Below are 59641 nucleotides of genomic sequence, written 5' to 3' on the forward strand. Positions count from 1 at the left end.
TTCTTGGGCTTCATATTTTAAATTTTTGCGCCATTATTATAAATCACGTGACTACACGCTCCCCTTAAAAAAAAATAAAGGAATATTTCTCTTTTTCTCCATATAAAACAATTTCATTTACTCATGTAATTAAATTAAATGTATTACAATGCATTATCCGTCAAATTAAACCAGTTTTGCATTTTCACAACATACTATGCAATAATTCGAATCTACAATGAATCATTTTTTTTCTCGAGATCATATGACGCATATGTGACGTATCACAAAAATATGAGTATTTTGCTTTAATTTAGATAAATTTTTTTTTTAAAAAAAAAAAAAGAAAATTTCTCTTTTTCTCCGTGCGTATCAAAAAATTATCCATAATTAAAATTAAGTGTATTACAAACTAAACTATTTTGCGATCACAATAATTGTATTTTAAAAAAAAACATTTTTTCTTTGGAACGTATGATGCATATAACAAAAATATGAGTATTGTTGTATTTTCTCCGCATAATTTAATTTAAATCAATTTTTTTTTTTTAAAAAAAAAAAAGGAAATTTTCTTTTTTCTCCTTATCAAAAAATTATCCATTTATTCATGTAATTAAACTAAATGCATTATTTTTGCATTTTTACAACAATGTAATTTAAAAAACCATTTTTTTTCTCGAGATCATATAACGCATATGTGACATATCACAAAAATATGAGCATTGTTATACTTTCTCCGTGTAATTTAATTTAGATAAATTATTATTTTTTTTTTTAAAAAAAAAAGAAATTTTCTCTTTTTCTCCTTATCAAAAAATTATCCATTTATTCATGTAATTAAACTAAATATATTATTTTTGCATTTTTACAACAATGTAATTTAAAAGCCATTTTTTTTCTCGAGATCATATGACGCATATGTGACATATCACAAAATATTAGTATTGTTATACTTTTTTTTTAAAAAAAAAAATGGAAATTCCTCTTTTTCTCCGTGCGTATCAAAAAATTATCCATAATTAAATTAAATGTATTAAAAACATTAAAAACTAAACCATATTTGCAATCACAATAATTGAATTTTAAAAAAAAACATTTTTTCTTGGAATATATGAGACATAATAACAAAAATATAAGTATTGTTGTATTTTCTCTGCATAATTTAATTTATATCAATTTTTTTTAAAAAAAGGAAAATTTCTTTTTTTCTCCGTATCAAAAAATTATCCATATATTCATGTAATTAAACTAAATGTATTACATCAACCATTTTTGCATTTTCACAATAATGTATTTTAAAAAACCATTTTTTTTTCGAGATCATATGACGTATATACGCATATGTGACACATCACAAAAATATCATACTTTTTTTTTTGAAAAAAAAAATGGAAATTCCTCTTTTTCTCCGTGCGTATCAAAAAATTATCCATAATTAAATTAAGTGTATTACAAACTAAACCATTTTTGCAATTACAATAATTGAATTTTAAAAAAAACATTTTTTCTTTGGAACGTATGATGCATATAACAAAATATGAGTATTGTTGTATTTTCTCCGCATAATTTAATTTAAATCAATTTTTTTTTTTTAAAAAAAAAAAAGGAAATTTTCTTTTTTCTCCTTATCAAAAAATTATCCATTTATTCATGTAATTAAACTAAATGCATTATTTTTGCATTTTTACAACAATGTAATTTAAAAAACCATTTTTTTTCTCGAGATCATATAACGCATATGTGACATATCACAAAAATATGAGCATTGTTATACTTTCTCCGTGTAATTTAATTTAGATAAATTATTATTTTTTTTTTAAAAAAAAAAGAAATTTTCTTTTTTTCTCCTTATCAAAAAATTATCCATTTATTCATGTAATTAAATTAAATGTATTACATCAACCATTTTTTCATTTTCAACAACAATGTATTTTAAAAAACCATTTTTTTTTTCGAGATCATATGACGCATATACGCATATGTGACACATCACAAAAATATCATACTTTTTTTTTTGAAAAAAAAAAATGGAAATTCCTCTTTTTCTCCGTGCGTATCAAAAAATTATCCATAATTAAATTAAGTGTATTACACACTAAACCATTTTTGCAATTACAATAATTGAATTTTAAAAAAAAACATTTTTTCTTGAGAACGTATAACAAAAATATTAGAATTGTTGTATTTTCTCCGCATAATTCCCTATAAAAAATTTTATCCGTTATTTCTATAAAAACACTGTAAAAACTCCGTAAAAATGAGCCTTTCACAGAACCATTCACGGAAAATGTAAATGATTTGATAAATTCCGTGATATAAATTATTAATTCCAGAATTATGAGCCTTTTTACGGAAAAAGGACGGAATATAAAAAACATTTCTTTTTTTTCTCCGTATCAAAAAATTATCCATTTATTAATGTAATTAAACTAAATATATTATCAAACTAAACCAATTTGTTATCACAACATTTATAACAATTCGAATTTACAATATTCTGCCTTTAAGGAGAACATGATATCCGGTAGGCTTTTGTGGTTGAATCTTAAAAACGCCTTATTTTAATAAAGAAAATTTTGAAAAGGTATTATCCAAATTATAACATTAAAACAATGAAAATAAATATACATTCATGTTTAAAAAAGATTCTAGACAGATATACAACTTGTAATTTTTTATTGCATATAAATAAACGTAATGTTGCTTTTCAACGGAATAATGGAATAACCGATATAACATCAATTATCCTGTTATTAATATAAATTTTTAATGGAGTTAATAGGAGAAAAACAACAATCAACGTTTTTTATATTCTTCAAACATTCATTATAAACACTAATTAAGAAGATTTCTAAAAAAAAAAGATATATCACGCGTAAGTGCAACAAGTATTACAATGAAATTTTTTTTTCGTTCGTGTTATTTGGAACCGTAGAAATCATGAGAAAACTATAAAGCTTTTTTTAGATAAATTAAAAATCAAGCAATTTAATAGTAATAATCGTCTAAACATATATGCGCAATCCAGTGTTACAAGAAAGGTCGTAAAATTAAATTGTTCTATTTTTTCCTATAAAGAATTATCACTTATAATAATTTAATAATAATTTATCCATAATTCGGTTTCATTCGTATATTGATAGTATATATTACTGACAAATTGTTTTAACAGAAAAGTACTTTTGAATAAATTATATAAACGAGGAAATAGCGCAAGCCGAATTTAACCTTAAAGATTATTGTTTGGTATGACAAGTGAAATGCTTGGCGTTTTTTTAATGATGACTCACCTCGCATTTTTTTTTTTTTGATGTCAAAAAATAGCGATTCAAATTAGTGGAGTGGGAATTTAAAGTTTTTTTTTTAGAAAAAAAAAAAACAAAAATTAAAGAAAAAATTATAAAAAAAAAAACCCAATAAAAGAATTTCGGAAAATGTAATTGGCTAATTAACTAATAATTGATTTTCATATAAATAAATAATAAAATAAATAAATAAATAAATAAATAAATATTTATTTATTTTGACGGATCACGATTTTTGCAAAAAATAAAAATTAATAAAGTTAGTGCATTTTTTTTCTTTGTTGTCTTTTTTTTAGAAATACTTTATATATAAATAGTATATATAATATATAATGAGGGCATGGCGTAAAAAAAAAAAAGAACCTTAATGAACTTTGCATGTCATTTTAATAGTTATAAAGTATGTACTGTACTACTAAAACGCACAATCGTGTGTTACGACTGTTACGTGAAAACCCGCTATGATTATTTTGAGCGAGTTAAGAAAGTAGATGGGATATGTGGCAAAAAAAAAAAATTATTTTTCATTTTTCCGTGTCAAAAATTATTCATTCATTCATCAAATCGAAATGAATATATTATCAACCTAAACCATTTTCACATTCACAACAATGATACATGTGACAAAAATTAAAATAATTTACAAATTGTCTTCAAGGGAAAAAGTATTGCGGTAAACCTCAAAAGTAATCAAAACGCCTCATTTTTCCAAATCTAACATTAATTACAAAAAAACAATGGAAAAAATGTTCATTCGTTTTCTAAGATACCGATATATCGATATATCATTAAAAAAAGCACAAGGCTTTTTTAAAATCAATAAATTAATAGGAATGATCGACAACCTTTCTAAACAAGATTGATGTACGGATTTCCTCCGATAAATATTCGCTACAGAACAGTGCACCGAATCTAATGATATGCTTTCTATCCTATAATAAGTTTTACCGTATCGAATGTCTATATACTCTATAGACCCTAATACTATATAGAATATACATTTTAATCATATGCCCGACTTAGCCAATATCAACAATCAAGTACAAAAGGACAATCAAAAATATTTATCAAACAATATTTACCAGGAATAATCAATGAGCTGCGCCACTGCGCCACACAGTTGTCATATGTTGATTCTGCAAATCGACCGAAATGTACAAGACCAATTTGAAAAATTCATATGAAAATGGTATTTTGTTGCAAAGAAAAAGTATTAATTAATTAATTTAATTTATTAATTTAATTTATGTACTAATAACAAAACTTTATTAATTAAAATTGACAGGCAGTATCTGGTATACAAAAACAGCATAATAATAAGGCAATATTTAATTAATAGTTTATAACAATGCTTTTTACACGCATTCTGTATATGCAATTTATTACTTATACATCAATTTTTTTTTACATCACTAATTTTTATTAGGCACTAATGAAGTCAGATTAATAAGATTCATTATCAACGTTCACTAATTTATTATGAATGATTTTTGTTTCGTATTAATATTCATTAATAATTTCTTATGCAAAGTATTGAAAATGTAATTCATTGTAAAAAAAAAAGATAATAATTTCTAGCTATCTTATTATTCAATAAGATATTCGTAATAATGTCGTAATGTGGCGTAAAAGAATGATAGTTAAAGTTGTAAATAAAATAAAAAAAATAAAACCGAAATATATTTTTATGACTTGTCCAATTATCTAACTATTCCATAAATAGTAAAGATGCGGAGTTGGTTTCATATTTTGAAAGCAAACGAACAAATTTTGGGGGCGCTGCCTTGTATCGATCAATTTTTTAGAATGTAGTACAAACTTTTTTTATTTAAATTAAAATTATTATTATTTTTATTTTCTTTTTCTCTTCGCAATATTTACTTTAATATTTTTCTCTTTCTACTATTTCTTTACTAACATAAAAAAAAAAAAATAACTAATAAATAAATAACGAACTTAATTTAATAACTTGTCCAAGTTCAGATTTCTTATAGTTTTTAAAAAAAGGATATTTTTTTACCTTTGTTTGTTAATAATAATTCTTTAGAAATATTACAAAAAAACAAACACGCAAAACAAACAAACAATACGCACAGCTACAGCGCCACAGTCACAGAAGAAAAAAAAAAATTTTTTATTTTTAATTTACCATAGAATTATTCCAACCTATTGTTTAATACGGATCATAAACCCCGCACTTGTCAAACCATACTTGTTAAAGAAAGTTTATTATATAAAAAAGAAAAAAAAATTTTTTTAATATAATAATTTGTTGTAATAATTTTTTTGTAATAATTTTTTTTTTTAATGTAATTTAATGTAATAATTTTTTTTAATGTAATAAAAAATTTTTTTTTTCTTATGTTAATAATTTTTTTTAAATAAAATTATACTTTAATAAATAATTTTTTAAATTAAACACAAATAAAATAAATAAATATGTTATTATATTTTAACAAATTCAAAATGAAATTAAAAAAGGTACTAATAATAATGTCAGATTTTCAAAAATAGATAAATACCCGTCGTTTCTTTCTTCTGAACAAACCATGCAATGACTCCAAAACGACAGTTTAATTAGTTTTAAAAAATCGAAGAAAAAAGAAAATCGTTATATAAACCCTTTTTTTGACAATCAAAGAAAAATTATAATTTTTTTCTTTCTTTTTTTTTAGTAGAAGTCTTTATATTTTACTTATTCAAATCGTTTCTTCTACTATTTTGATAATGAATTACCGTTGCGAAGTTAATGATGATAATACAAAAATTACAATCAGTAATTTTGAAAAGCCCACTTCTTTAGATAATGCTACTTCTGCTCAATCTTGCATGTCACATTATTCTCGAGTTATTCGCGAACGTAGAAATAGAAGAGAACTAAGAAGAAAAACAAATGCTATATATCCGTTTGTAAGGTTATCTGTGCAAGTTACGAATAATCCACTCGTGAATGATTTTTTTAACGGTTCAACTTTTTACTAACTAATAAAATATTCGTTCGATACTTGATATTCCCATCCGATATGTTTTATTTTATATATCGGATTTATATCATGGGACCTTATTATATTAATTTATTTACAACAAAAATGAAATCGTGATAACAAATATTATTTTGACAAATGTCATATACCTAAAATTATTTTCAGTTCTTAGAATAGAAGCTTCTAACATATATTTTAACCTATATTCACAAATTCTCTCTTACTATAACCAATCTCTTCAATCTTCATAAAATATTATAACATTAACAATAACAATATTAGCACGTATTCTACAGCTTCGAACCCCATAATATTAATCATAGTTCTCTTCCAACTACTCAACACCTCATCATCTCGATGCTAACTACACTTACTGTATAATCCTACCTTCAAACTCACTATTTATACAGACTCTCTCAATATCAACATATAACAAGTAAACTAAAAGTTATAAATTTCTCACCTGTGCTAAGATTTTATCACATCATTTCAACCTTGAAACCTTCAGTCACACTCTGGTGACATCAACAACGATCAGGATGACGCTTCCAGGAACAGAAGATAATAGATGGAACGAAACTTCCACGTTTCACCCACAATAATAGATGATTCACGTTTATCTAACATTTGTTATTGGAATAAACAAATTCCCATTGAATAAAACATTAAAAAATTTCTACGTATATCATTGCAGCCAAATATTAACGAATTACTAGAAAATCACTTTAATGCTATTAGGGCAGGCTATTACAAATAACAACTAATAAATATTGGACTATGACGTCATTATGGATTAATCGTCAATTTCACTAAATCTCTCAGATGGACATTATTTCCCGCAACCGTTCAGTCTTTATATCAACCCGCAAAAATGCTTCTTCTTCTGTCAATCAGAAAAAGGAAACACCGCATTTATTTCGCTAAACTTACGGATCGTAAACCTTCGGAGAATTTCGACCGTAATATTTTCGTTAAACACAACAATAATCTCAGAACTTCAACACTTTCGATTTTCAATTGGAGACCTTCAATAGCAGCAACTCCGCTACCTATTAATATACATATATTTATTACTTCACGGTCTTATTGCTGAAGAACTTTTGACCTACGTTACGAGATTTATTCGTAAATCCAATATTCGACAACACCTCATCCTTTCTACTTACAATCTCTTCGCAAAAGATATCACGCAAAATATATTGTTCCTTCATTACGTTCCAACATGGCATCACCAAAAGATTAAAAAACAAAAACGTAAACGTTATCCAACCATCACAACATACAACTAATACACCTTATGTCAACGCTTATAGCAATGACCGTATGTTCGAAAAACCTCATCAAGACTCCACTTGATAAATTATTTAATCCTGACTGGTGGATAAAGGGTACATCATCTTATAGAAATATATATCACTTTACTTTCTTATCCGATCCGGTACCATGGTTGAACATTTGGGGAGCTTGAAAAGTTATAAAGTGTCCCAACTGGATTTTCTTTCTATTAGTCAAAGACTTCTTTACGAACATGATAAGCAATAAGGCAATTAAAAGCATAATAAGGAAAACTTTTATATAAGATTACAAAATAAGCACAACGGAAGTATATATCACTTTACTTTCTTATTCGATCCGGTTCTATTAGTCAAGATTTCTCTTTACGAATATGATAAGCAATAAGGCAATTAAAAGCATAATAAGGAAAACTTTATATAAATATAAGCTTAAATTAGGACATAATGAATTATCACATTGAAGTTAATTTGTTCGAATGGAATATGAACAGATTATATAAAATAGAAATTTGACAAAGTAAATAAAAATCAATGACAACAACTTAAATTTTAATTATTTATTTATCATTAAAATAAAAGACAAATTTCAAATTTCATATGTACAGTATAAATCTATGCTCATAGTAACAAATATGTAAAAAATCATGTCAATCTGTCATAATTATTGTTTATATATCTATTGTTATGTTAGGTTCCTAATTGGTACTCATTAATAAAAAATATATATCTATTATTGTTATTAGCATCAATAAAATCAGTGGCTTATATTAGTTTGTGCCTGTTATAGGTTGTTAAAAGCAAAAATTAATTACAGTATAAGTTTATAAGCAATATTTGACATAAAAAGTATAATGATTAAACTGTAATAGTCTATATGATTGCAAATATACAATTTTTAGCTGACAAAAAATATCAGTCCGTCAAAATAATATTTTAAAAAGTTATTTTAACTTCTTTAACGGTTCATATATTCTTGTTATGAGTTTTTAAAATTTGGAATTGACCGACAAATCACTTGGCTAAATAATTCGAAAGCGTGCGATAATCAAATCGTAATGATTTAATGATTTATTTCATAGTAGCCATGTTCATTTCAATTTTGATTGGGCTGATCAGTTTGTACAACGCAACCATTTTCTGAACTTTATAGCCCAATTTTTCGGGGGTTTTTTGGTCGAACACCAAAAATAACCAACCAAAATTAGATAATTTCTGTTTACGTGACATTTAAGAAAAAAATATATATCAATAGAAGGAGTTCGAACTAAATTTCCATCTAAAGCAGTTCAATTTGCGATCGAAAATAAAAAAATTTTATTGGATAATTTTTGTAAAACAAAATCCGACCGAATAATGCAACCGACCGGAAATGAACAGAGTACTACTCGATGATGTCATGTCTGTCACACTTTGATTTGACCAATCAGATTTCAAGTTCAGGTGTAACAAATATCATGTGAATTTGGCTGGATATATTTTTTCCAACTAAAAAAATCATACGAACAAATAAAAAAAAATGATTATATTACAGCAATGGCCTTTGATCCGACCGATCCGACCGATCCGACCTAAATGAAAAATAAATAGGAATATTAAAAAAGTACTCGGACATCCCAATATTGATGATCATTTGTCGATCATTTGCCGATCATTTATTCAATTATAGTCTTATAGATCAATTTACATAATATATGTTCAAATTTCACAAATAACTTAAATTTATTGCATATTAAATTTCATTAGATTTGGATTGTTACTGAGCGAGTAACTTTTATTAGTAGCAACTTTTTAGCTTTTATTATTATTCTGTATGTTTATTAATAAATATCAGATATTTATTTTTATCAAACATAATTGACTGTCTTTACATAAAATTGATTATTTATACTTTGTGGTTTATTTGGCATACATTTATTCTGTGGCATTGGTTTATTTGCCATATATATGTTACTAATGAAAAACCTACATTATGAATCGGATCACTGCATTATTTTTACCATATATTATATATGATATAAAGAAAATTTGTGCAAAGTTTCAAGTTTCGCCTATGCATATTCATTTTCGCCCATCAATTTTTGTCCTGATGATTGGCAAAAATGAATGAATTATCACATGCAAATAATGCATTATGACAATATCAGATATTAAAAATTAAGCTAGTAATCACATAATTAAAATTATATGATAATGTAGTGTTTTAACTTGGATTTCCATTATTTTTTTGCCACATTATTTTGTGGCTGTTCAATAAGTTTTGGTTGGTAAAATGATTGGCAAGGTGATATAAGCATGTCCGCTATGCACTGCTGGCTTTATTATATCGAAAAAGCGTAATGTAAATCTAAAATATTATTTTATTCAAATTTAGCATCATTGTGAAAAGAATTATCTTTTTTACACAAAATATTAACATGCATTATATTACTCATATATTATCATATATTACGAGAACAAAAAAAAATCAATAAAATCAGATAAAATCACTTATGTTTCACAGTTGTGGCTTAAGTGGGCTTGAACTTTTTTTAATGACGCGATTAATAAATTTCATTTTTTTTTTACAATATATTCTTCTAAAGTTCGTTAATTGTTCATTTATTTGTTGTATAATTAATTTAAATTTACTTGGTTTTCTTTTTTACACAAAATATTAACATGCATTATATTACTCATATATTACGAGAACAAAAATAAATCAATAAAATCAGATAAAATCACTTATGTTTCACAGTTGTGGCTTAAGTGGGCTTGAACTTTTTTTAATGACGCGATTAATAAATTTCACTTTTTTTACAATATATTCTTCTAAAGCTCGTTAATTGTTCATTTATTTGTTGTATAATTAATTTAGATTTACTTGGAAAACTATTTTTCCACTTACTCCAAATAAACTTTATTCAATTCCTTCACAATTGTTTTTTTTTATATTAATTATATTGATTTAGATATTTTTTCATTTCAAATTTATTTTATTCTATTTTTTTTTTATTCCATAATATTTTCCCTGAATAGCAGATTGACCTATTTTAATGAAACTATACCTCTGCTATTCTGTCTCATCGAAAAAATAAAAACTTTCCTCTAATTAAAAAAAATCGTTCAAAAAAAAATTCCAATGGAACAAATTAAATACGATCCGACTGAAGTCGATTCTGAAAAAACATCGGTATTTATTTGTCTTTTTTTTTAAAAAAAAAAAATAAATAAGATAATTAAATCGATAATCCTTTCTTTTTTTCTTTTTTTAGAAAAAATTAGATATTGATGATCCATTAGAAAGATCAGCAAGACGAACAGAATTAATACAGAGTACTGAACAAGGATCAATATCCGCGGAGAAACCTGCTTGCGTAGAATGGCATGGAATAAGTTATTCTATATATGAAGAAAATAATGTATCCCGGTGGGATAAAATTAGAAATTCTGATTCTAAATTAGAATCTGGTAATCACGTACGAAAAATAATAGAAAATATTCATGGTTGTGCTAATCCAGGTAACTAATTTATGAATTTTGTACATGTATATTTTTTTAAAAAATAATAATCTTATTTCATTTAAAAATAATTTAAAAGGTGAGGTTCTCGCGATCATTGGACCTTCTGGTTGTGGTAAAACCACTTTGTTAAATCTTCTTGGCGATCACGTTGGAAGTAAAGGAGTTCAAGGAACTATAACTCTAAATGGTCATAAAATAACAAAAAATTCAAAGAGATTTGTTGCTTATTGTACTCAAGATGCAATCTTTTTCTCTCATTTAACCGTAAAGGAAACTCTCAGTTACACTGTAAGTAACGTCGACAGAACGTCCAAAACTGAAATACTGTGCCATCGTTCTTTACTTTTATGTCGATACTTTTTTTTTATATATTAGGATTAAATTTTTTTTATTTACAAATTTAATAGGCTCGATTACGTCTTCCACGTGAAGTGCTACGACGTGATAAATTAAAACAAGTTGAAAATATTATGGAATTATTAAATTTGACGAAATGTGCCAATACGATAATAGGAGACCATAAGACTCATGGTGTATCGGGAGGAGAAAGAAAACGAGTCAATATTGCATCTGAGCTGTTAACAGATCCAAGTGTCATTTTATTAGACGAACCAACATCCGGTTTGGGTGAGTAATCAAAAGATAATTTTGAAATATTCGAAATATTCGCTTCATTTTTTTTTATTAATTTCTTACTCAAATTTCATTATCAGATTCTTCGTTGGCTCTTGAGATTACAAAAATTCTTAAAGAATTCGCTGTTAAGCAAAAGAAAACCATTATTATGGTTGTCCACCAACCTTCATCTCAGGTATTTGAAATTTTCGATAAATTAATGGTAATGGCTGATGGACATATGGTCTATTTTGGTGAAAGAGCTGGTGCAGTGGATTACCTTGCTGATCAAGGATATAAATGTCCCCCTAATTTTAATCCTGCTAATTATGCATGTATGTATTATTTTTTATTATAAATATTTATATTATAAAATTTAAATAAATATATGCAACATTATAACGTTTTTCTTTTCATTATAGTGGAACTTTTAAACGATAATACAATCAAGCAGAAATTAATAAATGCATATACACATAAAACTCGTGATGATCCAACGGGAAAACAAGTAGTCGAAAAGTATTCTCGTAGAACGCATGTTGATGATCAATCCAAATTAAATGCACCGGTTACAAGTGAACGTCGTTGGGAAGCTACATTTTTGCAACAACTCTCGATTCTTACCGAAAGAAACTTTAAACAAAGTAAAAAAACTATGTTATCAAGAATTAGTATATCTATAGCTATTACTTTGACTATATCTTGTATCATAATTTGGTTTCAAATTCCTTTCGCTGAACCTAATATAGATGATCGTATTTCAAATGTGAGTATCGATGATATAAATTCTTTTTTTTTTTTTTAACTTCATTTATTCTATTTATTCTAAATTTCTATTTATTTTTATTATAGATTTTCTTCGGTAATATGGATTGGATATTCCATGCATTTGGTAGATCAGTATTATCTATCCCGTTGGAATTAGACATGTTAATGAAAGAACGTCAATCACGATCTTATCGTTTACTATCATATTACTTATCCAAACAAATCGCCGAATTACCTTTAGTCTTACTTAATCCTACATTATATACTATTCCAGTATATTGGGCAACAAATTTATTACCAGATTTTGGTAGATTTGTAGCTTATTTAGTAGTAGTTTTACTTAGTGCAATAACTTCCCAGAGTTTCGGTTATTTATTTGGTGCCACTATATTGAACGTACAAAAAAGTATATGTAAGTATTATTTTAAATATTTTGATCTTATAATTTATTTTTAACTAATTGAATTTTTTTTCCTATCGAATATAGCTGTTGGTTTGGTATTTATGGTTATAGTTACGTTATTAGGTGGATTTTATGTAAAACAATTACCAACTGGCTTAACTTGGTTAAAATATCTTGTAAGTAGTTACGATAAATCTGAATTTTGTTTTCAAACCAATAATATTAACAATTTTCTATCTCTATTAATAGTCATTTCTAAAATACTCGTATTCTTTGCTTATGCAAATTCAATTTGATTCACCGAAAGCTCAATTTAGATGTGCTAGGCCAGGAGAATTACCTGCCGGAAAATTAAGTATGTGTAACGCAGGAGATAATACTCCAATGTCAAGTATTCCCGGTATTTCTATAATAGAGAATCTAGGATTAAATGAATTACCTTGGTATGCTAACCTAATAGTATTATTAGGTTTCTGTATTGTAGTGCGTGTTCTTGCTTATTATCCATTACGTAAAAACAGTAGTAGAGACTAAGAAGAAGAATAATAGCTATTATAATAGAATACTCTACTTGTATAATTTTGAATCATATCTGATAATGCTCAAGTGATAATTGACATCATTCACCTGTATCGCTACAATCAAGTCTTCCTTTTTTTCATTCTTTTAATCTAGAAGTAAATTTATATAACCACAATAAATTATATATATTATAAAATTTTTATAATTATTTGACATATACGAAATCATTTACTTGATGCATAAAGCAAATTTTTTTGGTGTGATTTTTTTTCTCGATTTGCAATCATGCTATTACGAAATTGTTCAAAAATCACAGTTATGATATCATCCCAATTGAAGCGAAAATAAATTTCTATTCTATTCCAAATTACAGTATTGTTGTTATAAGGATAAATGGTCGTATAAGGATGAAATCGGATAAAAAGATTACCGAATTCCGATTATAAGTTGTGCTTACCATAACACCGCAGCATAATCCGATCAATGATCTACAGTAGATTCAAAACAAAAATATTTTATAATGATAATAGTAAAATATATAAATAAAGACAAAAAAAATTCTGGAAAAAACTCCGATAAATGATCATTTTTCTAGTTTTTATTCCGAAGAAACTCGGACACGTGATCATTTTCTGAAAAAATTTTTATAGGGAATATAATATAGATTATAAATATTTGAAGTTTTAAAAAGAAAAAAAAATCAAAAAAAAAATCAAACTGAAAAAAGAAAAGTTCCAAAAAAATATTTCGGTTTTAGAAAAGACCAAACGAAATAGGAAGTTGAAAAAAAAAATTTTTCAGGTCTGAAAAGGAAAGTATTTTTTAAATAGAGAATTTAGTTGATTTAAATTATATAAATAATAGAAATATTGATAAATTATAACTTATACCCTATAGTATTATTAATCATATTAATCATTAATTAGTTGGATATATATATAATACAAAAGTATATATTGCAAATTAAATATATCACTTACAATCTAATATTTAAATAAAGAATATATAATTAGTTGAGTTATACCAAAATATTAAATAAAAAAATATAATATTATTAAATATTGTAACTTACCATCTGTAATATAATAAATTATTGAGTAGTTACTTAAACAAAAATTTAGTTATTTGAATATTGTTTTAAGAATTTAAATAAATGATAGCCTACTAACTATAGTATTATTAATCATTAAAATAATATTTTGTCATGGATTATAACAAAAATAATTAATTCCATTACTATTGAATTATAAGAACCCTATTAACTTACGAGCTAAATCATTTAAATATAATTTTTAAAAAAGAAACATAATTTAAATTAATGAAGTATTACATTATTACATAACAATAAAGTAATATAATAATAATTAATATTCAGCTTGTTTAATTTATTATATTTACCTTCAGATTCCTCAGTGCTACTTGGAACTTATTGCAATTTGATAAAAATCTTAGAATGATTCTAATTTGTATTAAATATCATGTTATATGCTTTTTACCTTCATCACTATTGTGAGACATTATTATATTATTGTATCAAAAGATTCTCCCTAATTGAAAAAGATAATGTCAGTTTTTTTTAATTAAACGCCTTTATTATATTAATGGAATATACATTTATGCAATGTTGATCAAACATTACACAGATAAATTTTGTATTGTGGCACAGCAAAATTAAAATTTACTTAATAATTAGTCCGAAGTGTAACGAAGGACTATATTACTTATATCTAGTAATTCCCAATTATATTGCTCATCACAAGAACTGAACCTATGAACCGTCACTTAAGACTTAATACCAGTTTCCGTTTCCCTTAAAGTCTCAGTATTAGCATCATAGTATTGTGATTTGTGAACAAAATTTACAAATAATTCTGTTGTCTTGATCAATTTTTATCTCAAAATATTGAAAATATTAAAGGACGAGAATATCTATCCATAATTCGACCTTGAAGTTTCATGTTTTTTTTATTACTTTTCATAATTTGAAAAGAGAAATCTGACGAACTTTTATCTAAAATTTTCATAAATTATTTCTGCCTTGTTTGAAATTTTAACAAAAGTAACAAGGAATTATCAGAGAAGAAAGAGTAGACATTTTTATGTAGAATTCTTACATTTTCATTTTTAAAAATACGGCGATTTACACAGTGAAATTTGATAAACCGGATCTATCAGTTCCACTAAAAATATCCGGTTTATTGGGATATCCGGTATATCGAAATTTAAATTTCGATATACTGAAAATCTATTATACTGAATTTAAAATTTTCATGCTAAATTTAATTTTTTCATCTTAGTTTTAAGTCATAGAGTTCATGAAAAATATTTTTAATTGAAGATATAAGTAATACATAACTTCAGCCAGAATTAAGATTTTTATAATTCTGGCAAAAATTAAGATTTACCGCATCACGTTACTTAAATTTTATTGGTTAATGATCACGTGATACTGGTTATCGAATCATTTTTACTATAGCTAGTTAGAAAATTGATCCGTTATAGAGCTTTTACTAGTAAATTCCGAACTATTTTAATATACAGTGTGGGACAAAAAAAATGAGAATTTTATTTTTGATCATTAACGTTAAATTATAATAGAAAAACGGGTGAAATTTACTGTATTTTAAAGCTTAAGATCAGCTGATTTTATTAAAAAAAAATTTAATATTATACACATTCGCCATTATTTCAATAATTAACTTACAACTTCGTCTAGTTGACTTTAAAATATCGATTAGAACGATTTTTAGAGTATTTTGGCATTTCTCCATCATAAATTCTTCCAAATAATTAAAATTTTTTTGGTATTCACTTCTCCGCCTTTATTTTTGTGATATCCAATAAATTTCAATAGGATTTTGGTCGGGGCTATCTCATGACCACCCTGAAACTTCTGATGAATTTTCTTTTAGACTGAGCTTAGAAAAAATGACTATTATGCATGGTAGTTTTCTTATTGGAAATACCAACGAACGACTACAAAGCATCCAGAAGATCTCAGAAGCACATGTACAAAAAATTTCTGCATAAATCTCGATGTTCATAATTTGTCTGAAACAAAATAAACTTGCTTTTCCCTTCACAAACAACCGCCCCACGCCATAATTTTTTATATAAGTACAACAAACAAATCTTTCCTCTTTATACTAATATTTAACAGTGTTACTAAAGAGTTGCAAGGCTGATTTATCAGCAGATAAAATTTTTTTCCATTGGTCATAATATTATTTTATGCCCACTCTACATGTCTTTGCTTGTGTGCTTCAATTAACATAGGAGTTGCTTTGGGAAGTTTTTTTTTACATAACCAACACTTGAAAGATGACTTCTAATTGTTCTATATTATACTTTTCACCTGTATTTTTCAAATTTCTTGCTAAAGTTCTTGTAGAAAAGGATGTATCATGCCTTACATATTGACTGAGTGTATGGAATGCACTGTGGTAATTTTTTTTTAGGTCTTCCATTCCCTCTAGGATGCTCCAAAAACTAGTTTTTTTCGATTTTTTTTGTTTTTATAAATTGTTGACAATAAAAATTACATGGGGTTGTGTAATTCTTTAATATTATATATACCATTATTTTATAAGTCTAATAAGAATTTATTATAGGTTTTTCCTTTTGCGCAAGTCATTGTTTTGGAATTTCTCACGAAAATAAAGGGTGTTGATGGACGCAAAGACAGTCAAACGTAGTCACAGATGTAAGATTTATTATGTATTTAAGTGGTACAAATTTAGTTTATTTTTGGCGATGTAGATCATCTTTTACTCACGTGATCACTTTTCTCATTTTTTTTGTCCCACACTGTACGTGATTTGGTTCCAGCAAAAAAGTCCGGTTTAGGCCCAAATCCGGTTTATCGAATTTTATTGTGTATTTATAAGTATAGGATTTTTTTTGAAAACAAAAAGATCATTTTTTATATTTCTTTTAAGAATAGATGTTTTAAAAGTTTAACATGAATTTCGTCATGATATTATAGCCCGCAGTAACTGCAAAAATTGTATTACACGTTATTTCATTTTAGGACATGACATCATAGTCATCATATTTTATGTGTAAAATGCACATTCAAATTTTGGATATGTAAAACATGTAATTTTTGTATTTCATATTAAAAAGAGATATGCGGATTTTGAAAGCTGTAACAAATTTGATATATGAAAAAAGTACGATTTTATATGCAGATTTTGTACGGTTGCAAGTATTATAAGAATGTTAATTTTTTGTCATACCTTTGCTTAATTATAAAAATTATATGTTACTGTACAAAAAAACATATAAATTGTCTAAAAAATAAAATCTATAGAATTAATAAATTATAAATATTTTTAAAAGGATTTTTATTAAAAAATTAAACGTTCAACTTTACGTACATCGAAGGTTAACATTTATGTCACATGATCATGCGATGGCTGTGTTTCAATGATTCATTTATGGGTAGTGAAAAAACATGCATAATATATATAATCTGTCATGTGTTAGTGATAAGAGTGAGTCTCCTCCAATTTTAGTAATAAAGTATGAGAATAAAGAATTATTTATTTTTAACTTGTTTTTACTTCATTTTTGATTTATGATTTATTAACGTTAACTTTTATTTTTTTTTTAATGTTAACTTTCTATTTTTTATCATTATGTGCAATAATGAAAATATACTTATTTAATAATCTAATTAATTCATTCATGAAATTTTTTTATTAATTTTATTCAAATCTTAAAATAATAGGAAGATATGACGGAATATATAGTACAAAAAAAATGAAGAAGCTATTATAAATACAAAAAGATGAAAGATTGTAGATAGTTTGTAAAGTAAATGCATCTATTTAATAATTTTATATAAAAAAAACATTTTAACTTTTGTTTGAATTTTTAAGCTAAAGGATAAAGAAAACTGAAAAGAAAGCAATAGCAAAAGAGCAAAAGATCAGAAAAAAGAAAGAAGGGATTTAATTGGGATAATTTATTTGAAATATTGATTAAATCATCACCGGCTAATTTGTTCAGAATTTAATTATTATGACTATGAAAAAAACAATTAAATTAAAATCCTTATATCCAATCTTTTATAATTGTAAAATAAACATCTTATGCTTTTACAATTTTATTTTTACAATAGTAAGTTAAAAATAGAAGGATATAAAGTGAATGGAAATTAAAAAAATTTGACTATTATAGCGGGAGGAGACGTTCTACATACTGTATGTATATTTTATTAACATCATGATGAAACGGTTGAAACGTTGCAATATGAATTCAACTGCGCTACAATGTCGTACTCCAAATGTACACCTTATACTTGAACATTTTTAATAAAAAAAAACGCAAAATGTTAAGCTAAACAATGATAACCTTTAATTAATAATAAAAGAAATACAATATAATAAAAAGACATTTCATTCGCTTCTTTTAGTTAAAAGAAGAATTTTATATGAAATTATTGGTCTAACATTTATAGGAAATCCCTGCTTGGAATCCCTTAAAGCACCCAAAAAAAGTTATAAACATAATTTTTGATGAATTAAAGAAATAAATTAAAGAAACTTTGATTTTTCAACTTACTTGTATAAAAAGACTTTTATTTAGTTAGTAGACAATTGGATTTAAATAATTTAAATAAAATTGATAGAATAATTAATCCTATTGATAAATAATTAAAAAATATTCAATATTTTTATTAATGAAAATACAAAATTTACACATCTTTACATATCTCAACAATTTGAAATCCAAATATATCTTATTCCCGATCCAGAAAGATTTATTCCAAATATTAAATTCCCTTATAAGTTATGATGTTTTAGATTGGTTAAAAATTAATTAATGAATTAGAGTTTATTGTTGATATGTCCAAAAATAATTACGGTATTGATAATTTCCCTAAAACTTTGGTTAAATAGTATTTGTTATATAAAACAACCATAATAACTTTTTTTTATGATAATCAAACATTTTACAAAATTCTCATTTAAGCGTGCTAAGTACAGTATGGTCCAACCTTAGATTTCAAAATAAAAAAATAAATAAAATATTTTTCGAACGATTTTTTTAAATGTTCGATTCATACATTTATACTGTATAAATTATTTTAAATTAAAATTGGATTGAATTATGACTATATCAAAAACATTCAAATAAATTGATAAATTTTGAAATGTCAAGAAAACTTTTGTTTCTGGAAACGGAATTTTACAAATAATAATTATATAGTATATATTAACTTTAAACATGCATAAGTTTATTAATATATATAAATATATGAATATAAAATTTTTTAAGTCACTTAATTTTATCAGAAGATTACAAGGAATTAAGCTACCAATTATACTGTTATACTATAACTTATAAATAAATAATATTTAATTCACTAAATCATCAACATTACTTTCATCATCAATATCTATAGTGCCTCTTAACTGTATCGAATTAGACACTTCCAAGTCGATTAATTGAGAGTCACAAACTATTTGAAATAATAAAGTTAATAATTATTCAAGTAAAAATAAAATTTTTAAATAAATAGAAAATACCTTCATTATTAACATATGAAGTAATAATGGATGAATTAACGGGTTTTGGTAATAAATTGCTAAATGTAAACGCTCTACTGGTATATACAGCATCAGAATTCTTTTCATACGAAGTTGAGATGTTTGGTATTTCTTTATCAGCTTCTTTAAATGCTGCTTTAATTTCTTTTCCTTTATAACCGTATTGTTCTACTTCATCTTTTTCACCATCATAAGAAGCATCCCAAAAACCAAATATTTTTCTTAATTCTTCGGCTGCTGGTCTTTCATTTGGATTGGCATTCATGCATTTATAAGCTAATTTCTTATAAAATTCAGGAGTTCCTTTTCCAAATTCTGGTCTGAGTCCATTACATATGGCTAATGCTAAACTTAAATCATGTTTTTTATTGTAAAAAGGTGGTTTTCCTGATGATAATTCAGCCATAATTACACCTAGACTATAAATATCGGATGATGATGTATATGGTTCTCCGTTTAAGACTTCTGGTGCAATATATGGCATTACTCCATAAACTTTACCATCAGATTTTTTTTGTTCATTTGCTGGTCCTGATAATCCAAAGTCGGAAATATAAGTAGTACCAATTTGTAAAATATTTCCACTATGAAAATCTTTATGGCAATATCCTAATTTATGTAAATCTCGTAGGTCCGAGAGTATAAACCGTAAATAACTGATTTTACTTTTCCACATAATGTTGCTAAAGTTATTTGAAAGTATACTTCTCAAATTTCCTTTATTAGCAAATTGTATAATCATCATAAATTCTTTAGTTTCTGGGTCTTTAGTTAATCCATAAAATTGTAATCCTTGACTTTTAGAAATTTCCCAATGTATTTTAAGCTATATTTTAATAAATTTAAAATAAAATAATTTAATACTATTAAACACCCAAATGAAATAAATTAAATAAGATACAAAATAGTATAAAAACGTACTTCATTTAAATATTTATCTGACATATTCTGCGATCCATTTAACCTTTTCAAGGCAACTGTGTCAGATATAGGTTCTACTTTTTTCCAACTTCCATCATCATTTTTACTATGCGCTGATTTACCATCAATCCAAGTTGCAGAATATACTTTGGCAAATCCACCTTCACCAATTTCTTTTATGTTTTTAAATCTATCAAATGGTACCCATTCAAGAAATTTATCGACATAACCTTTTTTATTTTTTGCATCATACATTGTATCATACATTGTATCTTTTATAAACTTATCAATATCAGAATTTCCACTGGTCCATCCTTCCATTATTCTAAATAGGTCACATTCTTTACACCATAATTTTTTAGTAAAGGGTCTATTACAATATGAACAATTTTTGTGATTAAAATTTCCACCTGAGATATTTAATTTACTAAATTTGGTTCCCATTAGGTTATTTTCGTAATATAAGTATTCAAAAAAAAGAAAATATTTTTTTTTATATTTATAATGGGTTACTAAAATAGGATATTAAGCGGAATTACTCCGATTATTGCACAATCCGGGTGATCATTTTTCGGGCCGTATTTTTTCCGATTTATTGATCTGCATTACCGCCTTTAATATCATTTTTAGATTTGAGACATCTTCCAAAATTCTTAGTTATAATTGAATAGATTATCGTATAAAATTATTTATAATTTTAAAATTTTTTTTATTATAGTTTATATCAGTTTATTGATGAAAGTATAAACAGTCGTTTGTAAAAATTAAATCAAAATTTGAAATAAAAATTTCAGAAAACTTAGAACCAATTTTCCGTTACATTTCTGATTTAAAACTAATTAATGAGTAAAACTAAATTGGTTATTTTATTTTCTTGAACATAAATATTGTTTATTTATGAATAAATTTGAAATAAAGAATATTCAATTATTATATTAATATATTTTTATGAAAGAAAATAAAAATTACATAATAATTAAAAATGAATTACCAAATTTACACGGGATGTCTAAATCTTAAGTTTTAAAGTTTTACATGTTTATTAAAAATCTCTATTATGATTATATCAGTTGTGTCAATATCATCATAATTTTAGCATTAGTTTTTTTTTTTGCTCTTTTGTTATTTTTTTTTATTAATACTTTGTACTCTTAATCCTATAACAAAATGTCTATTGGAACAATATATTGTCAACATTTTTCTTTTAAATAATCAAATTTTTGCTAATATTTCAAATTCACTTTTATGTCACTTGATTATTTTATTTTTTTGTTTTATATCGGATATTTTACTTCGGCTACATGACTGATTTTTAAAAAGTTGTCTAATCAAATGATTTTTTATTTTCTGCCCGCATAATAGACTTCTAAATTAAATTTATTAAGGCAATCATCACTTTACTTTAAATGGTAAAGTACTAATATGATGGGACGATACTTAGTAATTGATTTTTGACATTTTATAAGGAATCAATAACAATGGAAACAAGTTTCAAGAAACAATCAAACTTTTTATAGAAGAATTGCCAACAATTGAAACAAATGAAAAATAATTTCTTTTGCCTTCATTATACAATAATTATTTAATTCCTTTATTTCAAAAAGATTTACACACCACAGTTTAACAATATTACGATAATGATTGAAAGCAGAAATAAACGAAATGTTGATAGAAAATAATAAAAAAACCTGAAATCAAATTCAATTAATTTTTTAACATACATATTTCGAATGATATTATTTGTATAAAAAAATAATTTTTATAAGTTCACATTTGGTGTATGAAAGGACGTTGAATTTTTAAAACCTTTAATTTGCTAACGATAGCGTATGTAATATGATGATTTTTAGTAATTACTACAGTCCACACAGTTACATAATTATTAATAGTTATTCGATTTTTCAAAAGAAATTGCGTATTATTAATGTTAATAAAATATCTCTTTTTTACCCATAATATATTAATATTTCCATAAAATCCAGTAAAACATTGAACGAAATTTAAATAATTAAAATGTTGTTAAGCGCTTGAATAGATGAACAAATATCGAATGCAAATGGATAACAGAGTAGAAGCTCGAGTGACGTCAAAATCAATAATATTCAAATCTCTAAAATTCAATGATGATGATGATAAATATATGGAAAAAATACTCACACTCTTCTTGAATTAGTGAAAATCGATGTTGAATATGGATATCCTTCCTAATTAATAAATAATTAATAAAAGTGCGTAAAAATTTTCTTTTTTTAAAAAAAAAATAATTAATTATACTTACAAATTAGAATGAATATTAGTCATCCTAAAAAAGAAAAATAATCCACAAAATATGAATATTTTGTAAAATAAAAATGATTTATTGTTGAGAAATAATTATATTTTTATTATAAACAAAATATTTTATTCCAATAATGGATAAACAATCTTCGCGATGTGCTATATTTAAATTTTTAAGCGGTAAGTTGCTTAAAAGCAAATTTCATGAATATTACGAGTAAAAGCAAAATCATTAGGATTAATTTGTTGATATATTTAAATGTTATCAGTTAGTATAAGTCTTGTAGGATCAAGTTACGATAATAAAATTACGTTGTGTAATTTATCATATTAGTAAATAGAGTAGCGAATAGATTTACACAATTAGGAAAATCTAACATTTCGGACGCGCCAACGGTCTCCATTTCCCTAGTATTTATCGAAAAAAAGCTTTACTTTTAGTTGATTAATAAATAACATAACATATTACAATATATAATTTCTATAAATCATCCTAAGCCAACCTATAGTTTAAAGCTCTTTGTAAAAATTCTTCTTGTTTATACATCGTAAATTACATACATTAGTCTCTTAAACAATGCCTTTTTATATTATTATAAAATAGTGAAAAATATTTATAATTCATTATCTACATTTATCAAATTTTAAATCTTTTCCCGTGATTTGATTAAAGACAAGTATTATAATAAGTCGCAAACATGTTTTATCTATTAATAAAAATTTCTTTGTTACCTCATAAATTAATTTTAAAAAAATAACTCGTAAAGCAATATCACGTGTATTTAAGCAAATCATTGGCGTAGTATATGTGTAATGATAGAATAAAAATTGTTAAAAGAAAAAAAATTATGAGATATTTTTATATTACAAAATAATAAATTATAAGAAAAAAAAAAATCAACCCTTTTATTTAAATGAACAGAACGAAAATATATAAATTTCTATTTATAACTTTAATTATTAAAAAAAGGACTATTTATTTTTTCACAACTTGAAATACTTCGTAATCATCAACTTTAAAATATTCTGAATCATGAATTTTATCTGAATAACTTGTTAATTTACAACTTTTTCCGAATATAAATAAATCTCCATTTCCAAATCCTTGATTTTTATCTTCACCATCAGCAATTGCTCGGCTATTTTCAACAATTCTACTCAATACAATTGTAGATGAATTTAAAGTATATGAATTAAATGAGAAAATAAAACTACTTTGTGAATTAAGATATTTATTGGATCCACCCCACTTTATTGGATTATATCCTCCAATAATTTTATTTGAACCTTTTAATTTAATTAAAACAATTGTAGCTCCTTTATTATTACAATTTGAACGAAAATCTTTTGATTCAAACCCATCTTTACTTCCACGTAAAAGCAAATTGTATTCATATCGAACATTTCCGTTAAGTTTTGGTGATTTTTCTTGACCATTATCAATCCAGTATGAAATAAGGTTAAAGTGATTTATTGTAAAAATGGATGAACCAAATACATACTGAGATTTCCTAGGTGGAAAAACTTTTGTGGCCAATTTACAATTTGGAACAACGTAATATAAGTTTAAATCTTCCTCAAGTTCTTTAGGAAGCAATTTACATAGAGGACGAACTTTAAAATAATATTCTTGAGGTGTCATTTGAAAAAACCGAACATGTTGAATGAATGTTGATAGCGTTTCCTTCAAGGTCTCATATTCATTAATACTCCAGGTTGTCATGTCAGAGTTAAGAGTTGAATTCTTTGCAATGCCCCATTTTATTAAATTCTCCCAAATTACGACTTCTTTCATATTTAGATAGTCAAGTTGAATAATTGAAAGCAAAGCATCATCATCTAGTCCCCAAAACTCACTAGAACCAATCAATAATTTAGGTTCTTGACTCATAATATTTTTACAAAATTCTTCAAGCTTCGGAAAAGCTCCTTTATGAAGAGAAATAGTATTGAAGAGTTTAATACCATTTTGTACAATCCAATCATTATTTAAATGATTTGAACTAATGATATGTTGCTGAAGATGTTCAACCAGCTCATAAAGGTTCATCTCATCCGCCGCAATAAGTAAATCAATAAAATTATTTTCCACGTTAGCTGCATCTAACGCAATTGTTCCAGTATAAATATATCTAAAAATAAAGAATAATAAGAAAATTAATAAATGATCACCAGCGGTTGATATTAGCAATTATTTAAAATTTTTATTATTGACTTACTTCAATATTATTTGAAATACAATCCCAGATACATTTGGTTTCTTATAGACGTAAAGATCCCCTTCTTTTTTAGCCCAATTGTTAGAAAATGCAGTACGAAAATAATTTGATCTAGCAATCAAAATAATTGAATGGGCTTTAAATATTTCCGAATTGGAATCTTCTCCAACTTGTATTTTTACATCATAATTATCAGCCTTATCATAAAGATTACTAATATCCCTTAAAAGTGTATTAGACAAAGTTTGCAAAGACATTTTTTTTTTTCGATTTATTTAAAAAAAATAAGGGATTTTATACGTATAAAAATAAAGGAGGTTTTATCATTTTTAAAAAAAATTCATTTCCCTTTATACTTATTGTATGTTACCCAAGCAGCTTGTCGATCAACTAATAAAGCTATTGCTATTGCGTTATTGTTTCCATAAATTTCATTTTAATCGGAGTTTTCCGCAAAATGCGCAGTAAGTTTGTGTGATTTTACACTTTTTTTAGGCAATAATATAGTAATCTAATCGGGGATTACCTTACAAAAATAAATCGAGTAAAAAAAGCTTTATAAAGCAAAATAAAAATAACTTTTTAACTCCTTTAACGTAAATGTTTTTATTTATATCAATCCGTTCACAAAAGCGAATCAAGTCACATGACTTGTGTAACGCGAATTATTAATGTTATTGTTGGTATTGTACAATACGATTAAAATCCTTTTGTCATAATTTTAGATTATTGTATATAAATATAACATAATCATAGTGAATTATTTTATACTCTTAGAAGTTAATGTAATTTAAATGTACTGTATAATTTATAATTACGAAAATATCAATAAGCAAAGCAAAAAATAAATGATTGGTGATTCTTTTGCGCAATGAAATTAACATACAATTAGAAGATTGAGTCGTAGAAAAGAGTTTATAAAAAAAATATTCCAAATTTCAACAATGTAAGAATGATCAGCTAATCGGCTTTTAAGAGATATGAACTTCCCGCTAACACATTAATGGAAGAATACCATGTTTATTTTGTTTATCACATTCTTTAAATACCTAAACGAAGAACATAATCATTTGAAATGATAAAGTTCATATAAAGAAAAGAAATATTAATATTAATCACAAATTTATTTTTTTTTGGATTGGTTATGGCACATTTTACCGAATCATTAGAACATTTCATCGAAAATTTTAGTGATTTTCATATTCCCTTAATCATTAACAATTCAATACAAAGAAAATAAAAACGTTCAAAGAACAGATTATTTTTGGACTATTTTACTTTCACTTCAGGAAATTGATGAGTATTATGATGATCTTGTTATCTTTATTTAAACTTATAAAGGTTGAATAAAATTAACTTTACTTTAATTAAAAAAATAGACAAACGTGATTTAAATATCATATGTGTATTAATTTGTTTGTCTTCTTAAAAAAAAAAAAGAAATTAAAAGGATATCCCGGTGACTGCTTGGAAGTTGGACAACAATCACCTGCTAATTTTTAATATTTGTTTTTTTTTGTTTTTTTTTGTCATCGCATCCTTTTTATTTATTGTAGCTCATTATTATTAAAACAATTTAGCATGTGTATTACAGTTTCAAACCCATGTGGAAAATCATGAGCCATTACATTTTTGTATATTTTTGTACTTTTATACAACAAAAAAATAAATAAAAAGATCCTACTTCTCTAAATTTTTTTTTAAAAAGGATCTTTTTTTTTTAAAAGGATTTTTATTTAGATTTTTCTTTTTTTTAGATATTAATTGTATAAACATATATATATATTTAATATTTGGATAATTATATAAACATGATTCATATAATATAACATAATTTTATATAAACAACACAATTTTGCTGATATATTACAGTAAATATCAATAGAAGTCATATTTGATCCTGAATTTATCTAAGGTAAGCATGTAGCTCTCTCTTTTATTTTTGTGTATGTGTATGTTGTGTGTACTAATAGTTTTAAAAACAGACTTACAGATAAAATAAGTTGTACCCTCCGATGTTAGGACGTGATAGTAGTGACTTTTTAGTTATTTTATCCAGAAATGGATCTATTAACACTAATAAAGGGTAGAGAATCCTGTCTTCTTGAAATTGCTTGGGTACTATCACTTTTCAGAAACTTTTTTTTATGGAGTATAGTGGTAGTTTATCCATTTAGTACCAACCTATTACTGGCTTATTGTGCTTTTTTTTTTAAATTATTTAGCTTATGAATTTTGTTCTAATGCAAGAGAAATATATTGCTTGTAGAAATTTCAGTTTTTCACTCTTTTGAGTTTTCTTCAATGTTTTAATCATTCCAAGATTTTTCTTACAAGATTCACAAAGTTCTACTGCACAAAATCAGAATATATGTGATTGCAAATGATTTATTTAAGGAATTTTCGTTCTTAAACAATACTGACATGACATAAATGAATTTATGTTGAATTTATGCCAATTTGTGTTGATAATTCTGGTATAATTTTATTAAAATTATTGAATTGTACTTATCCTGTATTGGATCTGTATTGAAAAGAGTGGTATAATGGTAATATAAAAATAGATTTTTCAAGCAATTCATACAAAATCTTTTAGATAATCCAGAAAGATTCCCTTTCCAAGCAATAATTATTTTTTTAATGAACTTAGTGACAAATTTTGGGTTGAAACCAGTAATTGATCTTAATTATGATATTTTGTATATTATAGTTTAAAGAAAAGTACACAATAGTTGTTTTATATTTTACAATTAAATTACTATTCAATATTATTACATTATATGATTTAATTTGAAATGGTGTAGTTACAACATAAAGTTTCCTTCCAAACATCATGATAATTAATAATGAAATCTAAAGTTAGTTTAGCAATTTAAGAAACAATTTAGTCAAATTTTTATTAAATCTTAATTGAAATAAATTTATTACTAATTTTTACTTATTATGTATAGTATTATCAGAAAAACATCTTATTACAATAAAAGTATTATTCAAATTATTATTAAATATATTAAATAAATACCAGATACCTTTAAATATTTGTTCTCTGTACTTTATTAGTTATTTTATTATAAATAAATTTACTCTTTCTTTCATAATAATAATTTTAAATAATAGAAATGCATTTATTTCGGTCCAAAAGTGTAATAATTAATGTTTGAGATTATTATCAATGGTTTTTTCTTTCCATTTATACTGTATAATTATTTTTCATCATCTTTTTTTTTGTCAACTAACAATATTATATATATTGTGTATACTTTCGTTTTGGAGGTCCATCTTCTTTCATAAGCATTTAAGGTATGTTATCATTCTTTATCTTCCTGAGCATGAGTTTGTACAATTTTGAAATACCTCTAGACCTCTACTAGCATTGATTTCATTGTTTTATTTAGGATATTATTCCTGAAATAAAGTATAATAGCACAAACAATAAATAAATGTGAAAAGTAATTTCAATGAAAAAAATACAATTGTATTAAAGTTCGTTATTACAATTGTAAGTAAAAAGTTAATTAAATGAAGTAACACATCATATGTATAGGTTGATTCATTAATTCTGCGACTTTTGTTTTGATATAAAGGCGAATTCCATATTCTCAAAATCGCATCTATCAGCTTTTTTGAATCAAACGTGTTATTAGATTTAGTCGTATAGGTGTATTATTGTTAAATTTCTAACAGAATCTCCATATATTGTATTATAAATCATTTTTGAACTTTGATCATAATAATTTTCTATAATAAATTTTCCATAATAATGAAGATATAATTTTTCCTTGGCTAATATCTTTCTAAGTTCATGTGAAAATTTTGGTGGATTTCAATAAAACCTTTAAATGGTTATAAAACAAATTTACTCCTTCTTTTATAAAGATACAATTAGATATAACTTATAATAGAAATGCATTTATTTTTGATGTAAAAGTGTAAATGTTTGAGATTATAATAAAAGATTTTTCTTTCCATTTTTATTTTTATATTAATTATTCTTTTTTGAGCATTTGAGAGATTTAGATCATTTCGAATCCATTAATATGTCTATATATTGTGTTATAAATCATTTTAAATATTGATTTATAATAAATACTCCATAATACAATCATGGTGGGCCCTTTGTTAATACCTTTTTAAGATTTTGGTGGATTTCAAATAGCAATTTGACTTCTAAGCATCTATTTAATTTTACCATGAACATAGTTGTCCTCAAAATATTTGACAAGTTGAGTTGCATTTGGAGGCATTAGAGAGTTAATTCTATATAGACATTATTAAAGGCAAGGGAAAATACATTATCTTTTACTCAAATTATCCATACATAATTTTTCTAAAAATCTCAACTGTTTCTATATCCTCCTCTAATTCTCAATTCCTTCTCATTGGTCAAAAATTTTAATTTGAGCTTTCCATGCTTCTCTTTGATTTTTTGAACCAGAGTCCAGGTGATAGACATTCTGAATTTTTCCTAAGAAGCTCCTTTTGAGTCTTTTTAGATTCTTCAAAATTCTGGGAAAGGTCAAAATTTTGTTGAAGTTATTGAAGTTCCTGTCGTTATTGCTTGTGATTTTTTGATATAAAATCCAAGTCTGTTAAATTTTGGCAAATCTTGCCAAGTTCAGTTAAAGAATTTGAAATAATAATTTCTTTATGTTGAATTCAAATTCAAAAAAATGTAATTTCAAAAAATTATGTAACCAAATAATTCTGAAAAAGCTTAATCTCCAATAACTATTGGGAATATTACAATTGTGAATAATATTTGTAGTAATTGAATTTTTAAGATATTCTCCCACAGAATTAGCTGAAAGAGAGGATTCTTTCTTATGAATATTTGAGTTAAATTTCTGTATGCATCTCGTGAGATCTGCCCTTTATCAATTACCATTACCATAGCTTCATTCTTATGTTTTTTTAATTGCAGTATTTTCATTACCAACTTTTATTTTAAATCTATGATCCTTTACAGAAATTGATATATTGTTATTGGCCATAATACTATTTAACTTTTTTGAAGGTAATTAATATAACATCTCATATTCTTAATTATATCAGAATGAATTTCTTTCTTTTAGTAGCAAATTCAATAATTTATAAATTGTATTTAATATTCTAATCCTATCATGACTTTTAATCATTTTATATAAAATTTTGGTAGTTCTATCTGGTAAGTTTTTGTTTATATTTTTTAAAATTAATACTTTTTCATATTTTAGAATTGCATTGGTTGTTATAACAAATGATCCATAAAATTATCTATTATCTTTTACAATATCACACTATTAAATTGATGTGTGATGCATCAAAGTTTGGGAATTTATCTTATATCAATAGTTAAATATTTAAAGTATAATATGAATATAGATAAATGAAAATAATTATTAATTTTGAATCTGTGAATAATACCAAAGTATTCTTTCTGGCATTTACAGTATTTTGATAGCAGCTTTATTTTTCTCCATCCATAAGTACTTCAGGAATCTTGCATATAATACTACCCTTAAGATTATTGAATTTGTTATATTTTTCCCTGCTAAAATAACAATAGCTCATTTTTAATAAATCATTCTCTGATTTTGGTATTGTGAAAGTAAAATTTCTTTATTAATATCCATCAATTTTTTTTGACCATATAGAACTTTGTACTTATTATCATCAAGTTGTAAATTTTGTCATTTAAGAACTTGTTCAATTGACCATTTATTTGATAGCAGACATTTTGATGATTTTAAAAAACAACAATATAGCAAAATGTAAAAGTGTTGATTGATTTAACCTAAGATAATTTAAACAGGTTTGTTCTATTTTATCATACTGGTCAACAATTTATTGTATATTGCTAATACAAGTATATTTCATATTGTAGCCAAACTGTAAATTAACTGGTCTAGAAATTTTAAAAGTTTGCTCAATATGACTAGTAAATGCAATAATAATGGCGAACCCTAAAGAAACCCTGGCCATTATTAAAGTTTTGAAAATTCTGATAATTTACTAAAGAATTCTCATGAATAACTAAATTTTGAAGGCATTTTTACCAAAGTCGGCGCCACCTTATCTACTGAATGTACTCTTGCCCAAGGTTTTAATAAAAAAAAATATCAAGACTTTGCTCATTTTCTATTAGTAATACAGCATATGCTGCATGGGATTAAATGCTATACTTGTTTTAACTTCAAAATTAGAAAATAGTTTTTGAATTGAAATGAGTTTATCTTGAATATTTTTTACTAACTGAAACTCTGATCCCTAAGTTTATTTTAATTATAATATCTAATAATATTTCTATAGAAGAATACTACATTTGGTATAACTTTGGCATGGATTCAATAAATAAGCTAAAATTAATGTAGCAGAGCATAATACATCTGTACAGTAATGAATTAGAACTCAGCCTCCATTTTCCTGTTTTAGAGTATCTTCTTCTGCTATGAAATGGACTTTTGGCTCCACTTGCTCTTTCCAGGATGCTAAAGAGAATGACTGGCTTCAGGCCACTTAGTCAAATATTTAGTAGCTATAACTATATGCATATTTTATTTTTTTTCTCTGGTAAAGGTCCAACAATATTCATTCCTAATCTATTTATCAAAGTGTTATCCATATGATTTCTGTTATTGGGGAGAAATTACATACCAGATCAATAAACTATATAGTAGTTTAATTTTTAATATAGATCATAGACTTTTAGCATATCCAATATCAGTAATATTTCAATTTAACTATTACAACATATTCTATTACTTTAGTGCATACATATGTTTCATCACTAATCATTCACACTTTTCTATTAAAATGTTTCTTACAAAGAATCATCCAATTTTTCTTGAGCAGTATTTGTTATATAATCATTATAGATAATAATATCTCACCTAATATTCTTTAAATCAATTTTAATAGCACCAGTGTTTTTGTCAAAATAGATATCATCAGAATTACAGTTTAAGTAATCAACATTTTTGAAATTATTTCTTTAGTTAAATAAAGCAATCTGATAAGAATATAAATTAAGAATTAGTTATCAAATTTCCAAATTCCAATGATATCATAAAGCAGTTTTATGAATATATTTCTATTTTGTTATTTCTGTTTTTGAGAAGATCTAATTTTTCATGTAAATTATTATTATTATTCAATAATAGTATAATAAATTTGTTAATCTAAAGCATTTTTGATTTTTTTCTAGGTCTTTACAATTGCCTTATTTAATTTTTCTTGCTTTTTTTGATGAATTAAACAATTCAATTATTGTGTATACAAGATCATATAAATTTCATTTAGTTCTTTAATATATTGTTTGATATTAGCATTCTATATAATCATTAATAAAGTGAATATAGTTTTAAAATTTTTTTATTTCCTCTTTAAGTATTTTCTGTATCTATAATAGTAGTAACATATGTTGTATTTTTCTTCCAATTAATATATATGCAGTTTTGCAATTTCTAGCATAAAGACTTCATATTATCTATTGCATAATTGATTGCTTTTCACCTGGAAAAATATTCATTTTGTTTGATATAAGATGCAAAAATTCATTACAACCAAGTTTCCACTGGCTAAATTGAGTAGAGTGAACCAAACAGCTCCTCCCAGAAAATCTAACATATAGTCAATTCAATGTAGAGAGTATTCATCCTTTATTCAGAGTTCTTCTTCCATGTCATCCCTAATTTTTAAAGAAAACATTGTTATATGAAGATTACAAGATGATAAATATGAAAAAAATATATTTGTTACATTGGATTCATCCGAGAGAGAGTCAATACAGAAACAGAGATAAAAAGGCACTGATAAAAGTGCAGCATGATTTGAACTTGACCTTTTAGTAAACATCATAATTTATCCTCAATATTTTGGTCATAATTAAATTTGATATAAATATGTTGCGCATCAAACTTATTGACTTTGATTTTGATAGTATCCCTTGAAATACCACATGCTTCAACATAAATGATTAATTGTTTACTATATTAAAATACATTAAATAAAATTTTTAATCAATGCTTATTGTAGAGTAAAAGTTCTACTCCACGTCCACCATCAAAATGTGCAAGAATTTCCAGAAAACGGCAATATCAATTGGTCAACTTTATACAATCAACATATAGAAATGATAAATGATTCTTTTTTGAGTGTATATTATTACTGTGTTTTGAGATAAATTTTGAGATGATTTTCTAATATTTAAATTATCTCTTATTTCCATCAATCTATTCCTTAAAATACAGAAATTACAGGTAGGAAATAAAGCTTCAAAAATTAGAATTACTTTTAATTTTACTTGTTTTAATAAATTGTTCATTGTCCAATAGCCTTCTTGATTTTTTCAGAAATTTTCGTTGATTGGAGTGAAAAGAGCAGAATAAAATTTATACCATCAGATTTAAAACTATATTCCATTAATACATGCCATCATTTCTCTTTTTCTTCCTCCTGTTCATCTTATATGCACTTTTGAGTTCATTGTTTAATATACTGAGAACCATACAAATATGCATAAAAATATATATTTATTGCCACTCATCAAACTATCAGAAAAATAAAATAAATAAAAGTTTTTCATTGTCTGAATTGCTTGAGTAGTTCCGCCAGTTTAAAAAATTTTTTCTAAAGGAATTGGATATAGCTAATCATGATGACAGCCTTAAGGTTATTTAACTTATCATCTGATTCTGGAGTAACCAAAATCTACCAGCGGGCAATATTGTTTTTTTATCTTCCTGTATTGATGGAAAATAAATATACATATTGCCACTCAGCGAACCATTAGAAAAATAAAATAAAATAAAAATTACTCTAATTGCCTGAATTGCTTAAGGAGTTCCACCAGTTTAAAATTTTTTTTTAAAGGAATTGGGTGGCTAATTAACACATATTGTATTATCTTTCACCTTAAAATTGGTATAAAATAGTCGAAAGTATACTGAATACTCAAGATATAATTAATAAATTTTTGAGTTGATAAGTTTCTAATAGTCCAATAAAGTGATAGGGTCAATATTCTATTAATATTATGCTTAAAATATTTAACTATAGTATATTTTCAGTGGTATAATTGGATTAATCCTTTTGGATGAATTGGATTTTCTATTTTCTACAGAGTTTAATTTAAATTTATATGATCAGAACATTCAAATTAATTTATTTCTTTTTTTCTATTTAAGTACATTTGGTATGTTTGATGATGTTCCCTACTACTTGCACTCCTACAATTTCCAAATTGTCTCTTTTTGGCTTAGGTATAGGATATGGGCATTCTGCCATTCATTTGAGATATGTATTTAAACATTTGACATATTAAATGAATTATGTATAATATTTGATGCTATGGTAATTGTAAAATAATAACATATATATAATATCTAAATTTTATAAATAGTATTTTTAATTTAAATTGTAATATTGAACCCTTGATAAAGCAACATATAGTTGAGCATGAATGTTCACAGGATTTTGTAAATCTAGTACCATATGCTGTATGGTATTGTTTGACCTTGAGATTTGTTAATTGTCATAGCAAAAGCTAAACAATGCTGAAATTGCAAATCTCCTTAGCTTCTATAGTTGTTGTTGATATGTACCAAGGTTTTAATTAAAGCAATTTTGTTGGATTAAGGAAAACTAATTAGACTAAAGGAAAATATATAAACCATATTAGCCCAGTTGTCCCAACTAAGTAAATAATTATCAATAACACCCAGAAATTGTTATTATTATTGTGGATAGATATTTGAATTAGAAAAGGAAAGGAGAATTATTATATAATTGTTGCTCCTATCATGATTGTAATTATTATATGCAGGAAATTCGGAACTGTACCAATCTCAAAAGGTGCTAAAATTATCTGACGGTAATAATTCAGGGGGTACAAGATCTGTCCCGATGGCGGAAAGTAATGTTTGTACTTCTCAATTCCCGGTGTATTCTATCATGATTGATGTTTTTCTGAAAGTGTGTTATGAACATACAAATTAGGGTCAAATAGTGATGTCAGAATTTCTGGCAGAAGGCACCAATTTGTTATTTTGTAAGACTTAGTTGGGTTATAATTGAAAACTGAACCCTGGGATGTTTTTTTAGAATATTTGGATGTATGTTTTATGATCACTAATCATCTCTTATTTGAGTAGAAACTGTAGAACTATCTTCTTTTTGTCTTTGTGATATGGAAATGGATGCATAATTTAGCAGGGACTATTGATAACATTCATACTATTTGGACTTTTTTATACTATATTCTATAGATGGTAAGTTAATTTACATTATGACTTATTGTTTAATAATCAAATTATTTGATAATGTGCCCACTATTTGGAACCTTTTTATACATTGTAAGTTTTTTAAATTTGTAATTAATAGGTTTTGTATAAGTAAAAGGATCTCTACAAATTCAATAAAAGTGGGATCATTCTGACGGTTTTGGCATATGAATTGCTGGTTAAATCATCTTAATAAATAAATATATATTTATATTATTATCTTGTATTATTATATATTGTAAATTGTTAATTATTTTCATTAATAGAATTTTATGAAAAAAAAATTGTATCATTAAAATAAATATATGTAAAACAATAAATAGTTGAATGATAAGTTTGAGTGATGTATAATGTGAAAAATGTATAGTATAAACAAATAGTATGAAAAAAATGTTAAATCCATATTATATATAAAAAATTTATGATCTAAGAAAATTAAATTTCTCTGATATCCAACAAAATATCAGGAAAATATAATTTTAAAACTAATAAATAAAGGAAATTAGTAATGAATTCCAGATTTATTTATATTCAATTTTTCAAATCATTTCAATTAAGTTAGCATGAGAATATTTGATTTAAATATTATATGTGGCAAAGTCATAGCCACAAAAGAACAATCTTTATCAAAAAAAACTATTATGTCTAACTTTTATTTATTATACTAAGCCTAATACAAGTTTGTGTATAGTTTCATACATGATTAACAACAAAGTTTTTCAAAGCCTGGTTTCATTTAATCAATGTACTGAAATTAAGTATATTTCTGTAAAATATAAGAAGAAAATACAAATGTGCGTAACATTAATTTCTCCCATATTTAAACTAACCTGATAAAGACAAATATTTGAGTTAAAGTCATGTAAGTATTCATCATATTTTGGATGACTCTTTTATTTTTTCTTCTTAATTAAAGAAAAAGCAGTAGTAAAAATCCTGATTATATGACATATCTTATTTTGTTGTTATTTATTAAATTATTCTTTTTTTTTAATAAACTCAGCCCATTCCAGGCTTAAAATATCTAAGCCCAGCCTTGGACGCGGGTTATAAAATTTATTTAATATTCTATAAATTTAAATTGTTACACAGATTATATAATTTTGCATCACAATTTTAATGAAAAAAACCAGTATTATACTATTAGTACTATAGTATAGTCAATAGTATAAAATTAATAGAATATCAATTGAAAAATTACATTATGTACGAAGACTGAAGAATCATTGCTTTAATGCTTCATGTTTAATAACTCAATTTCATGTAAACAAATTGACAGGATGTAAAGATATAAAATTTGAAGATGTTCTGAAGTAAGTATAAATAAAAGTTGTACTTTACTTGAGACTTTTAAGTTGTAGCGTATAATTTAACGATACAATCATGTGCATCATGTGCATTTATAAACTGACTATAGCATGTTATTTATCTGTTTTATCCTATTTTTTTTAAAAAAATTCGAAATTCAGCTTAATTTATTTATGACTTTAACTCATAAATCATAAAAAATAAATTTAAGTATTCAGTTTTTAAAAACAATTTTTGGAGAGCTGGCCAAAATTATTTTGAATGATCATATTATCCTTAGTTGTGATAGGTTCGAGTTTATTTAAGAATACAGTCGAACATAACACTTTTAGCGCATAGTAAATTAATCGACATAAAATAAAGTCACAGTATGTACTAAGTAAAAGTACGCTTAGTGCAAAACTTTTTAACGTTAAGATGTTAATAAACTTAAATCAGCATGCGATATTGCAATAAGATGATATTATAATTTAATATTACAGAATTTATCATCATGATGGATTTATGAAATACCCAAAATTTGTCCGTCATTTCAATTAATTTTGAGTAAATTCAATTGATCAGCACGTGTTAATAATTATGATTAATTCGTTAAACTCATATATAGTATGTTTTTTTTCTTTGGGTAGAATTAGCATATTTGTTTTGTATACTCCTTGGTTCTATGTCCATTTAATAAAATTAAAATAAAAATAAAATAAAGTTCAACTTATATATAAATAAAACATTTCTTTCTGTTTGTATTATCATTATTATTTTTTTTTATTGGTATGAACGTAAACAGTTTGCTGATCAAGTGATTAAGTTGTGTAGCATAAATATGTCAAATTTGACGCACAGCCCCACAGAGGAAAAATCGGTTAGGTATCGGGAAAATTTGGTAGACGCAGGTTCTGGGGTACAAAAAAAATTTTTAGGGTTCATTTCTGTAAATTTTGTGACCGAAATTGGCTAATTTTGTGATCAACCTTGATGTATGATCATATGAGAATGAAATCTTTATTAGTGATCGACACAATTACAAAAGGAAATAATTGTCATTTATCAAATGAAAATTTCTTCTCTAAAAAAAAAATGTCTTGCCAAACTTTGTCTAATAAATTTTTAGAAGATATTAACAACCTTTATGATATAACTGATGATTATAATGTAAAAATACAAGTTGGAAAAGATTCCGAAATGGAAATTTTCCAAGCCCATTCAGTTATATTGCGTGCTAGGTCAAAATATTTTCATTCTGCATTTTCTTCAAATTTGGTTAAAAAAGAAGGAGATTTTTATATCTTTAAGAAACCAAATGTGACCTCAATTGTATTTAAAATTATATTAAAGTAAGTTTAAAAGGAATGTAATTGGATAAATTAATTTAGATTGGTAACTCATTAAAATTTTTTTTTTTTTTAGATACATTTATACTGGAACAATTTTAGGTAATATAGAAAATAATATTATTGAATTGCTTCTTGTAGCGAATGAAATGGAACTTCATGAGCTTGTTGAATACCTTCAACAATGTATAATTAATTTTAATAATGATTGGATTGAGCTAAATGGCGTAAAACTCTATGATTTTATTTCCCACCATAAGGATGTTTTTCCTAAGCTTCAAGAATTATGTAATAATATTATGAGTCAAAAACCAAAATTATTGATTGATTCTAATGAATTTTGGGGGCTAGATGATGAAGCCTTACTTTCAATGATTCAACTTGATTATCTAGAAATGAAAGAAGTAGAAATTTGGGATAATTTAATAAAATGGGGTATTGCAAAGAATTCAACTCTTAATTCTGATATGAAAACTTGGAGTGTTAAAGAATATGACATCTTGAAGGAAACTATATCAAAATTTATTCAACATATTCGATTTTTTCAAATGACATCTCAAGAATATTACTGTAAAGTCCGTCCTTTAAGTAAATTGCTACCTAAAGAACTTGAAGAAGATCTCCTATCACATTATATTGTTCCAGAATACAAATTGGCTACAAAAGTTCTTCTACCTAGAAAAACTCAAAATGATAAAATATTTGATTCAACTATCCTTACAAGAAAATATTTTAATCTTATTTCATATTGGATTGATAATGGACAAGAAAAATTACCAAAATTTACTGAAAGTGTTTGATATAAATATAATTTACTTTTGCGTGGAAGTAGAGATGGGTTTGAACCAAAAGATTTTAATTCAAAATGTAATAATAAAGGAGCTACAATTGTTATAATTAAATTAAAAGATTCGAACAAAATTATTGGAGGATATAATCCAATAATATGGAGTAAAAATGGTAGTTTTCGTTATTCAGATAAAAGTTTTATTTTTTCATTTTATTTAGATACATTAGATTTAAATACAATTGTGTTGAGCAGAGTTGTTGAATACAACCGAGCAATTTGGGATAGTGATGATAATAACCATGGATTTGGATATGGAGATTTATATATATTTAGAAAAAGCTGTAAATTAACACATTATTCCGCTAAAATTCTTGATTCGGATCATTTTGAAATTGATGATTATGAAGTGTTTCAAGTCATAGAAAAATAATGATAATAATAAAGTTTATTACCTTTTTTTTTTTACTAGTTGCAATTAAAAGTAATTGTAAAATTAAATTTTATTATCTAAATAAAGAGTAATTATTGATATTATAAATTTTGCTAAGATTGAAAAATTATTGTTGAAATTTTTCTTGAGAAAAAAATTTGAACATGCTTTATATTATAAATTGTACTTTTTATAAACAATCAATAACGTAATTTTAAAGACTATGGATTTATAATACCTGTGATATGTATAGATTTGGCTTTAAAAAGTCCGATAAATATCAGCGTTAATCAATAAAATTGTATAAATAATGGATTTTATATGTTTTCAAAATCTGTAAAAAATACTGTTTATGTACAATCCAATACGTAATGCGAATAGTGTAGGATAAGAATAAGAAAAAAAGTTTATAGTTCTTAGTGTGAATTTAAATATCTTTGTTTGTATTCTAAAATATCTTCCCTTCCCAGTAAATAGTTTTTGTATGAATTTGTACCAAATGGGCTCATCCATATATAATTGGCTCTAGATTGGCTTAAATTTGGATTATTTTTTGCATAAATTTGAGCTAATTTCGAGCCAATGAGCCCGTTTGGTATAAATTTATACAAAAACTATTTACTGGGCTTCTATATAGTATTTGTTAAAACGTTAGGTCCTTCAGTTGAAAAATGATAACACGTTTTAAAAGTATTTATCAATTAGTTAATGGATAGTTTGTATTTATTATAAAAAATCTTTCAGTATGCCGAACTTCTGGATCAGTAAGACTAAATAATGATGAAATTAAAGTTTGAGCATGTTTGTTAGATTTGTTAGATTTGAACTTTTGATTATACGATTTTTATTTAATAGGTTTTATGAAGAGAAATAGTATTCGATCCAATTAGTTGTTGCTCATCTAAAATTTATTACATTTTATTTTTTTACTAATAATTTTTAATTATAATTCGCTATTTAATTGAAATTATGAATAATTTAAAGGAGATATTTCATCAACAGCTTTATATAAATATGAATTCATTATATATGTAATATTCATAATAATACATTACAAAGTAAAAGAAGTAATAAATTATTACTACATTTGTGCTGTTTTGGTCTCCTTACCTTCTTACGTACAGCACGTGTAAGAAAGAAATTTATGCTTCTAAAGACACACGTCTCAAATATTTGTAAGTATAATCATCTTTATTTAGTAATCATTTCTTATAGGCGAGCGAAAAAGTCCTGTACTATTTAAGTTAGCAAGTCTATATGTATATTGTATAAATACAATAAAAGTTTATTTTCTGGTGCGATAACAAATTTGAAAGATTTGAAAATGTATTTTGCATCAAAAAATATTTTTTAATTTTGACAATGTAATTTTAAAGAGCTTTTGATTTATGTATGAAGTGATTACAAATTTTTTTCTTCTGATTGGCTTATACTCACTCTTTGTTAAATTAAAGTTTGTTTTATATTATACAAACTCTTAAATTACCCAATTTTTTCTTTAGACGAAATGCGCATAATACGACGTCTATAATGTTGGTATGTCACATATTTATATGAAATGTACTTCCCCGAAAAAATTTCAATTCACTCGTTAGATTTTGAGGATTATGTAACCAAATGATACAGAAAAGAGATAAAGGATGTTTAATAAAATTTGAACATGAAAAAAATTCTAAAAAATTATATTTTTAACGTCATTAATAAAATACACATACTATCTTATCAAATAACAAAATTAAAAAGGATGTTAATGACTTATTGTATGATAATGATATTATGCACAGTTAAATTATCTGAAATTCAATATAATACGTTTACGTTTGATAATCCGCTCCAGACCTCAATTCCGATATATCAAGATTTTACATAGGTTCCGGTATATCGAATTTTAATGTGTATATTGTACCATATACTTAGATTTGTACACTTATTATTTATTAGTTTTCTTCGTATTCATTCAGTTCTTTTCCATAAAATATCATGTATCCCCACTTCTTCAAAATTGATTAAACAAGCAAAAGTTTATTTCTGGCTTGGAATGTGTCTATCCCGTCATTTCATAGTAGAGATTCATTTCCGTATTAATAATTTATAAAATGTATTTAATCTTGTTAGAAATTTTTTAATTCTCTCACATTTTGACAAATATTTATTATCCCATCATACTTGCTTATATTATATTATTTATTGCCAAATTTTAAAAATTTCAGGAAAAATTTTTTACAAAACTGTTCAGTCTACACCCATAGGAAATTCTAGCAAGATCCCAAATTTGCTTATTCAACCAAAATTTCATCATATCACAAATTTCACATGACATTGTTTATCGCATGCAAATCGTATGCATCGAATAGTTCCTAGGGTAAACGGGGGCCAACTCAAGGCTAAGGCTAATATTTCCGGAATTGATAACCTTATATCACAGAATTTATTGAATTATTACATTTTTCGTGAATGGATCCGCGAAAGGATTATTTTACGGAGTTTTTACAGAAATAACGGATAAAATTTTTTATAGAGAATATAAAAATGAGTGAGAATCGTTTACTCCTGAGAAAGACTTTATTGATGCTTTTTTGGTAAACATCGGCACTAAGACCTTTGGCAAGTTAATATTAATGAAGAAGATACAAAGGTATTTCTACTGAAGATGGTATTGAAATAAAATTTGAAAGAAAATGACAAAGTTTGGCGAAGTTTTATGACTATATTAAGAGTTTAAATGGCAAATTAAAATTGATTTGTATGAAAACTTATATTAAATAAGGCAAAAGAACATCAAAAGGTCATAATGTGTTTAATTATATATCAGATATAGTAAAAAAGTATTTTTAATTTGTTGGCTAAATTGAATCTTGTTTGCTCAAATGATTAATAATCAATCAAAATATATTATCATACATAAATAATATTTATTAAATAGGAAATTAAATATGCGCTTGTAGTATGTTACATATTAGTCAATTAATTATAGTTACGGTAATTATTATCATTATTCGTCATTTATCACTAAATTTATAAATTGCTAAAATCTTGCATATTATAATATTGACAAAATACTCCCTTTAAGTTTTTTGCCAACTTTATTTGGTTTATTTTGGAATTTTGTATTTATGACCTTTAGCTGAAATTATAGTTCTATTGCAATTATTTTCTAATTTCGTGCCAACATTGTTTTAACCATTGTATTAATCCGGATTCATTTATGATTATAAATCTGAACAGTAATATGTTCATTATTACTACTAACATATTATAAATATCATAAATCATATATATATTATATGCCACAATTATACATTATTAGTCACATTACTAGTCTTATGCATATAATGACTTATGAGTCATATGATTCAAAGTTTATCATTTATTATTAATCATATTTAATGTAAGCCATATTTGGATAATTAACTAATGATACTGTATGACTAAAAAAAAATAATGAAACATACACAATATAAATATTACAAAATAAATCAGCTTTTATCAGTTTGATCCATTATTACAAAAAGTAATGAACAGATTTTTTTAGTTTGTCATTTTTTGTAATAATAAGTCAAATTGACAATTAATTTTATCAGTTCAAGTCATATCATTTTTTTACATATTTAAGATGTCTAATTTTTCTTCCAATTTTTGCTTTTCATGCTTTTTTCTTCTGTAAATTAATAAATTCTACAATCTATAATCTATCTATATATTAATATTTTGTATTTTTTTTTTTGAATTAACAAATTAATCATGAGTACAACTGAGAATTATATTGGATTTGAAGAACTTGTTTCTTATTTAAATGAATTTAAATCAAGAAATTTATCTTACCATATCTATCTATATATTAATATTTTGTATTTTTTTTTTTGAATTAACAAATTAATCATGAGAATTATATTGGATTTGAAGAACTTGTTTCTTATTTAAATGAATTTAAATCAAGAAATTTTATCTTACCATGGATTTTTGAAAATTAACCGAAATACTATTATTGCTTCATCATTAACTCAATTAACTGATTTTCCATTAACATCATCCAAATGGCAAATCCTTGATATTACTTGGAATAATCACTTTTTGGAGAAGGCAAGAGAATTATTGGACTCAAATACTTTTGTTGAATTAAGAAAAAAGGTATGTTTTGTTTTTATTTTGCAAAGGGTGGGTAACTCCTAATATTCGCCGTGATCACTTTGTGAGAATTACTGGTCTCATTCGCCCAGTAACCACTCCGGGCTCTCATTCCAGGCACCCTAACTTTGTTGTTAGTAAAGTCTGCTAGTTCTGGAGGAGGAGCCAGCTATGTACCTTCTTTACTACTAAATAAAAATTTAGCATACATTAACAATTTGCTTTCTTATAATAGGCAAATACAGAGCATTCACAATGTAAAAAGATTTGCAAATATTTTGGCAAGAAGTTATTAAGGAATGTGAAAAAAATCAGAAAATTATTAAGGAAAGTGAAAAAGAAAATACTTTTACTACTGTTACATCTCTTTCAAAAAAAACAATTAAATTTTCTGAAAAAAAACTATCAAAAGAAAATACTTTTACTACTGTTGCATCACAACCAAATATATCATTACTTTCAAAAAAAACAGGTAAAAGTTCTGTTAAAAATCTTTCTGAAACTTTACAACTAGATTTATCTAAAAAGAATATAACATTTATTAATGACTTCTGTTATGATGTATTTCATGAACTTAAAATGAATCTTATGCTAATTTATTTTATAAATATACTGAAAAGGATGTTAAAAATAAGGTTATAGAATATCCAATGGATTTATTTACTATAAATTCAAAATTAGAAAATAATCAATATACAAGTTTAAAAGAATTTGAAAAAGATATTCGTTTAATATTTTGTAATTGTTATACATATAATGATATTAAAAGTAAAGAATATTGTTCAGGTAAAATATTAGAATCTGTTTTTAATGAAAAATGGAATGAAAAAATTATTCTTTATGATAGACAAACAAGAGAACTGAAAAGAGTAAGAGATACTGATACTGATGATACTGATAATACTGATAATACTGATAGATCCTGGAAGAAACAATGTCAAATTTTAGAACAAAATAAAAATAATTTAATATATAGACAGGTCATTAATGATGCACTCCTTGTTGCTTCAGCATATGAAAGTCTTGTTATAGGTAATATTATACCTTTTATTGAAATTTTAAAGACATTTCTATTAACTAGATCAAGAATGTCTTTATCTTTAGCAAATGAATCTATGCTTCAGGCAATTATTGAAAGTCTTCTACCATTAAAATATCGTATTCCAGAGCTTTCATTAGTAATGGATGAAAAAGTTAAAGGGATCAGGTCGCTTTGGTTATTCAGATATTTTTGTTTTGAAAGGAATAGGTGATATTTACTACGGTGTACCGTTTGAACGAAAAGTGCCAAAATTTCGAAAAATTGATTTTTCGATTTTTGAATTTTCAAAATCTCCTTATAAGGAGATTCTCCTTATAAGGAAAATCTCCTTTTATGGCAATGTAACGTTACACAAATGCCCAAATAAGGAAGTTAGTGTTACCAAATTTCCTTTTTTGGACGTTTTGTGTAACGTAGATCTATCCTATAAAAGGAAAATTTCCTTATAAGGCGATTTTAAAAGTTCAAAATTTCGAAATTTCGAAATTTCAAAAAAAAATTACCATAAAAGGAAATTTTTTTTAAGATTTTTGAAATTTCGAAATTTCGAAATTTTGAATTTGAAAATCGCCTTTTAAGGAAATTTTCCTTTTATGTAAGGGATCTACGTCGCACAATATTTAATTTATAGTGCCAGCCAGAATTATAATCTCCTTATACAGAAATTTTGTTTAAAAATATTTTTTTAACAAATCTGGTGGCTAAACTATTTACCCGAATTCCGAAATCATGTGTTAATATTTATTTTTACCAAAAATTGGAGTAATCCTGGCCGGATTTAAGAAAAATATTAATGTAACGTTACACAAATTTCCAAAAAAGGAAATTTTGCTTCTCGCAAAAAATTGGAAATTTGGTTTCACAAATACTCCAAAAAAGGAAATTTACATGGCGATCGCTTAATTCCGGCCAGCATTATAAATTTTTTATATTCTTTATTAATTAAAAAAATTTAATTTTTTTTAATAAACTTTTAATTTTTTTTTTAATGATCTATATATACTTTATTAATATTAAGTTCATATACCATATAAACAAATTATCATAAGCTATATCCATCCAATAGAATGCAATCATCGAAATAATAAACTTTTAATAAACTTTAACTTTTTAATTTTTTTTAATAATAATAATAATTATTATTATTATTATTAGCATTATATTAATTTTTTAATTATGCAAAATAATTATCAATTTTACCAATGGCTGGTATCTTCTAATATTTGTATTTGAATAATACATATTTTTAATGAAGAAAAAGCAATATATGATAAAATTTATATTAATAAAATTTTTAATAATTTTTATTTTTTTTTGTTTTTTTATCAAATTTTCAATTATACAAAATAAATATTTATATTTAAGTGATGTATTAAATATGTTTTTAATGAAAAGAAAACAATATATAATGAATTTATTTAATATTCTTTTTAATAAATTTTTTTATAATTTTTATATTTTTATTTTTTAATTTTTCTTAAAAAACTTTTTAACTTTTAACTTTTCTTAATAAACTTTTTAATTTTTTTGTTTTCTTTTATCAAATTATTTTCAATTATACAAAATAATTATCAATTTTACTAATGGCTAGCATTTTCCAATATCTGTATTTAAGCGATATATTAATGTTTTTAATGAAAAGAAAGCAATATATGATAAAACTTATATAATATTCTTTTTAATAAATTTTTAATAATTTTTATGTTTTTTTTAATAAACTTTTTTTATAAACTTTTTAATTTTTCTTAATAAACATTTTAATTTTTTTTAATAAGCTTTTTAATTTTTTTTAATTTTTTTTGTTAATTTTTTTATCAAATTTTCAATTATACAAAATAATTATTACTGATTTTATTAATAACTCAATATTTGTATTTAAGTGATATATTAAACATATTTTTAATGAAAAGAAAACAATATATAATAAACTTATTTAATATTCTTTTTAATAAAATTTTTTATAATTTTTATAGGAATATGTTTTTTTTTCACCTGCAATATGTCACATCTTCCTTTTTTTTGGTAATTTTTATATATTAATTATGTTGATCATTTTGATCACATGACTTTGTTAAGATTTTCCATTTTTTTAAAAAATCCTGGTGTGAAACCTTATGCACTTATTATGTACTATAAGAAACCTTATACTATATGTATTTTTGACCGCTCTGCAAGTTTTCTTAATATATCAAAAGAGATTTAGATTGTCATTTTGACTTTTATATGTAATATGTTATAGGAATGCAACATAACACAGGTATGATAAAAAATAAAACCCATTTTTATTTTTTTATTTTTTTATTTTTTAATTTTTCTTAAAAAACTTTTTTTTCTTTTAACTTTTCTTAATAAACTTTTTAATTTTTTTTGTTTTTTTTTGTCAAATTATTTTCAATTATACAAAATGATTATCAATTTTACTAATGATTAGCATTTTCCAATATTTGTATTTAAACGATATATTAATATTTTTAATAGTGAGAAAGCAATATATGATAAAACTTATATAATATTCTTTTTAAATAATTTTTATTTTCAAATTAGAGGACAAGGTGAAGATTTTATTAAAAAAGTATTACAAAATATATTAGGAGTTACAGCAAAATCAGAAAAATTTCAAAAGTTTCAACAGTTGGCATTAGAAGTGAAAGTTGAAACTCTTTTAACAACAAAATTACAAAAAGATTTTAAAATATCACTTACAGAGGCACAGACACTTATGGCTAATATTTTAATTAGATTTATCTTAGCATTTAAAGAATTAATATGGAAACCAAGATGTGAACAAGTTATTTTATGGGAAAAAAGAAGAGGCATTTCCAGAACAGATAAAATTACTTCAGAATCCAAGGGAAAGGACAATTCAAATCAACCTTCAGAATCCAAAGTAAAAGACAATTCAAATAAACTTTCAAATAAAGTTAAAAATCTACAAACAGGAAAAATAGATCAATTACAGAGGTCAGTCTCCTTGGTAAAAAAATCAATGGATACCTTTGTAAGGAAATACATATGTGAGGATTGGATTCCAATAAAAAAGAAAGTTGATAAGGTTACATTATACATGAGCAAGAAATTACTGGATTGATAGTTCCAAAATAATATTCTTATTCTGTTCTCAATTATATTTATAATTTTAGACATATATTCTATTACTAATTTTATTTTATTAATATTTTTATTTTTATATTTATTTTTGTTTTTATTTTTGTATTTGTTGGTGTTTTTATTTTTGTATTTGTTGGTGTTTATTATTTTTATTTTAATTATTATGTTTATAGTTTATAGTAGGCTATTTTGGTTTGCTTTTAATTACTTTTATTCTTAATTCTACTAATAGTATAATATCTAATGTTTGATCGGACTGGCCTGGTACTGGAAGTATCATTCATAGAATATTTGTGATTATTATGTAATCCGAATATATTCTAATAAAATGGTACATGATTCAACATTTAAAAAAAAAAAAAATAATTTTTATATTTTTTTTAATAAATTACAATAAACTTTTTTTATAAACTTTTTAATTTTTCTTAATGAACATTTTAATTTTTTTTTTTTTTATCAAATTTTCAATTACAATCAACCCTTGTTATAACGAACCCTAGATTCCAGACCTCAATTTCACTATATAGTTATAGTGAAGATTTTAAGAAATTTAATTGGTTAATTCATTATAACAAGGGGAAATTTATTATAGTTGTCTGAAAAATTCACTATATCAAGGGTTGACTGTATACAAAATAATTATCAATTTTACTAATAGCTAGCATTTTCCAATATCTGTATTTAAGCGATATATTAATGTTTTTAATGAAAAGAAAGCAATATATAATAAAACTTATATAATATTTTTTTTAAATAATTTTTATATTTTTTTTAATAAATTATAATAAACTTTTTTATAAACTTTTTAATTTTTCTTAATAAACATTTTAATTTTTTTTTAATAAGCTTTTTAATTTTTTTAATAAACATTTTAATTTTTTTTTTTAACAAATTTTTAATTATACAAAATAATTATTAATTTTACTAATGGCTTAATATTTGTATTTAAGTAATATATTAAATATGTTTTTAATAAAAAGAAAACAATATATACAATATATAATGAACTTATTTAATATTCTTTTTAATAAATTTTTTTATAATTATTATATTTTATCTTTTAATTTTTCTTAAAAAACTTTTTAACTTTTTTCTTAATAAACTTTTTAATTTTTTTTTGTTTTTTTTGTCAAATTATTTTCAATTATACAAAATGATTTTCAATTTTACTAATGGCTAGCATTTTCCAATATCTGTATTTAAGCGATATATTAATATTTTTAATAAAGAAAAAGCAATATATGATAAAACTTATATAATATTCTTTTTAATAAATTTTTTAATAAATATTCTTTTTAATTAATATTCTTTTCTTTTTAATAAATTGTTTTAATAAATATTCTTTTTTTTATAAATTAAAATTAATATAAATTTGAAAATCATAAAATAAGCATATCTTAATCTGTTTTATAAGTTTACTTAAAGAAAAAAAATAGTTTTTAATTACTATTTTTAACTTTATATTTAAACGAAGATTTTGCTAATTATATCCAAAAATAGAAAAACAAGAAAATGGCATTTAAAACCTCATTTTGTATTTTAAGTAAACTTATAGAGCAGATTAAAATAGTACATTTATATATTTAAAAGATTGTATTATTTTATATATATGGTGAAAATTTTATTTAGAAAAAAATTTTTTTTTGAAATTATATAATTTACTTCTACTTTAGACATTTTTCAAAAAAGAAAGTGTAATGCATTATATATGTAATGAATAAATTTACTTATAATAAAATAATATAAAAAGGATATTAAAGGCAAATATTGGAGAGACTTATTGGAAAAAATATAAAAAATTTATTAAAAAAAAAATTTTATTAATTTGCATTTTAGGTAAAATTATCTAAAATAAAATTTAGCAGTTTAAACAATTGTTAAAATTTAGCCTACAACATTACCACTAGCTAATAATAAATAATAACAGATTAATTATTGAAAATAAAAAATAGAAAGTATAATGTCTGTAATAAATAGCTTTTTTAGTATTATTACAAAATTTTTCTTATATAATCATAGCAAAAATTTATCACCTTATATAATAAATACTTTAAATACTCTTCACATTTCCATTTTTATAAGTATTCTAAAAACAGAATTTTTTCAGTAATTAAAATCTATTTATTATGATCTTATTTATCATATGGTTCATAATGTTAGCCAAAAAATCATGAAAAAAAAATTTTGTAGTAATACTACTAATAAATTAAATAAAAATTAAAGAATATAAAAGAATATTAAAAAGAATATTAAAAAAATTATCACACTATAATTAAGCTATAATGCTGGCCGGAATTAAGTGATCGCCATATAAATTTCCTTTTTTGGAGTATTTGTGAAACCAAATTTCCAATTTTTGCGAGAAGTAAAATTTCCTTTTTTGGAAATTTGTGTAACGTTACATTAATAATTTTCTTAAATCCGCCCAGAATTACTCCAATTTTTGGTAGAAATTAAATATTTCCTTTTTTGAAAAATTGATCACAAGTAATTGTAAAATTAATAAAATCAATTATAATTCCGGCCAGAATTACAATCACATGATTTCGGAATTCGGGTAAATAGTTTAGCCACCAGATTTGTTAAAAAAATATTTTTAAACAAAATTTCCGTATAAGGAGATTATAATTCTGGCTGACACTATAAATTAAATATTGTGCAATGTAGATCCCTTACATAAACACCCCATTCGCCTGATCGGCAAAGGATATAACCTTATCCATCGTGTCTCAAATGCATAGGTTATATCCTCCATGGAAACCACGGTTTTTATTGGCCAATACTAAGCAGTGATCATGTGACCTTATAAGTGTAGACATTTTATCCTCGTAACTTAAGGACATAATTGTCTTAATAAATTTTGAGGACATGTTTGTCCTTGTAATGTTGAGGACATTTTTGTCCTCGTAATAATCTTGAGGACATTTCTGTCCTTGTAAATTTTGAGGACATGTTTGTCCTCATAATCTTGAAGGACATTGTTGTCCTTGTAAATTTTGAGGACATGTTTGTCCTTGTAATCTTGAGGATATTGCTGTCCTTGTAAATTTTGAGGACATTGCTGTTTTTGTAAATTTTGAGGACATGTTTGTCCTTGTAAATTGTAATGTTGAGGACATTTTTGTCCTCGTAATAATCTTGAGGACATTTCTGTCCTTGTAAATTTTGAGGACATGTTTGTCCTCATAATCTTGAAGGACATTGTTGTCCTTGTAAATTTTGAGGACATGTTTGTCCTTGTAATCTTGAGGATATTGCTGTCCTTGTAAATTTTGAGGACATTGCTGTTTTTGTAAATTTTGAAAACATGTTTGTCCTTGTAAATTGTAATGTTGAGGACATTTTTGTCCTCGTAATAATCTTGAGGACATTTCTGTCCTTGTAAATTTTGAGGACATGTTTGTCCTCATAACCTTGAAGGACATTGTTGTCCTTGTAAATTTTGAGGACATGTTTGTCCTTGTAATCTTGAGGACATTGTTGTCCTTGTAAATTTTGAGGACATGTTTGTCCTTGTAATCTTGAGGACATTGCTGTCCTTGTAGATTTTGAGGACATGTTTGTCCTTGTAATCTTGAAGACATTGCTGTCCTTGTAAATTTTGAGGACATGTTTGTCCTTGTAATGTTGAGGGCATTGTTGTCCTTGTAAATTTTGAGGACATGTTTGTCCTTGTAATCTTGAGGACATTGCTGTCCTTGTAGATTTTGAGGACATGTTTGTCCTTGTAATCTTGAGGACATTGCTGTCCTTGTAGATTTTGAGGACATTGTTGTCCTTGTAAATTTTGAGGACATGTTTGTCCTTGTAATCTTGAGGACATTGTTATTCTTGTAAATTTTGAGAAATTTTGAAATTGTGATTCTCGTAATTTTGATGATATTGCTATTCTCATAATTTTGATTGTTCTTGTAAATTTTGAGGACACTATATCCTTATAAATTTGAGGACATTTTTGTCCTTATAATTTGAAAACATTTTTGTTCTTGTAATTTGAGAACATTATTGTCCCTATAATTTGAGAATATTTTTGTCCTCATAATTTCGAGGACATTTTTGACCTCATAGTTTGATGATATTGTTATACTTGTAATTTGAGCTTGTAAATTTGAGACCATTTTTGTTCTTGTAATTTTAATTATATTGCTGTCCTCATAATTTGAGGACATTTTTGTCCTCATAATTTTGATGATATTGTTGCCCTCGTAAATTTAAGGATATTATTGTCCTTATAATTTTACAGACATTTTTGTACTCGTAATTTTGATGGTATTGCTGTCCTCATAATTTAAGGATGTTTTTGTCCTTGTAATTTGAGGACATTTTTGTCCTTGTAATTTTGATTATATTGCTGTCCTCATAAGTTGAGGACATTTTTGTCCTCGTAATTTTAATGATATTGTTATCCTCATAATTTGAGGACATTATTGTCCTTGTAGTCTTGCCCTATAAAAAAATTTTGTGCTTTATTTGTGCCAAATGGGTTAATCATATGATATTTATTTAGAATTTGTTTGAATTTTATATAATTTTTAGTACAAATTTCGAATAAATATTGCATGATTAGCCCATTTGGCACAAATTTAGCACAAACCTTTTTTATAGGGCTGATGACATTGTTGTCCTTGTAAATTTTAGGACATTAGTAAATTTGAGACATTTTTTTATGTCCTCATGATTCATATTTTTTGTATAGTGGTAATTTAAAATTAACTTTTATTTCATTATTTAAAATGTTAAAATGTATTAATATTATTCCCAGTAAATAGTTTTTGTATTAATTTGTACCAAATGGGCTCATCCATATATAATTTGGCTTAAATTTGGATTATTTTTTGCATAAATTTGAGCTAATTTCGAGCCAATGAGCCCGTTTGGTATAAATTTATACAAAAACTATTTACTGGGATTTAATGGACATATCACATATATATACACATATATATATGAAAAGCTCTAAATATTACATAAAAATAAGACTTTATAAATGCAAAAAAATTTGTTCTTATAAACAACCTGTAATGTAAGAAATGCGGAAATCAATTTTATGATTATTTAATCAATCTTTAAGATTATTATTTCTTTTCATCTGTTTATTAATGAAAAATTAATTAATTCAAATGTATTGATTAAATTATAATATAGCAACAGATTTGATTACATGAATTAAACTTGTTGAGTATTTTATTTATTATTGATTAATATTATTATTCTTATTGCACTAATTAGTTCACCAATATCCTATTCATTTTGTTCAAATCTAATGTTATAAAGTGAATCCAGAACTTTAATTCTTTCTTCTTCTTTAAGATTAGAATAATCCTGAAATTCAACATCTAATGGCCATCCTATAACTTTATATGAAGTTTGTGTTTTCCATCTTTTATATGGTATATTATTACCTTTTACATCTTGTTCTATAATATAATTACAGTAAATGTTATTTTTAAATTAAACTTGAATTAAAATTAATTGAATACTTACCAAACTTTTGCCGCAAAATAAATCTTACTTTATTTCTTGTTTCAATGCTATTAGGTTTTGAAATATTGATAGCAGATAGATTAAAAGTATGTCCAGTTTCAGATTCATCTGGCAAAATTTCAGATGACTTAGTTTCAGCAACAGATTTGATTACTCCTTCATTTTCTTATATACAGAATAAATACATACAGGTTGTTGTTAAAAAATCAAATGTAATATATAATAATATATGAACATTATATACCTTTTTTTTTTAAAATAGAGAAACAACGAAATGGAATGATTGCATCACTTAAGTTGCTATAAGTCTGATAAAATTCTTCACCAATATTTGATCCAAACCAATGACTTCTAAGCTCATCATAATTGGATACAGCCAATGTAATAAACTCCATGCCACAAGTAACATGTAAAGTTCGAAACTACAAGTTGTAATTTATTATTATTACAAAATTAGATAGATACTACCAAGATAATATTAATTTACCATTTTTCGGATATCTTGAATTCCATTATTTAGTTGTGTTTTTCGTGATTTTGCATTTGTAATAAATGAGTTTTGCTCTTTAACACGTAAATTTGCAGCATTTTTAGCTTCTTCTTCATAATATTTACGTGTATCATTATTTAATGCATTCCATGCATCTGCACAGAGTTTTTGGGACCCTTTATCTTTAATATTTAAGCCTTTAAAATAAAGTAAAATTGTTAAAACATTGAAATTTAAATTTTAAGTAATATAAATCAGTTTAAAAAGTAACACCTTTTCCATGTGTTGCCCACCAATTAGATTGCCAAATATTAAATCCACTGATTTTTCTTTGTTTTCTAATAGCAGGTTCTCTATAATCTTTCATTACACTCTAATATAAAATGAGCATTTTAAATATCAAATTTTTAAGGATTAAACATTATTAAGTTTGCCTACCTTAATAAAATATGAATGCACATTAAGTTCATTAGCTAATAATTCAATTTCAGAATCATGCTGTTGCTGCAAATTTTTAATTTTTGCAAATGCTTCTACATTTAATTCTGAAACTATAAATTGTTAAATTATTAGTATTTATTCCTTTTTTAAAAAAAATTACTAAATAAAATATTTTATTAAATTAAATTTATAAAATTTGCATTTAATAAAATCTAGTATATCAACCCATTATACTGTTTAGCCAAAAATATATTTTAGTTTTTTTATTCTATTTTTCTATTCTTTGTTAGCATATATTCTTGTATTTTATAAATATTTACCACTTAAGTCAGAATCTAAGTCAAAGTTATTATTTTCCATCTCAATGAACGAAGCCAAGAATAACGCGTAACAATGCGTCATAATATAACATATATATATTTGCCGATCAGTCAGGTGATAAAACGTTATTTCAAAAAATTATATATCTTAATGTAAATTTACAATCTAAACAAATTTATTGTATTATCTCATAGTAAATCCACCAAATTTTATTGATTTTATTTAATAACAAGATAGAATAAAACAAAAAGAGAAAGTACATGTAAAAAAGTAAATAATAATGTCTAACTACTTTAATTTGCAACATTGCTTTCGTTACTTTCACTATCTTCCGTATCTAGATCCATATTATCTTGCATATTAGGATTTTGAAATAAATTTTTGATCGTTCCTAGTTTTAAATCAGTCAAAAATATATCGTAATAATAATCTGTAACTTCAAAATTTGAAATGTTAAGACCAGTATTTACTAACTGATCAAGCGTAATCCCAATATTAATTAATTTATATATTCTAAAAGCACTTTTCTTTTGTCGCCGTTCAGTTCTAGTATGAATACCTAATTGGGTGCACATAAAGTTTCGTTCAAATCTTCTTTGTTCTCTCTCATCATTTGGATGTTTTTCCACTGAAATGATATGTAAATCATTGTAAATATAAACAAGTGACATTCGATGATAAAGCTTATAAGCTTTAGTAGCAAGCTCAACTTGTTTAGAATGATTTTTTGATCGACCCATTGCGTAATTCTTTCCTTAGCAGACTCTTCATCTGTAATTTGAATTGGTTCTGAAGTCATAACTTTTAAAGCCTGGTTAAAATTTGTGCGAATTTGGTAGTCTTTAATTTCTACTAAAGTCTTGTTCTCAATGGTTTTTACTACCAAACTATTTAGACTTTTTCCAAAATTAGAATATTTTTTTTTCTTTTCACTTTCTTGTGATTCTGTTATTTAATTTAAAAAATTCAATCAAATTATAAAAATTAAAATAAATTTAGAATTATCAATATTTTAATGTCATTTACCTTTGCTAGCAATAACTTTTTTCTCAAAATTTTCAACTACCATATTACGACCTTTTTTAATATAAGAATATAGATTGATTAATTATGGTAAATTTATAATATCAATATATTTTAATAAAACAAATAAATTAATATAAGCCATATAAATAAATATTATTGCTACTTGAAATTCTTACCTTCTTCCTTTTTTTTCATAAGAGTTATATTAACTTTATTAATCCAAAGTTCAACAAGTAAATAATATTGATTAAATTTATCCCAAATTGTATAAGAAGGTAATGTTTTTTCTGCCCATCGTAATTCTTCTATATCAGTTGATTCTTTAATAAGTTCTTCAAAACCAAATTTTTCATGACAACGTTTATTTAGTGACTCCCAAACATCATCTGGATTGCTTTCTATCGTAAATCCCATTTGATGTAAATCATTTACAAGTATATTAATATGGTCATTATTTCTTTGTAGTGAAGTATTATCCTCATCTTCACTATCTGAACTAGAAACTATTGTTGAAGAGCTTTTTGACATATTAATTTGGTCGGATTTTCTTCTGAACTTATTGATTTTTTTCTATTTGCAATTAAGAATTTCATTAAATTGAATTAATCTTTAAAACGTAAAAACTAAATCTAATATGCATTTACATTTACCTCAAGATTATGATTATAAATTTGCAATGAATTTAACTCATCATTAAGTTGCTTATTTTTTATTTTTAATTTTTCATAAGTTTTTTCGGCAATTAGCAACTTTTCCTAATATAAAATTAAATTATAAAGATAAGCTGCTTAAATTAACGTTAATAAACAAGGTTTATTATATATGTAAACCTTACTTGCAATTGATCTATTTTCTTTACATGCTCAACATCGCAATTTTTTTCAGAATCCTAGAAGTTAAATTATTAAAATGATTACCATTTAATACTTTTATTAAAAAATTACAATATATATAATTAAAATATTAATTATATGAACCTGATCGGTTATAATATAATTGGAATCTTCAAGGTTAACTGTTATCCTGTCAATACGTTTACCATAAGAAATATTTGCAATATTATCTGTTATAGTAACATTACGTAACCGATATTTAGTTCTTCTCCAAATTAGTGATAATGCCTTGCTAATTTGAGTTATGTCATCTTCACTTAAGGTAAATATTTCTGCCATATTTTTGTTATCAATAATACAGACTTGCTTATAATACTCTTAAGAAAAAATAAGGTCATAGTATTTCCTTTTAAAAATTTTTGGTTTTATGTATATAATGCATATCCACAATACAAAATATAAAGCTTACCAGTTTAGCTTTTATTTTGAACTTTTAATCAAATAGAGCATAGAGCAAAAAAAATAGACGTGATGTTTATGGTCAAATAGAGCAAAAAAAAAATAGACGTGATGTTTATGGTCAAATAGAGCAAAAAAAAATAGACGTGATGTTTATTTTATATTCTTAAATGTTTCACAAAATGATACATATTCTGAAGCATTACGCACCTGTGATAAAAATAGTTTGCTATTTTTAGTATTGAAAAACGCGTTTAACTCAATAAACATTTAAGATAATACTAAAAATAGTTTACTATTTTAGTATTGTAAAAACGCGTTTAACTCAATAAACGTTTACTATTTTAGTATTGAAAAACGCGTTTAACTCAATAAACATTTAAGATAATACTAAAAATAGTTTACTATTTTAATATTGAAAAACGCGTTTAACTCAATAAACGTTTGAGATAATACTAAAAATAGTTTACTATTTTAGTATTGAAAAACAGCGTTTAACTCAATAAACATTTAAGATACTACTAAAAATAGTTTACTATTTTAATATTGAAAAAACGCGTTTAATTCAATAATGAGATAATACTAAAAACAGTTTACTATTTTAATATTGAAAAACGCGTTTAACTCAATAAACATTTGAGACTATTTTTATATTTTTAGTATTGAAAAAACATGTTTAATTAGATATCAGACAATAAACTTGTCCCAGATTTATTAGATTTATTTGAGATGATACTAAAATTAGTAAACTATTTTTATTACAGGTGTAAAATTATTTACTACATATTCCAATCTGCAAACATGGTAAATTTTTTGTAGACATTTGTACAGCTTTTTAAATGATTATTTTAACAAAATATTGCTAATGTTTCTTTTTTTCTAGATTTTAGGTATTTCTTTAGAAGCAATATTGACATTTTGAAAGAATTTAGACTAAAATATTTTTTTTTGTTGCTTCTTTTAATAGAATGTCAAATAACATTTTATTTTATATTTGAACATTTCTATATATGTATTTCTACATTTCAAAGGTATATACCAAAATGTTTTTTTGTTTTTGAATGAAAAGTTAGCTAATGTTTGTAGGACTACAGAATTTAAGCATGTGAATTTTATTGTTCTTTTACCTTTTAGACATAATTACTTTTTAATCTTGTTATTTTTTATCTTTGGAATGTGATTTTTGTTGTTCTTCATCTTTGGGAGTAATCATTTTTTTTTTTAATATTACATTAAAAAAATATAATTTGACCAGTACTCTAAATTATCTCTAAATAAATGTTTATCAAAATGTAAATGCATGAATGAATTACTGAAATAGCTATAATATTAGTATCTATATCATTGATTTACCTTATCACTATTTTCGCATTTTTTATTAATTAAAATATTTTTATTTTTAATAAAATTTCGCTCAAAAACATATAAAAAATTTTAACACAAAAAAATTTTTTTCTGGGGTCTGAAGACCCCCCAGACCCCCTCCTTAGGCCTTTTTTTTTTTTATCATTTATTAATTTTTTTTCTCAAATTTATTATTATTATTTTTAATTTTTTATTATTTATTTACATTTCTTATTCATTGTAAAACGTGAAAGCTACAATAAAATAAAAATAAGTAATAATATTATTAGTATAGTAATATTATTCATATATACAGTTCTTAAAAAAAGTAATCAGAACTATAAAAAATGCAAAAAATAAAGAATCATAATTAGAATACCTTTAAATTTTGCAAATTTGTTAAAATTTTAAAAAATACTTAAATACTTACTTAAATATTGTCAATCTGCCTATATTTTTATTAAAAAAACTATAAACATAAAGGGTTAATTTATTGAAAAATTTGTTTTGCTAGTTTTTTATTAAATTAAAATTAAAATTGACTCAAAATTTAAATTTTTAAAATTAAGATAAATTTAAATATATTAAACTTAAATTAATATTTTTTTTATTTATTTATTTTGAAAATTATTGATTAAAACTAAATATAAATGTTGATCATCATGATTAATTTTAATATATTAAACTTAAATTAATAATTTTTTTTTTATTTATTTTGAAAATTATTGATTAAAACTAAATATAAATGTTGATCATCATGATATTTTCAATAACTATCAAATAATAAAGTGTTAAACTTTTTTTAATAAAATTGATAGTATAAATCAAAATTTTAATTATTCAATTTTTAATAAACTGGCAAATTGAATGCTTTATAAAAATTTAATATTTTTCATAGCTTAAATTTTTAACAAATTTTTTTTCAAGATAGAAGGTTGAAATTTTATACACATAAAGTTTGTAACTTTGTATATTTAATAACAAATTTATAAAATTTGAAGAAGCCCTAATCACCAGTTTTTTATTTTTTTGCATTTTTTTTTGTAATTCTAATTTCTAAATACTTTTTTTGAGGAATGTAAATAGGTTTTTGTTAATTGTATATTTATAAAATGTATTGCATATTATTATACATTACTGTACATCATCATACATTGGTCACTATATAATGCATATTTTCTTTATGCTTAAAATAGACAACATTAATACTAATGCATATGATTATAAGTTTTCTAGTCAATCCTTTTTAAAAAATTTTAACCAGGCTTTTATTTTTTTTAATAAGTATTAGGGTAGTATGGTTTTGTTTAATAAATTTGTTAGAGAATTTTTTTAAGAATTATTTCATTGGAATTTTTTTTAGGAATTTGTTTTACTAATAGTTCTTTTGTCAGAAGATAAATTTTATAATTTGAATAAATTTATAATTTTAATTATTGTTTTAATAAATATTAAAAAATAAATTACTAATATGTGAAAAAATCAAAAAAAGGATACAAATTTAAAA

At 24.3% G+C, this 59641-nt stretch overlaps 8 protein-coding genes across 8 annotated transcripts; 4 read left to right on the plus strand and 4 right to left on the minus strand.

Annotated features, from left to right (window-relative positions):
- Window positions 1-6011: 6011 nt before the first annotated feature.
- Window positions 6012-6266, plus strand: OCT59_009355 (uncharacterized protein; the record flags this gene model as incomplete). Its single annotated transcript, XM_066133492.1, has 1 exon — window positions 6012-6266. One exon carries the CDS (start codon window positions 6012-6014, stop codon window positions 6264-6266), a length of 255 nt encoding a protein of 84 aa, XP_065999927.1.
- A 4415-nt stretch (window positions 6267-10681) lies between these two features.
- OCT59_009356 (uncharacterized protein) lies at window positions 10682-13384 on the plus strand (the record flags this gene model as incomplete). Its single annotated transcript, XM_025309678.2, has 9 exons — window positions 10682-10732; window positions 10815-11061; window positions 11141-11352; window positions 11472-11691; window positions 11778-12014; window positions 12102-12445; window positions 12532-12859; window positions 12935-13026; window positions 13100-13384. 9 exons carry the CDS (start codon window positions 10682-10684, stop codon window positions 13382-13384), a joined length of 2016 nt encoding a protein of 671 aa, XP_025165441.2.
- Window positions 13385-19737: 6353 nt separating this feature from the next.
- On the minus strand, window positions 19738-21335 carry OCT59_009357 (uncharacterized protein; the record flags this gene model as incomplete). The annotated part of the gene is made up of 3 exons (XM_025322776.2): window positions 20851-21335; window positions 19909-20755; window positions 19738-19841 (listed from the first exon to the last, which is right to left on the minus strand). Exons 1-3 carry the CDS (start codon window positions 21292-21294, stop codon window positions 19738-19740), a joined length of 1395 nt encoding a protein of 464 aa, XP_025165442.2. The 5' UTR covers window positions 21295-21335.
- A 2768-nt stretch (window positions 21336-24103) lies between these two features.
- On the minus strand, window positions 24104-25380 carry OCT59_009358 (uncharacterized protein; the record flags this gene model as incomplete). The annotated part of the gene is made up of 2 exons (XM_066133493.1): window positions 24104-25259; window positions 25367-25380. 2 exons carry the CDS (start codon window positions 25378-25380, stop codon window positions 24104-24106), a joined length of 1170 nt encoding a protein of 389 aa, XP_065999928.1.
- Window positions 25381-37924: 12544 nt separating this feature from the next.
- Window positions 37925-39586, plus strand: OCT59_009359 (uncharacterized protein). Its single transcript, XM_025322777.2, has 2 exons — window positions 37925-38244; window positions 38318-39586. The coding sequence occupies exons 1-2, from the start codon at window positions 37988-37990 to the stop codon at window positions 39039-39041; spliced, it is 981 nt and encodes a 326-aa protein (XP_025165443.1). The 5' UTR covers window positions 37925-37987; the 3' UTR covers window positions 39042-39586.
- Window positions 39587-43382: 3796 nt separating this feature from the next.
- On the plus strand, window positions 43383-44839 carry OCT59_009360 (uncharacterized protein; the record flags this gene model as incomplete). The annotated part of the gene is made up of 3 exons (XM_066133495.1): window positions 43383-43589; window positions 43902-44147; window positions 44207-44839. The coding sequence occupies 3 exons, from the start codon at window positions 43383-43385 to the stop codon at window positions 44837-44839; spliced, it is 1086 nt and encodes a 361-aa protein (XP_065999929.1).
- Window positions 44840-52977: 8138 nt separating this feature from the next.
- Window positions 52978-54511, minus strand: OCT59_009361 (uncharacterized protein; the record flags this gene model as incomplete). Its single annotated transcript, XM_025323179.2, has 7 exons — window positions 52978-53153; window positions 53221-53385; window positions 53465-53642; window positions 53708-53907; window positions 53984-54083; window positions 54149-54261; window positions 54472-54511. The coding sequence occupies 7 exons, from the start codon at window positions 54509-54511 to the stop codon at window positions 52978-52980; spliced, it is 972 nt and encodes a 323-aa protein (XP_025164235.2).
- Window positions 54512-54765: 254 nt separating this feature from the next.
- On the minus strand, window positions 54766-56670 carry OCT59_009362 (uncharacterized protein; the record flags this gene model as incomplete). The annotated part of the gene is made up of 7 exons (XM_066133496.1): window positions 54766-55155; window positions 55209-55417; window positions 55499-55549; window positions 55675-56068; window positions 56149-56253; window positions 56334-56387; window positions 56476-56670. The coding sequence occupies 7 exons, from the start codon at window positions 56668-56670 to the stop codon at window positions 54766-54768; spliced, it is 1398 nt and encodes a 465-aa protein (XP_065999930.1).
- Between the last annotated feature and the right edge of the window lie 2971 nt (window positions 56671-59641).

This window comes from Rhizophagus irregularis, chromosome 17 (assembly GCF_026210795.1).
Source record: "Rhizophagus irregularis chromosome 17, complete sequence".
Taxonomy (NCBI): domain Eukaryota; kingdom Fungi; phylum Glomeromycota; class Glomeromycetes; order Glomerales; family Glomeraceae; genus Rhizophagus; species Rhizophagus irregularis.

Bases quoted from the DNA above. Each gene is read 5' to 3' on its own strand.
- OCT59_009359 (XM_025322777.2), top strand. From the start codon at position 37,988: ATGTCTTGCCAAACTTTGTCTAATAAATTTTTAGAAGATATTAACAAC. The intron at 38,245-38,317 runs GTAAGTTTAAAA...TTTTTTTTTTAG, and splicing joins GTATTTAAAATTATATTAAA to ATACATTTATACTGGAACAA.